The sequence below is a fragment of the Kogia breviceps genome, chromosome 5 (genome assembly GCF_026419965.1).
Source record: "Kogia breviceps isolate mKogBre1 chromosome 5, mKogBre1 haplotype 1, whole genome shotgun sequence".
NCBI classification, from domain to species: Eukaryota; Metazoa; Chordata; class Mammalia; order Artiodactyla; family Physeteridae; genus Kogia; species Kogia breviceps.
In genome coordinates, this window is record NC_081314.1 from 126,871,756 (window position 1) to 126,943,844 (window position 72,089).

At 35.3% G+C, this 72,089-nt stretch overlaps 1 pseudogene; it reads left to right on the forward strand.

Moving 5' to 3' along the window:
* Positions 1-38,516: 38,516 nt before the first annotated feature.
* LOC131756901 (ribosomal protein S6 kinase beta-1-like) lies at positions 38,517-39,585 on the forward strand (annotated as a pseudogene).
* Positions 39,586-72,089: the final 32,504 nt, after the last annotated feature.

Here is a 72,089-nt window from a genome sequence, read left to right on the forward strand (position 1 = left end):
CTGTGTTTCTGCTTCACACTTTGCTTTCTATATTCAGGCTTATTCTGCTAAGGCTGGTGCTCTACAAACCATCTTACTCAATCAGCTAACTGGCTGGCACCTATGACTTATGAAGCCGTGTGGATGAATTTTAATTATGATATGTAGATTGAGAAAGAAGCCAGACAAAAAAACTACATGCATACTGTATCATCCCATTTATAGGAAATGCTAATGTCAGGAAAAATAAATTTAAAGTGACAGAACTCAGAACAGCTTTTGTCTGTGGTGTGTGTGGACTGGAAGAGGGCACAAAAAATTTCCTTACATGATTCTATCTCTATTGATTACACTTGTCAAAATTTATTAAATTGTACACTTAATATTTGCACATTTGTACATTCAACTGTGTGTAGATTTTAACTCAATTTAAAAGATATATTATCCAGGGCTAAGAAAAAAGCTAAATCACAGATAACAAAGAAAATCCAAAACCAAAATCAGCAAAACCAAAAATGCAGCAAAACAGTAGTGTGAAAATGAAACCTATGCTTTTAAAATTCAAAATAATGGTTACATTTCAAACAGGCAGATAGTGACCTAAATGGAACATGATAGAAACATCTGGAATGCTGGCAATATTTGTATTCTTGATATGGATTCTGGTTCTGTAGGTATGTTCAATTTATGAAAGTTAATTGAGCTGTGCATATTATATGTATAACATATCTATGTATAAATACATCAATAAAATATTAAAAATGGCCTACAAGAATTTTTTTTAAAGTCAGTGACTTAGCATTGAAATATTTCTTGAGAGAATTATCATAACTAAGACAGAACATAGTCATTCACAGATTTGATTATTATCAGCAAAGAAATAAAATAAATGAACAAAGACAAAGCACAGCAGAGAAGAAAGGAAAGGGGTGATGATGAACCAGATGAAACAAAGGTCACTTTGTAAGAGGCAAAGTTTTGAGTCTTATGGAGTAGTGGAGTTTGTTTCATGCATCATGTGATGTGAGCAATAAATTTCAGCTCTGCCCTCCTGGCTGACAGCTGTTCTCAGAATAAGAAAAGTGAGAAATTAGAATGATTTCTACTTGAATAAAACAGATGGTTACTTAAGTGTGTTAATTTCTGCCATTTAAGATTAAAAGCAGAAAGAAACACACTTTGTACATAGTCTTTATTTTTAGACTTTTATTGAAACTGTTTGCCTATTAGCTACATTGTTTATTGCCATTTTCAGTTGTCACTAATGTTGCCAATTTTAAAATGAGAAATAAATATTAGGATCACTAAAACTGTTGCTTGTTTGACGTGCATGTATGTACTGTCTGTTCAATATATGTATCTTTCGTTATATGTTTATTTTCCAATTTTACACATCTGTCTGTATGCATTTTCTTTCCATATGTATATTAATAGATGCACTATCACACCATTATGGCATAAATATTAATAATTTCAAATCTCCTATAAAACCACAGTCATCCAATTTTCTACATGAGAGAAATGCTTTTACACCAGAGTAGTAACTGAACTACACTGGTATAAAGCTATAAGCACTTAAGTTATTGCAAAGGTGTTTTAACGATTTAAAAATATTTTGTGTGATCTTTACTGAAGAGAAACCAAAAATAGTGTCTGTTATTCTATTATAAATCTGTCATCCTAACTTTCTAGATGCCTAGTCTAATCCCTTTCTCAGGAGCTTTCCTAAATTGTACACTGATACAGAAGACTTCACCTGGTGTAGGTCCTTGTTGGACCAGGTTCCTTTCATCCCTAAAAAAATAAAAATTAAAAAAGCCATGGAAAACTTTCTCTCTGAGTATTTCTAATAAGATGGGAAACATTTCAGAGAGGGGCCTATTTAAATGAACTACAGGAAAGGTCACACTGTACATTTCAATATCTGGGTCCCTACCACTCATATTACCTGGGTAGTGATGGCAATGCAAAGTCATTGAGAGAAGAGTTATATGTCAATCTTCTGGTTGAACGAGAAAGATGAGAGCTTCTTCTGGGGAGGTTGGTAAGTCTGAGAGAGATTTAAAAGTAATTTAATATCAAAGTAATGCCCTTCACTCGCACCCACAGATAAAGATGATTCCCCAATTTGTACAGAATTATGGCTCCAACTCTATATTATTAAGACTTACCTGTTGAGAGTTCTGTTTAGGCTGGCTTATATTCCAGGAGATATGTCCAGTCACACTGCAAAGAATCAAAGAAATAAAGTCAACATAGAAAAGAATGCAATAAACTACATTGATGTCACCTTATCTATAAAATTTGGAATGCAGAAAGAACAACACAGAAGGCATTGTCACCTCACTGTTAAAACAAAATAACAAATAAACAAACAGATACTCTCATTTCAATTTGGGAAGTTATAGATTATTTCTTGGTCTTAAAAATAAAAGATATTTTCAGCAATTTTCTGTTGCATTATCCCTGAATACTGAGGCATAGTTAGGATAGTGATCTATTGAATACATAAAGAGTATATATACATATATAAAGTATATAGAGATACATGCAATTAGGTTTACAAATATATGTACTTAGCTTTATATATATATTTAGTTTTATATGTATAGATGTGTATATATACATATATATGTATATATATATATATATAGAGAGAGAGAGACAGAGAGACAGAGAGAATGTACATGCACATGAGTACAGATATCTATGTGCCTAAATACTTATCCGGCTGGATATTTAATAGATATTTCTATTTTTTAAAACATAATTATTACTATAAATCTAGATAACCTTTAGCAAGAATGAAAACTAGAGGCAATATAAAGATCTCACATCCAGTGTAGACTTGAGGCTCTGTTAGCCAAGAAAATATGTCAACCCTTTATTTTGAATAGCAACATTAATCATTGCATGAAAGTTTGCATGAAAACAGTGTAGATTAATTTCTTTCTGAAATGGAATGTTTTCTGTATTAGAGCATTAATACCTGTGCATACCCTAGTCACTTTTATAAGCTCTATTATATTTATATGCCATGGAAAACAATAGAAGAAATATAGAAAATGGGTTTGTCTCAAAATTACTTTTTATGAGAAAAAGATATTAATAGGTAATTGTTGAAAATACCTAAATTTATTCATAACTTAATATGTACTGTATAGCTTTCTAAGTGATTTATATTTAATAACTCATTAAATCTACATTACATTAATGAGAAGTAGCTGATTATATAAATGAGTAACCCAGGGCAGAGAGAGGTAAAATAACTTACTTGAGTTTATAGTTACTCAAAGTCTGTGCTTGGAATGCCAGGCATTTGAACCCTGACATCCCAGCTAAATTAATCATATGCTTTACCTTTATATACTTTCTTTACTTTTCTTATAACTGATCATGTATCCCTAGATTTATAGATTTAAACTAATTCCCTGAATTTTCAGTTAATACGGTATTAAATTACAAAAAGAGAAGTTTTAAAAATTGTGTGTAATTTTATATTACTTCTAAATTAGAGTGTTAATAAATATGTAAAATGAATAGAAACAGGCTTATAATTCAAGTGACCTCACTATTGTAGATTTGGATAAAACTTAAAAAAAAAATCTTCAAGATACACACATTAAAGGAAAAAAGGAAGTGATAAATGCCCTATTATCTAAATCCTGAAAAATGCAAAAACAATGATAATACAGTGTGCAGGGAGTACCCAACTTTTCTTCTGCTTTCAATGACTGGTGATGTATATAGACTGAGAGAAAAGTTTACCCATACTGGTCTCTGACACTATCCTGTGAGTTTTGAGATATTCCCAGTATAGATCATGCTTTTAAGCAACTTTGTAAAATGAAAATATAATTTACGTTTATAATGTATATAATAAGTACAATGTAAATACTTGTATGATTTGCATGCTCCCGGAATAATAACTACAGAGAAAAGTCAAGATGAATCGGGATCTTAGTTATCCTCCCTGGAAACTTCCTAGAAAGGATACGTTGTTAGACCCTTAAACTCACCCTATCCCACTTTGTGCTTGAAGTCACAATAAATTTCAAGTGATATATGAGACTAGAGATGAGGCACCGATAAAATGATGTTCAACTCTCAATTCCTAATGTGGATTTTGTTCTTCTTTGGATCTTATAAATGGCATTTCCTTCTCTTCCCTCAGTAATGGCTCTAAATCCTTTGAAAGACCCCCTACCAATAATTCTTGTCATACTTAGCACTGAAGAGCTGTGTGCTGCCAAGGAAGGAAGAAACCAAATGTTTTAGTGGCATCGACCTAGAGACATATGTCAAAATAATTATGTACAAAATCACAAGATTTATTTAAGTTATTGTCAAGTTTCTGCCCCTGAAAACGTACAATTAGCCACATGCGAATATAGCTAAAGTCATTCTTCAAACCCCTTTGACTCATTACCCCATAGTGCTCTCTCTCTCCTCTCTCTTCTCTCTCTCTCTCCCCTCTTTCTATCCCTCACTCTCTCTCCTGTAGGGAAAAACATGTCAGAATTTAGACGCAATGCAACATTTATCTTTGCGTGGGATTCAACACTGACATTGCCCCAAGTGAAGTCTATAATTTCTTCAAAACAATACAAATTTCATGTAAGCACAGTATATCACCAGCCTTAATTCTTACTTCAAAGATCAAGAGTTCACAGAAAAATCAAGCATGCAATTCCTCCAGAAAATGGTGATATAAACCACATTTTTCCTATTGGGGGGTATTAATTTTATGGTTATATATTTATTTTTAACTTGTCTAAAAATGAAAATAATTAACAATGATATGAAAATAATCAACATTTTCAACAGTGAAGTGAGTTTCCTGCACACATATATACCCAATTTCTTTATTCCTGAATTTTTTACCCCTTGAATATCTAATAATTAGGTCCAGTTAAAATGCAGAGACCTTGCAGTGTTGTTTCAGTCTTCCCTGCTGATTATGAATTACCCATTCAGCAAAATTTGTCTCCAAAGCATTAATTTTTGCTTGTCCTCACCTTCATCACCATCAGTATCCTATAAAATTTCTCATCATCTTTCTCTTGGGCCAGCTCATAATTTTTCTTTCTCCACGTGACCCCCCTTAAATAAATTTCCATAAGGTCTCAAGAATGATACACCTGAAAGAAAGTGTGGCTATGCCATAACCCTGAATTAAACTACTCACTCTCAGCCTGGCACACACTGTGGTGGTTCTCAAATGGAAAAGCTGAGCAAGAGAAAAATCTTAACAATTGCCCTCTCAGTCTACCCCATTACTTTTCCCATTATTATATTGCATAGTATTAAAAATTATTTATCTCAAAATTCTCCTAGGTGATTCTGCTTCAAACATTATCACTTACTTTTTACCTATCCTCCCTCACTCTGACTGATTGGCAAAAGTCCAAACTGCTTGAAGTAACACAACAATTTAAACTTATCCTGTTCTTCCTTCTCTGTGAAACTCAAGTCTCATTACTTCTTAAACTTCCACAATAATTACCATTAATAGCCAACTATTTTTAGATCCCTCTGCAAACCATATTTATCTACTCACATATACTAGTATCTTTGCCTAAAACAGGACCCAGAGTTTTATGTTTTTGCAGTTTTATTGGAACATAGCCAAACACACTCTTTATGTATCATCTATGTCTTCTTTTGCACTACTATGGCAGAGTTGAGTGACTGCAATAGAGGCTGTGTGACCTTCAGATTCTAAGATATTTACTACCCGTTCCTTCCTTTATAGAAAATTTCAGCCAATCCTTGACCTAAAATATCCTTTTACTTTTTCAACTGTCTAATCCCTACTTATTTCAAGATTCAGATGTGTATTAGTTTTATAAGAAATATGAGAAATGTGCATGCTGTGTGTTGAAATTGGGTTATTGCCACTAGTCTGAGCAAGGCTTTCTTCTGAACAACCATATTCCTTAAGCATATGTCTATCTATTAAAGTTTTCTATAGATTTGCTTGTCTTCTTCACTCCGCTTTGTAAGAGACACTTTCCCTTTTGACTTCTGTATCACCAAAAGCCAAGAACGCAGCAAGCAGACAGTATTATTTGGGGATTTGAATTGAATTAATATATGCCAGCAACTGTGCTGGGAAGGGGGAGACCAAGATAACAAAGGTGCTGTAACTTCAGTCAAATAGATAACATTGTGAGAGCAAAAAAATTATAATTAGTAATTATTAGACTATAATATGATAATGATGCAAGTTGTGATAATATGCAGAGAAATGGAGGTTCATAAAGACAAAAAATTAATTGCCAGAAAGGAAGCATGTCAAGAAAATCTGTACCAAAAAAGAGATTAAAAAAATAAAGAATATGAGCACCAACCATGCGTCAAATGTGTCTAGCTAGTATAGAATTCATAATACAATTTTCTTACATAACTAAAACTCTAAGAAAGAAAATAATATGACTAAGTCACAAAATTAGGGAAGAGATAAGTATTGAGTTTTTTCACTTTCTGAAGCTCAGGCCCTTCACTAGATGAGACCAAGTTTCCCCCTTGTCCCTCTTCCCAAGGTGGTGATTAAAGGCTGGATGAAAATACCAATCTCAACCTTGACTCAAATTCCATCTCCTGCCCTCCCCACAGGGCTGCACATGCTTGTACTTGGAGTGTGGAGTGGATAAGAAAATGAGGTCAGATTTTCACCAGGTGTGTAACTCCAAACTCTTTGAATGGGAGATAAGGGGCAGGATTTGATTCTAGGAAAACCTCTCCTCTCTTAATTTCTAATATCCAGTTTTTTCTCTTTTTTAATAATAGCATTTTAAGTGTTGTTAATTAGTCTCTATCCTAGATATCTGCTTCTTCATCCAGAGACAAAGAATATATACAAAAAAAAAAAAAAGAATATATACAAATAATATATCCATCATAGGTATAAAACTAAAAAAAAATTATTCAATAAAAATTCAACAAGTATATTTAATAAATGCATTATTGGAATATAGGAATATATTTTGACTGTATTTGTTGACAATATACTTAGAATATATTAACCGAATAATTTGTAATAAGGTCAGGAAAAGATGTATGTGAAGAATACATTCACAAAAATACTTTGAAATATTCTTGCATATTTTCTATAAGAAAATGTTTATGAACAATAATACATCCACAAGGAAAGTATTCTTGAGTATTTTCTAAAATAAGAAAATTCGCAGAGACTTCCCAAGATCCTCTACTTCTTCCTCTTATAGACTGTTAACAACTCAAAGTTTGATGATGATCCCTTCTCATACTGATGGTTTGGGCTGCTTAAACCAACATTTCATGCACGAATATCTCCAGCAAAAAGCAGGCTCTGTGGTCATAGTCATGCCCCAAACAGGTGATACATATCAAGCTCTCCTATGGACACTCTCTCCACACTCTCCCCAGCTTGGTTAAACTGCTAATTCCCCAGTTTATCAAACTTCTTGCCAGGGTTCAAGGTTTTACTTCCCCTGTTTGTATACACCTCAGTATCAAGGGATGATTATCTCAAGATTTGGCTGGGGTGTGGGAAAGGAACTATCTCAGAAATCCTTACATAGCATGATTCTCCATTTCTTCTTTCCTGCAGTCTATGTAGACAAAGAAAGATGAGTGGGAAGCAGGGGTGATTTTTGCAGTAACAGACCTAGTATGATCATCTTTCAATAATTTCTCAGAAATATTTATGACTAATTGTTATAATGATTTGATGACCCTTTCCTTGGAAGATGGAGTATTTAATGTCTCTTTTTCTATCCTTGAATCCTAGTTGCCAAATCTAAGGCAACTGTAAAAGGTACCTTCAACATTTCATTTCATAGTTATTAAAAGTTGAATTATCAGAGGGGAGAGGCCAACTGGAAATAGAGCATTCGAGTCACAGGAATCAGTATAGTAAAATATGCAGAGACATTAATGGACATTGCATGTTGAATAACACTAAATGCTCAGAATTTTGGAATGTAAGGAGTAAAGAAAGATGGAAGAAGGTAAAGAGAGAAAGGAGACTGGGAAACAGATAAGGAAGTGTCTTACATGAATATTGAAAATTTTAAAGAATATCTATGTTTTAAATTTGCTTGATTAAAACATACTCTGATGACGTATAGAAATTTTCACAATAAATATCTTAAAATATTTTTATTTAAATAAATTCTACCAAAATCAAGTCCTTTGTCTTTATCCAGAGGATCCAATGAGCTTCATATGCATAAAGGGTATAAAATATGTAAAAATATATTTTCTTATTTTTTAGAAAATGTTACTTTATACAGAAAACATTCTTAACATGATTTATATATAAATATTTAAATGTTGGCACCAGAATCTGAATAAAGGTGTTAAGTGCAGTTTATTTTACAGCTCTGTGGGAAACTCTTGAAAACTAGACCAGTGAAACAAATACCTATTCAGGAATATATTAACAATGGCTTAACAACAGCAGTTGATGTTACACTGCTGGAAATCAGTTACACACACACACACACACACACACACACACACACACACACACACACACACACACACATATATGTAAGTGTACTGGGTGTTCCTGAAGCTTTAAGTTACCTTGAGTTACTCACCTATCAAAAGAATATGATCTATGTGGGTTTTTAAATGGATATTAAAGGAAGTCTCATTATGTAAAAAGCAGATTTTTATAGCTCTGGAAAGAATATGCCAAATAGTATAAAAATCTGGATGCATGGTTGAATAAAATTATCAGTTTCAAAGGTAAAATAGGAAATTCTAAGAATAAAAGTGTTGTCCATTTTTATGCTGCAAACTCTAGCAAAAATAGCCAGTGTTTCAAGTGATGACAATAAGTAGAGGCTGGGAAGTCCAACTTTATTCCATAAATAAACTATATTACATTTTCAAAACCAAGAATACATATTCAAAGAAAATGGAGAAATATGTATAAGCATGAAATGGAATCTCCTTAATGACTAAAATTTTGAAATCTGAATAGACTAAGCATAAATGTGATCCATTTTAATGATACATGTTCTTGGATGAGAAAAGACTATTACCATTTGTGGACTTTTTAGAAGGCTGCTTTCATTCCTAATTAAATAAACATTATATAAGTATAAATATTTAAAACATTGAGCTAAAAAATATTTTGTGGGCTTCAATGTTACTTCCAGAAAGGAAGCTAAAAAGAGTCTATTGGCAGGAAAATGATCAGGGCTCATTAGGAGTTAGGTAAAAGATAAGAAATTTTAATTTGCAGATAAGTATTTCAAGAAAGGTGAATTAATCTAAATATGTATATTGATAAAAATCTCCTACTATGATTAAATACATTTGAGTTTCATATTTTAATCTAAAAACCTTTTTTACTTAGGAGGAAGACATGTTGAGGCAAGGACTACAAAACATAAAAACGAATTCTCAAAAAGTTGACAGGAGCTTCCCTGGTGGCGCAGTGGTTGAGAATCCCCCTGCCGATGCAGGAGACACGGGTTCGTGCCCTGGTCCGGGAAGATCCCACATGCCGTGGAGCAACTAAGCCCGTGAGCCATGGCCACTAGGCCTGCGCGTCCGGAGCCTGTGCTCCGCAATGGGAGAGGCCACAACAGTGAGAGGCCCGCATACCGCAAAAAAAAAAAAAAAAAAAAAAAAAAAGTTGACAGAAAGCTAGCCCTTACAGAAACGCTACCACTGAAGTACGATTTCCTTGTGTCTTATACTTCAGTAGAGATTAAGAACATTGTTTCTTGGTAGAAGTTAACAAAAGTGGACAGAGAAAGGTCAGTATTTTAAGTGAAAAAGAAAAGGCAAAGTCAAGTCTCATGGCCACTGAGTCACTCAGAAATCATACTCTACGTATCACATAATCCCTAGTAATGACACATATCACTTTTTAAAAAGTTTTTAAAAATTTTTTATTGGAGGATTATCACATATCACTTTTTATATCACAAACTTTTGTGTCTCTGCTTTGTGTCTGTGTTGTGTCGATATAAAACACTCCTATTGGGTTTTACACATAGAATGTCAACAATCTCTAATCATCAAAACTCACAACTACTTGTGAGCCTCTGCTAATATTTAGGTCTTCACTAGCTCTAAACATTTATGGTAAGTCATATAAAACTACTTCATTAATAAGTTGCATAGGTAATAATAGGAAAAGTTTCCAATTATGGCAAAAATATCTGTAATTGCTCTAATTCTCCATTTTTATTTCCTAGTGGACTTCTGAATTCATAAATTGCCAGTTCACTGTGTGCTCTAAACCTAACATAGAGTGGTGACATTTTCAATGATTTATTCTCCACGGATACTCACTTACTTAATTTTAGTTATGGTTCAATGTAACTATCTTTATTGAATCATCTAGAAGGTTGATGTAGAATTTGTTTATATAATTTATCATCTTTTGAGAGTCATATAAGAGAGACATGTACGAGACATGAAGATTCCAAAATTAACATAAAAACTAGAGTTACTATTCACAGTCTTCTGGGGAAAACAAACACATCAGATCCTTCTAATAACATGTGAAAAGTACAATAATAGAGATATTCACATAGCATTGTGGGTTCACAATGAAAATACTTTACTCAGACTTTGGAAATAAGAAGTGGTTTTCTAGGTAAGGTGCCCAACAAGCAGGGGTTTAAATGCGGGAACAGTGAGGATAATCTAGTGTTGAGCTGGGAAAATGGGGAAAACCACATGAACAAAAGGAAAGCTAGCACAGTGTAAGGTGTTCAATGAATCAAAAGTAAAAATAGAAGAATAAATTCTAGAGGCAGAAGATTAAGATAATAAAAGAGAAAAAGTCCAAGTCATGGAGATTCCTCTCAACTAAAGTTGTTTGGGAAACTGAAGGAAGGGCATGAACTGGGATCTAAGAATATAGGAATATGGCAGAGTGAAGTGGCAAACATTAACCCAAGATTTGCCCATTGGATCCCTTGGTGGCTCATAGAGGCACCAGAAGGTATAGCAATACAGGAGAAGGGTAATACTGATGTAGTTTTCCAGTTAGAGACACAGTGCTATAAGCAATAGAAGGCAATCCTGGTTATCTTAAGCAGAAAGGATATGTATTGAAAGGTGTGGTAGATAGAATCTAAGATGCCCATGAGATGATCTCTTTCCCTTGTGGTTGACAACTTTACATAATCTCCTCCCCTTGAGTGTGGGCTGGATTTGTTGATTCACTTGTAATAAATGGAATAAGGCAGAAATGGTGAAAGGTCATCTCAGCGATTAGGCTGTAAAGACTGTGGCTTCCACCCTAGATACTCTATCTTGCTCCCTCTTGGATGATGATCAGTTTCTCCCTGGTGAAAACTAATTGCCATGTTATGAGAAAATCCTGTGGAGACTCCTATGGAGCAAGCATGGAAACAGACATTCTGAGGTCCATCAACTGCCACGTACGTGATCTGGATTTACCTGTCCTAGTTGAGCCTGGTGATGACTATGACTGCCCCATCCCCAAGAGTATTATTTGGAACAGGAGACGTGCAAATTGGATAGGAACCAGGGAAAGAACTGGGGCTGACAGAACTACTCAATCATGCAAGAAAGATGACACCATTTACAGAAACAGACTCTGGGTTTTCAGTCCCAGCATCACAACTTTCAAAATCAAAGAAAGAGAATCCAGTTGTCTATTATTTCGGCCATGTGCTCATCCTTAGACCACACAGGCTAGTAAAAGAAAGGATCTAGCAGAGAGCCTTTTATATTCTCCAAAAATTCCTTTGACTTTTGTAGTGAGAGAGCAGAATCCCTGGACTGACAAGAACTCACTCAAATGAGAATAAGGTATTTCTCCAAAATAAAACTGATATGTTGTCAAGAAGGGAAAATTGATGTTGGGTAGTCAAGATACAATGAATGTCCACTGTCTGAGAAAAGAGAAATTCAGTATTGAGCATAGTAAAAATTTTATGATATCCAAGTGAAGATGTGCATGCAGTTTAATAAGTGAATCTGAAGCTTAAGTGAGAGAAGTCAGAGACTTAGTTGAGAGGCATCAAAACTTAGTCTTTGAGTTCAGGTAATTTTCTTTGGTCACCCATGGAGAACAGGATGAACAGGAGCCTTTAACTGAAGGAAGAATGCTATGAAATATTAACATGGGAAAGAAATATTGCAATGAAATATCCACATTGCAACGAAAAAGAAGAGTTCATAAAGGTGAAGAAGAAATATTGGTGAAAAAATTTGCGGAGAAAGTAGAATCCTGAGTATCAAAATTAAGAGATAAGAGCATTTCAAAGAGAAAATGACTGACAATATCAATTGTATTATAATATTTCAGTAAAGTATGAAGGCAAAATTGTCCTCACATTTGGAATTCAATGTTTATAGATTCCTTTTTTGGAAAACAAATCATTTCAGTAGCCAAATCCTGTTCATAAGAGTTGGTGGCTCTCCTTTGCACTAAGAATCAAGTTCAGAATTCTAGGCCTGGGCTTCCCTGGTGGCGCAGTGGTTGAGAGTCCGCCTGTCGATGCAGGGGACACGAGTTTGTGCACCGGTCCGGGAAGATCCCACATGCGGCAGAGCGGCTGGGCCCGTGAGCCATGGCCGCTGAGCCTGTTCTTCCGGAGCCTGTGCTCCGCAAAGGGAGAGGAGAGGCCACAACAGTGAGAGGCCCGCGTACCAAAAAAAAAAAAAAAAAATTCTAGGCCTAACTTTCGACATTCTCCCATAATCTGTCTACCCAATTTACTATTTATAAATATGGCTTATGTCCCCAACAAGACTATATTTTCCTTGAAGGCAGAGACTGTATCTTACTTTTATATTATATTATCTAGTATATATTATAGTAATATATATAGTAATATATAATATTATAGTAGGTTATCAATAAATTTATTTTAGATAAAAGGGGTTTTTATTGCTCACTCATTCTATCTATCTATCTACACCTGTTTATCTGTGTATGTATGTATTGACTTATCTATCATCTATGTACCTATTTTTACAAAACCTAGACTGTTAATAAGCTAGCTTAAATATAGTTTAAATTATAAGGCTGACACTTACAGTCTCTCTCTTTCTCTCTCTCTCCTGCATATCAGGTTTAATCAATAGAACAGAATTTCCTATATCTTCACTCTTTTCCCCCTTTTCCTACTAATTAACAAAGGGAACAGACGAGGTCTAAATACTGAGTTACAGTTTTATCCATATTTTCTTGACAACTTATCTTTTATATTATAGAAAATAAACAAACAAAAATAAAAACAACGAATTTACACTGTATGTTTTCTTCCCTAATCTAATATTTCTTAAACTATAGCCAGCACCTTCTTTAAAAAGACAGCTACACTTTCGTAAATACAAGAGTTTTTGTGTAGGTCCCATTAATTAATATGTTTGAAAATAAGCTTTAATACTCAGAAAAAGAGAAAGGAAGAAGGAAGCCTGAAATAAAAGTTTATGTGTTATCTACACCATTCCATTTTTAAATTTAGGAGCATTTTCATGTCAACATTTGCCTGTCTCTGGTTACAGGGAAGTAAAGTGTAGGAGAAGTTCCTGAAAAACACACAAGCTTCCTGCTTTTCTCTACTGTTTGAGTCACCTTCTTAATTATCATACAAACTTCAGGAAAATATTTCATAAACCTGGTTTTAAAACTACAACTTTTATCAGTTTTTGTTTTATTTAGTTTGGATATATATTTGGAAGATCTTTTCCCAGGTTCATAGTAATCCTGATTTTTTTCAATGTCTCCCGGCGTTAATATTTTACAAGGCTTACATGCGATTTGTGACATGACTTATTTAAAGTTAGCAGGAGAGCAGCCATCCTCCTTTGGCAATTCCAGTTCGCATACTAAATGCAGGTTTTCTCATGCAGTGTAACACCTGCATACATTTGAAAAACTGAGAATAATGAAAATGGTATCTCAATAGCAATTCAGTTCAGCAAAGGGACAAAATTTACCATGTAATATGACACCGTGAGCAAGGTTAATGCCCTGTGGAAACTACATTTCCCTGAAGATTTGTTGTTTTTGATGATGATTTTAAAAAAATACATACATAATCCTCCTATTACACAAACTTTTCTGTCAGATGGGTATCAAAATACTGCTAAGATATGTCTATATCATGTGAAGAAAAACCTTTAGCTACAGCAAAAATAATGCAAAAGAAATCCATAAACAAACAAACAAAAACACATAAACACAGCTGAGTGGGAGTGGATCAGCAACTCTTTTCAAATAATGTGCATCTGATGTAATTTTATTGTATTGAAGGAATAAATGCTTGTTAATTTTTAAATTTCCCTTATCCATTCCTAAATTCAAAGGTAATGACAATCCTGAAAAAACAGAAAATTGTAATATACTTACTTGAATTACACAGCAAATTATTGTTTTTTTTCTTTCATTCTAACCAAGGAAAATGGTCTCATTTTAGCCAACCCACCATCCCCACACACAGAAAGTGAGAGAGAATATCAAATTCTTCATAATCATAACAATTCATAACTTGATAGCAGGGGACAGATTTTTGTATTCTCTGTATTTTGTACAGATTTTGTATTTTTATATTGTATTCTGTAGTCAGAAGTTTCTGAAATGTAGAAGCCTAATTGAACTGAAAATGTTTAATAAATAAAAAAATTATGTCCACTATAAATGAATCCTTGAAGGGAGGCCAGGGTATCATACTTTCTCTCAGTCTCTGTCTTTTGTCTCTCTCTCTCTCTCTCTCACACACACACACACACACACACACACAGAATTTTTCTCCACAAGTAATCAAAGCTAATTACTGAAATTTCCAAGACCTCATTATTTTGTAGCACAGAAAGTAACAACTATTGACAGAAAATCTTATAGAGAAACCCTAGGACAACAGAATAACTTATTCAATAAATATCTGTAAAGTTTCTATTTTTGTTTGTTTCATGAAGGTGTTTATATGGTGTAGCTAGCCCGCAAGTTTAAATTCACATAAATACAAAATTACAATCTAAAAAGTAATTAATGTGATATTCTTCAATTCTTATTTTTTAATAGATCTTTATTGGAATATAATTGCTTCACAATACTGTGTTAATTTCTGTTGTACAACAAAATGACATCATCCATACACATACATATATCCCCATATCCCCTCCCTCTGAGCCTCCCTCCCACCCTCTGTGTCCCACGTCTCTAGGTCATTGTCAAGCACCCAGCTAATCTCCCTGTGCTATGCTGCTGCTCCCCACTAGCTAACTATTTTACATTTGGTAGTGTATAATTAGTTTTCAAGACACAGATTAAAAAATCAGCTCAAAGTGACAATTTTCAAAAGAAAAGTCAATATTCTTTAGGAGGATATAACACTACAGTTTCCCAGTAATTGATGGTAACATCTCTCTCTTCAGCTCCAGAGCTACCAGAAAGATGACTGAAGAAAAGTCCGGGCAGGCTTTCTGCCTCTCTTAGACTCAATTCGATTAGATAATTATTTGAATCTCCATAAGTACCTTTGGAAATATTTTAAGAAATTATAGTTGACCTTCATATCTCTTCACTGTTCAAATATTTATCCTTGATTATATGTATATACATATGTATATATGTTTATAAGTTTCCTGTGGAATCTCACTTAAGGAATTTGTGTCATAATTTTCAGATAATAAAACAGCGTTAGATTTTCTTTTAAAAAATTCTGTTTGAATACTGTGGTCTGGATAGTAAGAGAAAATGGTAACACATTTCCCACATTCAACCAACTAATAATGTCATGCCATCTCTGACGTGCAAGTAGCTAAATGCATTATTGCTATAAAAATGTCTTGTACTTCTCTATAAAACTTCTAATTCTAGTGATGTATAAGTAATATAAAATAAAATCTTAAAATTATAAGTTGATAGGTGGTGGAGGGATAATATTTTGGCTTAACATTACTAAGAGACATGAAAGTCAACTGTAACCTTCTGAGAGAATCATTTCCTGTGTCAGATTCTGGGAATAGAAAAATCATCAACACTTTTATTTTTACCTCAAGAAATTCCATCTTATTTTCATGTTCCCTGTTTTCCTGTCCTTCCATTACAAACATATTTCCCCTACTTGCCAACACTTTTACTCCCTTTCCTGGTAATGTGTGCACACTCATCCAAGTGACATTGTATGTTGCCTCTAGAGCAATGTTGATTGTACACCAAGCATGTCAAAGTCAATACTTCCTTTAAATTCTAAGTTATCTAGGTAATTCATTTATAAGAATGAGGAAGTGATAACACACAATGAAAAAGTGTTAGAAAATCAGTTTAAGAAATTAAAAGACAAAGAAGAGAGTATGCCAATTCTTTCTGTAGTGTTGCAAGAAAGCTTCTATGAGATCAAAATTTGAGTTGATTATTTTAGGTTAAGGCTTATTTTACCAGATGGTACCTGGAATTGGGGATGGAGGAGGAGGAGCCACTTCTGCTAGAGAATATATCATATGACAAAGTGCGGAAGACAGAGAGGAGTAAAATTTTGTAGTTTTGAAGTATAAATGTAAAATGAGGTCAGATAAGGAAAAGATGTGTGTTAACAGTAAGATATTTAAATCTTTGATAATCAGGAAGTATTGAAAAAATGAAGTAAAGAATTGTCATCCTTAATTTTAATTTCATATTTTAAATTTTAAGTACTTGAATGAACATTTTTAATTTCATGTCTGTAGTTTCATTCCTTATACCTTGAGGAACAACATTTAGCCTCTAACAAGATCAGTGTTCCTACTGTGTGTTCGCATAATATACTGATTTAGATCTGCCTTATAATTTGTCACACTTAATTGTGGTTTAGTGTTTATAGTCCTATAACATTCATGCTTTAAGGGTAAAAACCATAGTGATGATTCACCTAGGTGGCCCCTATTTAACATGTCAAATAAAATAAAATTGTAACAATTATTCAGTGAATAAGTGAATGGATGATTCACTCTTCCTCTATCCCTGCTCCTGGGAAATATTTGCTCCTTACTCATTATGTTCTATCTCAGTAAATGTCACCACAGTCCATATAATTAGTCAGGACATTTGCCTGGAAATTTTCTTTATTCCACTCTCATACAACCAACATTAATCCATGAAAAATTCCTTAGTTCTTTAAATTATAACATGAATTTGACAACTTTTCACATACTCATCCATTCTCTGAACTATTGCAGTATCCTGCTGACTTATTTCTTCAGTTTCTGCTTGACAGTCTCCATAAAGCAACAAGAATTATATTTTAACAAAGATAAATCAGAACCTATCACTACTATGCTAAAAGAAATTTTCTGGTTCAACATATGGAATTTTGGAAAGAACACCACCCTCACTTACACAACAATAAAATCCATATACGGTGTTAAGGAGTGTTCTAATTTCATTCTTTTACATGTAGCTGTCTAGTTTTCCCAGCACCACTTATTGAAGAGGCTGTCTTTTCTCCATTGTATATTCTTGCCTCCTTTATGAAAGATAAAGTGACCATATGTGCGTTGGTTTATCTCTGGGCTTTCTATCCTGTTCCATTGATCTATATTTCTGTTTTTGCACCTTGTACCATACTGTCTTGATTAATGTAGCTTTGTAGTAGTGTCTGAAGTCAGGGAGCCTGCTTCCTCCAGCTTCATTTTTCTTTTTCCAGATTGCTTTGGGTATTCAGGGTCTTTTGTGTTTCCATAAAGATTGTGCAATTTTTTGTTCTAATTCTGTGAAAAATGCCATTGGTAGTTTGATAGGGATTGCATTGAATCTGTAGATTGCTTTGGGTGGTACAGTCATTTTCACAATGTTGATTCTTCCAATCCAGTAACATGGTATATCTCTCCATCTGTTTGTATCATCATTAATTTCTTTCATTATTGCCTTATAGTTTCCTGCATACAGGTCTTTTGTCTCCTTAGGTAGGTTTATTCCTAGGTATTTTATTCTTTTTATTGTAATGGTAAGTGGGATTGTTTCCTTAATGTCTCTTTCAGACTTTTCATCATTCGTGTATAGGAAAGTATGAGATTTCTATGTTTTAATTTTGCATCCTGCTACTTTACCAAATTCATTGATTAGCTCTAGTAGTTTTCTGTTAGCATCTTTAGGATTCTCTATGTATAGTATCATGTCATCTGCAAACAGTGACAGCTTTACTTCTTTTCAGATTTGTATTCCTTTTATTTCTTTTTTTTCTCTGTTTGCTGTGGTTAAAACTTCCAAAACTATGTTGAATAATAGTGGTGAAAGTGGACACATTGTCTTGTTCCTGATTTTAGTGGAAATGTTTTCAGTTTTTCACCATTGAGAACAACGTTGGCTGTGTGTTTGTCATATATGGCCTTTATTATGTTGAGGTAAATTCCCTCTATGCCTAATTTCTGGAGAATTTTTATCATAAATGGGTGTTGAATTTTGTCAAAAGCTTTTTCTTCATCTATTGACATCATATGGTTTTTATTCTTCAATTTGTTAATATAGTGTATCATGTTGATTGATTTACATGTGGATTAAAGACCTAAATGTCAAACCAGACACTATAAAACTCTTAGAGGAAAACATAGGCAGAACACTCTATGACATAAATCACAGCAAGATCCTTTTTGACCCACCTCCTAGAGAAATGGAAATAAAACCAAAAATAAAGAAATGGGACCTAATGAAACTTAAAAGCTTTTGTACAGCAAAAGAAACCATAAACAAGACAAAAAGACAACCCTCAGAATGGGAGAAAATATTTTCAAACAGAGCAACTGACAAAGGATTAATCTCCAAAATATATAAGCAGCTCAGGCAGCTCAATATCAAAAAACAAACAACCCAATTCAGAATTGGGCAGAAGACCTAAATAGACATTTCTCCAAAGAAGATATACAGATTGCCAACAAACACATGAAATGATGGTCAGCATCAGGAATCATTAGAGATATGCAAATCAAAACTACAATGAGGTATCACTTCACAACTGGTCAGAATGGCCATCATCAAAAAATCTACAAACAGTAAATGTTGGAGAGGGTGTGGAGAAAAGGTAACTCTCTTGCACTGTTGGTGGGAATGTAAATTGATACAGCCACTATGGAGAACAGTATGGAGGTTCCTTAAAAAACTAAAAATTGAACTACCATATGAGCCAGCACTCCCACTCCTGGGCATATACCCTGAGAAAACCGTAATTCAAAAAAGTCATGTACCACAATGTTCATTGAAGCACTATTTACAGTAGCCAGGACATGGAAGCAACCTAAGTGTCCACTGACAGATGAATGGATAAAGAAGATGTGGCACATATATACAATGGAATATTACTTAGCCATAAAAAGAAAAGAAATTGAGTTATTTGTAGTGAGGTAGATGGACCTAGAATCTGTCATACAGAGTGAAGTAAGTCAGAAAGCAAAAAATAAATACACTATGCTAACACATATATATGGAATCTAAAAAAAAAATTGTTCTGGAGAACCTAGGGGCAAGACAGGAATAAAGGCACAGACATAGAGAATTGACTTAAGGACACAGGGAAGGGGAAGGGGAAGCTGAGATGAAGTGAGAGAGTGGCATTGACATATTTACACTACCAAATGTAAAATAGATAGCTAGTGGGAAGCAGCCACATAGCACAGGGAGGTCAGCTTGGAGCTTTGTGACCACCTCGGGGGGTGGCATAGGGAGGGGGGGAGGGAGATTTAAGAGTGAGGGGATATGGGTATATAAGTATACCTATAGCTGATTCACTTTGTTATAAAGCAGAAGCTAAGACAACAATGTAAAGCAATTATACTCCATTTAAGATGTTAAAAAAAAATCCAGATAAACTACAAAATTAAAGCTGTCCTTGAACCTGACACTCAGCTTCCACTGTTCAACATGAAAAGTTCAAAGATTCAATCACAAAATATAAAACTCTTGAAAGAAATAAGGGGAAAAATTGTATTACCCAAAGACAAAGCAATCAACAGGACCAGACTCAGAGATGACCCCTATGTAGGAATGCACAGAAAGGTAATTTGTAACAACTGTGATTAATATGGTAAACTGCCTAGTGGAGGGTGGAAAATAGATGGGGAATTTCAACAAAGGCAGAAAAGGTGAAATGGAAATGCTGCTGGGGCAGGGCGGCGGGGACGCAGGAAGAAGCACAACAACGCTACTGAAGATAGCACTGAGGGACAAGAAAACACAGTCTAACACATTTTATTATAGTAATTTAAAAATTCACCTATTTTTGTCTCATACTAAAATATAAAATTCATGATTGCAAAGTTAAATGTAGTCTATCTGTGCCTATTTTCTTCAACACATTTTTTTCTAGCCACTGGAACAATAGCAGGCAAATAGCAGACAAATAAAAAGTCTTTACTAACTGGAATCACCATATGAAGAATTTTTATTATCTTTTTAACTTTTCTTAAGAATATCAAGAATCTAAGATTTCTTAGACATCTGAAATTTTTCACTGGATGTTTACATTTATTTATTTATTTATTTATTTATTTATTTATGGACTCTTCTGGCGGTTGGCTGTATGACACCTTTAGCTTCTTTCACAGGGCCTTTTAAAATCCTTTAAAGTAAAATATTAGAAAAAAAGAAACACAAATATGTTGAAATAAAGTTATAAAATAATTTAAAAGTTGTATAGTATAGTAATATGAGTGCATCATTATTAAATACATTAGTATGTTTTAGCAGGAAGGAATCTAATAATTATGATTACAAAGTGGTGATGAATGTAAAACCTATATACAGTACAGTATCTCTAATGGGATAGGACAAGAAAAACATGTATGATTTCTATGGATAACAAAGTACTGCAAATACTTCAGTGATTTATTATTCACATTTCTAATTGAAAAATAAATAAATAAAGGCTAAATATCAGTAGGGGACAAATATGTAATGTTTTTTTCTATCTCAGTTCATCGATTTCTTATACTCATGAAGCTCTGGAATGATTGAAGACACCAATTTAAAAACCTCTGTTTCACAGAAATATATGTATTTTAAATGCTACTCATTTTTAACAGTAGAGAATGTTGTATTTAAAAGTTTAGTCATCAACAATGAATAGATAACCTGACTCTGTGTCTCTGTCTCTGTCTCTGTCTGTCTGTCTGTCTGCCCGTCTCCCTCTCTCTCTCTCTCTCTCTCTCTCTCTCTCTATATATATATATATATATATATATATATATATATATATATATACACACACACACACACACACACACACACATACACATATATCTCACCCCATAGAAATTTTGCAAAAGAATACAAATTAATAAAATTAAAACGTTATAGAAAGATTTCTTATTGTGAGTGAATCAAAGAGAGTTTCCTGCCTTTACAAAATGGTGCTTGCTTTTCAAATAGGTATCTTGGGATCCTTAGCTATTTCACAGAAAAAAAGATCTGAAACAGTCTAGTGTTGAGGTTTGGAGAGTCGGCTGCAGAATAGTTCTCTTGAAAGCATCTGATAGAATCCAGAGATAAAGAGCCAAAGGTAACAGGGAGGTCTGCCAGAAGGCTCTATAGAATTGAAAGTATTTGCACAGAAGTGCCCCCTCAGGTAATTGACAAAAAGTAGAGGTATAGTCCACTGAGATAAGAAACTACCAAACATAAGAGAATAAAAATTTCTTCTGGGAAATACTGAGGTAATCCATCAACTTTATTATTTTAGTCCTTTTCTATTTCACTTTCTTTCAACAAAGTCTTTATTTTGACAATGTGGAAAGGTTTACACAAACAGCTTGTAATGGAAAAAGTATAATAATCCCTAAATTCACTTGCTAGGGCAAGTTTACTTGCAACAAAAGAAGGTAGAAGGCTGGCTATTTTTCGCACATTTGGACTAACCGTGAGCAAACAGGGCTTTACAAAAACATTGTGGAAGTTTAGTTTGGTTAGTTGAATGCAACTCTAGCTTTTAGTGGAAGAAAACATAGAGGTTACATTAAGCAGCCAAAATTCATCTCTGCTTCTCACCTAAAAATATGGCCCTCTAAAATATAAAAACTCCTGTTTTAATAAAAATTGGTACTTGAAAACCATTTTCCTACTTTTCCTGAATGAGTTATAGAATTGTCAGGGAAGAGACCAATACTTGATGATAATGATATTTACCAGAGATTTTACTTGGTGTAAACAAATGTGCCCTAAAACGTATTAGCTGAAGGATCATAGGAAAGACATTTTAGCAGTTTGTCTCCAATTTTTTGGCTCACAAGACATCACCCACCAAAAATAAAAGCCTTGGGCTCTTATTCTCCTTGTGACTCTAGGAATCCCCAAAGTAAAAGTGTCTCACAAAAATCTAAATTACTGCCTGGTGGCCTATAGGTCTCTGACCTAGTTTTCCCTTACCGTGTCTTTGTCTTTTTGTCTGCATCCCTTGTATTCTGCATCAATCCACCTGCCATGGTCTGCTATGTGAACAGTGCTTTCCTTGAGCAGTGTTATTTGACCTTTGACAACCTTGGGGAAATTATTCCCTTTGTAGTCACTACTCTTGAGTTCATCACCATCTCCGACTGCTTCTGTAGTTTTTACTTCTCTCTTAGGAAGATAGGAAAATATATTCCCTTTTGCATGCCCGACTCTCGTAAAAAAAAAAATCATTACAAAGCAGAATTGTTTGCGCCCCCATTGATTCAGTACTGTTATTGTAGTCTTCTCCTTTCCAATATCCCCAAGATGAGAATGCTGAGAGGTCAATGAACAGCCATACAAAATGGCTGGTCCACTGTACCACGTAGGCCCTGCTCGGTCTGAGCCCCCAGACCAGGGTCTTTTCTCATTAATACGCATAGTTTTCTCTAAAGTATCTTATTATCTTTTTCTGTAATCTATGTTTTATGGCATTCTATTCCCACCATCATTCTGTCAGATGGGTTTGAGTCTCTCTCTTCTATATCCCATGGGGACCTGAGACTGTCAATCTGGGGAAATAGTTAGATATAAGCTTAGAAAAATAGTAAGCATTTGATAATGATTAATATTATCAGAGTTATGTTTGTCCAGAAATCCATTTGGTAACCTTCAGGAGGCAGTCTAATCACATAGGCCAGCCCAGCCAGCATGTTCCAAACTCAACTAAGGCTCAGAAAGGGCAACATATGACACAGCCCCTCACAAATGTATCATCTCCCCAATTCTCACTATAACTCAGTGATGCTGTTCAGAATTACTATTTTATAAATTGTCATAAAAGGAATCAGAATAAAGTGAAGTCAAATAAGAAGTGGCAAAGCTGGAGAAAAACAAAGTGTATCTAAACCCCCAAATGGGTATATCATTATTCAAAATGTCATTAGAGTTATCATAACCATTGATTAACTGCTAGGAAGAATCCAGTGCAACAATCCTTTTTCCTTTGTAGCCCCAGTACCTGGACAAACGCTATCAAATGAACGCAAGTCTGAGAGTGTTCTTTCCTAGATGAAAATCAACATAACAGCTCTTAATTTTGGAATCTCAGGAAACAGTATAACCTTCCTTATCCCTCTTGCTTCTTAACCAAACTGTTCAGACTCTCTCCAGTATTTTGTGGGAGGTAAGCTATGTAGTGGTTAGACCCATGTTCTCTGGAATCCACAATCAACCCCTCTACAAATCCCACATCTACTACCGACTGACTTGTAATTTGAGGTAAAATATTTCATATCTTTGCTTTCCTTTTCTTTTCTGAAAAAGGGAATCAGTGTAGTACATTATAGCATTATTTTGAAAGTTAAATGAGATATCACTTGTAAAGAATGTAATGCATTGCTTAGCCCTCAGCAGGCACGTAACGAATAATAGTGATTTTAAATTTGAAAAAATACAATGCATAAATCAAATCAGAAAATAAAGGAAGAAACTGAGGGGTATGTGTTTTAACTTTCACATTTAGGTATCCCAAACATATCTATTAAGTCGTTGTGGAAACAGTGATTGTGGACTATGGTTAATATCTACTTTCAAGGCACTAACACTATTTTTTCTAGTACTGTGATAACTTATAAACTATAATAGATGTTTGAGGACAGAGGAAAAGGTCTATAATAGTTGCTTTCGAGTGGGAGGTTAAATAGACTAAGAAAATATGGCAGGATTGCAGGGTAGCATTAAGGGGTCACATGTGCTTAGCAGTCCTGATTTTAAAGTCAGGCCAGTTCACAAAGCAGATTATTCTTTTTCAGCCATATTCAGCTTCATGCTTTTAGTTATAATAGATAATAAAATTTAACCAAGATGGGCCTTTTGCTATAAGAGTGCAAAGAATGGAGAGACCAGGTGTATCAGTTAAAAGAACCTAGGTTGTGCTGCAGAAAATAAGATAAATAATACTCAGCAGCTTAACACAATGCAAGTTTATGTCTTGCTCATGTTACAGCTCCATCACATCAGCAGCAGTGCAAGGTTGTTGGCTGTATCAGGCTCTGGAGAATCTCCATTTGACTAAACGCTTCAGCTTCAAGGGCCAATTAAATCACTTCTCCTCAGAACTCATTGAGCTGGGCAAATGGCCAGACCCAACAATAAGGGGACTAGAAAGTGCAGTCCTACCTGAACAGAAGACAATCAGGGTATTTGGTAACAGCACTGATGCCACACACAAGTGAAAGAATCATCTATATATATACTGATATCAAGAAAACATGTGATAGGGTCAATGTAGGAGTGAGATTCAGTGAGTGAAGAGGTAAAATCTTAAAGAAATGAAGGGTGGATGATCACGAAATCTTTAAGTAAGTGAAAAAAAGAATGGAGAACAGGTAGTAAAATCAGATAAGAAGTGTTTCAAAGCAGAAATGAGGGGGTGGGTTCAGCCTGAGGAAATGAGGAGCAAGACAGGTAATTTTCCTCCATCAGGTTTGGTTTTATGAGAGCTGCACGTAAAACAGTGATTTCAGGTGAAAGCCAAGTATCATTTGAAGCAAAAAGGTATAAAAAAAAAAATGATGAGAGGTGAGTTTGGGGTTAGTTTTTTTTTTTTTTTCTTTTTATACTTATAATGAATCATGTGATTTTAGAGGACACAATGGAAGGATTTCAGAAGTTGGGGACAATGGCAGATGGGGTCAGATTAAACAATATACAGGTCCATATAAAGATGTATTTTCGGGCTTCCCTGGTGGCGCAGTGGTTGAGAATCCGCCTGCCGATGCAGGGGTCACGGGTTCGTGCCCTGGTTCGGGAAGATGCCGCAGAGCGGCTGGGCCCCTGAGCCATGGCCTCTGAGCCTGCGTGTCCGGAGCCTGTGCTCCTCAACGGGAGAGGCCACGACAGTGAGAGGCCCGCGTATCACAAAAAAAAAAAAAAAAAAAAATGTATTTTCAAAGAATGAGGCATGACTTAGGCTTTCTGGGTATCTTATGATTACTGATGCACAAAGACAAAGGGAAAAATGAAATTTGTGCCCATGCTCTCCAAGGCTTATTGCAGTGGTGACATTGTGGAGAGAGAGAAGAAAGACTTGCCCAGAGCACAGAGAACTCATTGGCTCCATCTAATCTGTACCATTTTCATCATCGTGAGTGCTTAAGTCAAAAGAGTGCATGGAGTATAGTATTGATAATTGTTTAAATGATTTGCACTACAGTAGCAACGCATTCAGATAATAAAATCTTGGAATGCATTTAGTGTCCCATGTGGGGTAGTCTTTCAGTTTATTCCAAAATCTGACCAGAGTTCATTTGCTGTATGGATGAAGAACTTAATAAAAGTCCTAATTAACTTGACACTCACTTCTGGGAAATAAGTAATGGGTATGTACATGATTAGATGTTGGACTACAGACATTGCTAGAATTTTGCATATGATTCCATTGCTAAAGTTTTGTTATAGTGATGAGGTTTTTGCCTTTGTGTTTTATCTACCTGAATTGTTGAGTAGATAATTACTTTCAAAAGTATATCTCTTCAACTAAGTTATTCAGATGAAAAGTTATTAAAGAAGATAGTGATACAACTGGTTTCTGATCCAATAAATGGTAACCTGAGGAAATAAAATTTTTATATCACTTAAGTTATCACATATATGTTTTTTAGTTTCCTGTAATTTAAAAGCATCATTGTCCCCATCTTTATTTGTAATGAACCCCCTACTGATTAGATCACCTGAATGCTTTCTCTAAATTTGACTTTGCAGAGGTTTATACAATAAACATATCTATTGTACATTTTATATGACCACTTAAAAATGTCTAATTTAGAAATAAAAGGTTTTGAATTAAGCAACTTATTTTAAAAACCCCACATTTTGTGGTAGACTTGCAAAAGAAGTAGTGCGTTATCTTAAAATTAAAGGTTTAAAACTTCCTCTATAAATAATATAAAAGGGATATATTTTATTAATATGCAGAAATAAACCTCAAAGAAGTATTTCTAAAACTAATAGTAAAAGAACAAAACACTGAATAACAATCATCCTGGCTTTAGAGATAACTTATTTTCAAGTTACTTTCTATTTACCTCTAAAAATCAACCCACAGTGAGGTTTCGGTTGGCAATAAGAGGTCACTGGGCAACCTCTTTTGTACTCCAAGACCAAGATGAGGTTATTTAACAGACATTCCTTAAAGAAATCTAATCTGTGTTATCCCTATGTTTTACTTGTTTCCTGTTTTTAAGAGGTGTGTTTTGCCTGATGAACTAGTTTTTCTTGTGAGGTAGGTCTTAACCACCTTCAAGTAAATAATATACAATTTGGGGCCTCCATTCATAAACAATTCATACAGTCAAAAGGGTCTGTGTACCAGCTTCCACTATATTCTATATTATGGAAGTCTGTGTTCTGTGTTTGTAAATCAGATTCACTACTAGAGGTGTGGAAGGAATTTAAAAAGCGAGAGATATTTTGATATCCATGCTCTTAAAAATCATTTTAGGGAAAATTTAAAGATGATTATGGAAATTTTATTTATTTTAATATGGGTGTGGAAAATATTACTGAGGAGGTATTTCAGATGAATTTGTTAGTTAATAAATTACACTCTTCAGGTGTGGTTGACATGGTTGCAATTTCTTCTGGGACAAGAGCTATCAACCCATTGAATTTGTAACTGCAGAGGAAAAACTACTTTCCTGAGCTTGTTTAAGAGATTAGCTGTCTTTAATCCTAGACTTGATTATGCTGTAGATAGGTTCAGACTGTACTAATTCTCCATGGCTAAAATGCCTTCAACTCAGTAAAATCATGGTTTTAAGCATTGTTGAGCAATTTGTTGATAATAATGTCACAATTTCAAAGTGAGTGGCTGATTTTGGTGAGAAAAGCTCCTTGGGATATGTGTGAATTGTGAAGTTTCTCTCCTATATGTGTGCATCAGATTCAAGTACAGCTGACTAAAATTTTTTCTCATAACTGATGGCATATCCTTAAGGTTTGGGGGACAAGTTTATGAATTCAAGAATTTATCTGGAAAATTTCGTAAACAACTGTAGTCAAATTTTGGGTCCTTTGGCTCTGATTGACCATTCATCATATAAATATGTCAGACATACTTCACTGACTTAAAATTCCTCAAATTTTTACATACTCAGATTCTTGAATAAAGATTACACAAACATCTTTATTCTCATTGGCTTAACGACAACAACAAAAATCTATCAATAATTAGGACCAGGCCTAAAACTATATCATCACATATCATCGCTAAAAAGATCTGCATTTTGAAGAATAAAGACTATATGTATTTAACACTGCTTCCCATATGGTTGATTTTTAGTTCCAAAACATGGCATTCCAAGCCCATCACAGTCTACCTGTTTCCTTGCTTTCCAAACTTACTTATTTTATATCACACTTTATTCTTTATTTTCTAGTAATTAAAATTTCTTATAGTTCCCAGAGTCTATTATGATATTTTACACTCCTTTTTCTTTATGTTATAAAATTTCCTCTTCCTTGAAATACCTATTCTGTTTCTGCTACAGAAATTTTACTCATCTTTCAAAATACACCTTAGAAATAAATTCCTCAAGTAAATTTTCTCTTGTTGCCTCAGGCAGGTAACTTTAGGATAGATCTCCTGGGTCCTACATATTATTTGTAATACTTCAGTTCCATATTTAACAAACTATCTTAACATTTATATTTTGTGTTATAAAGCTCCTTTTCTAGATAATTAAACCATGAAAGGTAAGTACTCCTATTATCCATATATCATCAAAATATTTCCTGCATAAATTATGTAAATAATAATTTATTGAATCAATAAGGAAATGTTTACTAACAATAACAACTCATGTGTGACAAATTCACATACATAGGAATTGGAATATGATATGTCATTGAAAAAATCTGCAAAACTCCCCAAACTCTGAAACTTCAGGAGTTCTAGAAGATTCCCAAGGACAGTAGAACTGCTCAGAGAATCTTCTAGGACTCATAATCTCTCTAATAGACTTTTCTCCAGCTCAAGGCTTTTCTGTAATTCCAAACTAATGTTTTCTTGTAATAGAAATGCATACAGTTGACATCAAGCGTAAAATTTGGGGGCAGATACAGGAAATATTTTATGTTTTCTTTCCCTGAATTGTCACAGGTATTTTCCTTGCTATTTACATTTTTCAAGCAATTTACTGAATATAGTTTACATCCCTTAAAACAAAAATAGACTACTTTTAGTTGTAATTTTTCTTTTTAAAATATACATATAGGGCTTATGAAAAGGATGGATTAGCTTTTATTTCACCTCTATCCCTATGGAACTGATAAGTATACAAGTGACTCTAGTACAGTAAGAATCAAAACATTTGAGAAAGAGTTGTCTACCCCACATATAAGTAGAAATCCTGCAGGGGGATTAAACTCATCCATAAACATGGATGGGCTGATATGGCCTCATAATCAATCAATCAATATCATATCCTCAGAAATATACTCAAAGTTGTGGAAGATAAAAAAAATTAGCATCAAATTGGTTATAATCTATTAGGAAAGTCAGTATTTACTAACCTGAAACAAAAGTTTATATTAAAAAAAACATAAAATTTCAGAGTATAAAGAAATAAAGGGATCAGTAACAAAATATATAGTTGTCCAACTATTTATTCTCCCTCATAACTGCTTTAGAGATCCCCATTCATTATCAGGAGTTACTCAGGAGCTCCGCTGATAGAAATTATGTCCTTACTTCATTTTGAACTTGACCGTGAAGTATGCTTTGACCAATGGAATGTGAGTAAATGTGATATTTATTATGTCAAAACCAAAACTTTAATTTGATTGCATGGTCTGACTCAGTTTCTCTTTTATTTCGGTGCTATTTGTTCCAGGAAAGAATACCATGCCCTAGAGAGAGGTTGCTTTATTTAGTCCCAGATTGAGAAAACATGGGGAGGAGAGCAGAGCAGGGCAACTGCCAACTTGTCCTTATTGTAACATAAGCAAAACATAAATGTTGTAAAGAACTGATATTTTGACACTGCTGTTATTCCAGGACTTATAAAGAAATTAATACTAGAGTCAGAGTGCTGCTGTAGCATATATAAAACTAAAATAGGGTGCTATGGACTTTGAGCCAAGTGGCAGGGAGTGTGGACGTCATTAATAAAGTTTAGATAAATGACAATCCAATGTTATTTCTGCCAGATTGTTTGGTAAAACTATTGCCTATTTTAAAATTAGGTAGTATACTTAATGAATTTGTGCCCACTACACTGGCTATTAGCTGTGTTTTGCATGGTACCACAGAAAAGAGATGAGTTTAAGAAGAAATTAGGCTGTTGGCAATCAGAGATGAAACAAAGAATTCCCCAAATTCAGGACTTGCAGGTTTGAAAGATGCACTCAACTACAGTCGTCAAATATAAACTTGAGAGAAGGCCTGACCCACAAAAGCCAATGAAGACAAAGTCTTAAGGAAAACACCAAATCAAGGCACAGAGGGAGAGGCAAACTCTTTGTTAAGACTTCTCACTGACTTATGAACAGAGAAAAGAGACCAAATGTGTGGTCCCCAAAAAGCCTGGTAAGATCAAAATAGCTATCAAGACATCTAGACAAGAGATACATCTCAAAAAGAATTGTGGGTGTGACTGCTGACACAAGGGACTGATTGAAGTCAAAGAGCTAAATGCCAACAAGTTTTTGAAAGTTGTATCTCCAGAAGTGCCACCAGCTTGGTTTGAGACTAAAATACAAAACAAGCCTTAGGATCTCAATTTTCTAACAGCAGAAACAGGAAGTTACTCAGCTTCTGCGGTGCTCAGATTCTCCCATGTGCCTTTCTGATGTGACTGAGGAGGGTAACGAAGAAAGAAGAGCCTCCAGGAGAGCAAAGTCTAAGTTACAAGAAACAAAGATTGGTGATCAGTAACCAACACAGGAGTGGGTTAAATTGGGGAGTAATCGGGGAATATTCCCTAAATTCTGTGATGGCAGACCTTTACTACTGTGACACAGGGATTAATTGCCATGCAGCAGTGACTCTGAGGGTCTCTTCTTTTTCTCTATCTGAATGAGTATGTTTATTTGGTTAGAGTATCCCTGTTTCACCATAAAATATTGGGTGTGGATGAGGAATATACTTGTATTATTTGTTCATTTGTTTCCAGATCAAAAGGAACTGCATTTGGACCTGATTGAGATCATGGGATATAGGACTTTGCATTTTATGCCTTAATTAAATGCATTTGCTTTATTCCTAAGGGAAGTATTAAGTGCATTTTTTTCATGCAGGAGGAAAGCCAATTATATGCCATCAAGAGTGCAGATTGGAATCATTGGTGTTATTGTTTGAATATCTGCTCTCTCCCATCTGAGAGTATTATATAGTCCTATCTCCCAGAAAGTGGAGTATAATTTCCTCCTCCAATGTAAGGCATGTGTAAGTGATTTGTTTTAGACAATAAAATGAGAGTAGACATGATACACAAGACAACAGTTCATACCGAATCTTTAGGTACATCTCTGTAATTTATTTCAAAATCTTCCTTAAGAACAACATATCCCAGATGTTAGTTAATCCTTCACAGTGTGTTCTGGAACTAAATGATGCATGGAGCTAATCTGAGTCCAGTCAAGTCCAGCCAAACTCAGCAGAGCTCAATTAACCCAAAGCTGGCCTATAACCCACATTTTGCTAACCCATAGAGTTGACTTTACTGTAGTAAAAATGAATGTTTCCTACTGCAATAAAGAAAAGTAATCAGGAAAAACTTTATATGTACAGGTGGGATTTTGCCATATTGTGGAGACTTGGCATCTGGATAAAAAAAGAAGGAAGCAAAATATTTTTGAAGCAAAGGTAAGTGCAATTGCAAAGGTGGGGAAGCAAGAATAAAGTTGGCTTGTTTGAGAAAGAATAAAGAGGTAATTCTGATTACATAAAAACTGCATGATGAGGAATAGTAAGAAATGGACTGAAACTCTGAGCAAATTGTTAAGATTCACTATCTCTGGGGCTTTATGAATGGCATAGTGGATTAACACAGATAGCCTATGTTATGGTCACATGTTTTTAGCTTCTGTTGTCTTATGGCTTGTGTATATGTTTAGAATGTTTTCCTCTTAGAATGCTCCTAATTGCACAAGATAGGATCTAGAAAAGCAAGTATATTTTCCAGGTTCTCAATTTCATATTATGATTTGTTGGAACATAATTAAATCTTAATTTGTTAATATAAAATCTTTTAAGTTTTCATTGACTCTGAATTCAAATCCTTAGGAATTGGTCACAATACTAATCTGAATGTAGACAAAAGTAATAAAATGGCACAAAGCATCATTTCAGTTATCTCTATTGTTTAATTGGATTTTTACTGCCAAACACATGTTATATATGTATAACAATAGTAGTAATAGTATCTTACTCAGTAAGAGAATAGCACTGTCAGCTACTGAGATATGTTATCTTTGAACTATGTGATCTAATGCCTTGTGGTTCAGAGGGTAGAGCCTTCAGCGACATTTCTTTCAATCTTAATGTCATCAGAGGCAACGTTTAGGAGATATGAGTTTATTTCAAAATGACAGGTAAGTCTTGTAGCAATTTTTCTTGTTCCCTTTCTGAAAAATGATGATTTTCAGTTTAATTCATTTAAAAAAAATCTTTGATGGATGGTTGGTGGTCTGCAATAGTGAAATATATGTCTGTTTTTATTTAACCTATGAACTCCCTGTGTTACTAGGTGATTGAACTCATCTTCCAAAAGAGTGGAATTTTACTTATTGCCATAAAGAAGAGTTTTAACATTAGCAGATACTAAAGGATTTGACAATGTGGTTCAATTCAGTAATCCAGTGATTTATTGATTCGATTTAGTTATTTTATATTTTAGTCCTGAGTGGCATCAGTTCCTTTAAGATGTTACTTTACAAAAAAATAAGCCATTCATATTTTATTTCTCTGTACACTGTAAATGAGATCGGCTTATTAGCAAGCCACATTTGAAAACCAATCTTACTACTTGAACATTAAATATCATATTTACATAATTATTCATTAAAAGTAATTTTTAGAATGTTTATCTAGACATTGAAAGTTGAAAATATAGCCTAATTGGTTTAATTGACTTAGTACTATAATTTAAGATTTGCATTCCATAATAGCCCAACAGACAAAATGACATTAAAGTTTTCAGAAGACCTCCTACAGATGCCTGCCCCTGGCTCAAAACAGATATGTTTCTGGAAAATTAGCCATGTGACTAAGAGAATTCCTCTCTGCATCTCCCTAACACCTGTTCACTCCTCTTCCCTTTGGCCTGGAAGGAAGTATATGGAACTCCAAATATTATTATTTCTATTTAGTGTCCGGATGCTTGTAAATTTTTAAGTTATAACCTCATTAAAACATATGTCAGATACTTCAGTACTTTTCAAGTGCTACTTTTAGACCTTTTAAAGTTATTCCTTGGTTGTAGGATATATTATAGGCTCCACATAACCTCAAAGTTCTTTTAAATGTTTTATTGGATCACTCTCCAGATGAAATCCACACCACAAATCTACATACAGTCCCTCTGATCTTATTTTGGTTCCTTGGACTTTTCACACATCACAGAGCTCCCAAGTGCTGGAACACTATTCCTCCACCCCTCTTTGCCCAGAAATGTCACCTGAATCTTCATTTCTCAAGACTTAAATCGTTTTTTCTATGAAACTTTTTCTGAAGTCTCAGACAAGTTTAGATGCCCCTGTTACATACTAGCTCAAAAAGAGTATATGTTCCTTTCAAATATTTATATTCAAATCTTAATTTATGCATTTATCTTTAAAACTATAATATGGGATAGCATATTATGTTTACCAATTCCTTATTTATTTAAATCTGGGAAGAATAACATCCATAATTAATTCCTCTGAGAGTACTTACCTAAGTTGGAGAAAAGGTGTCTATGGTTGAAAGAAAAAGAAAGCTAAATTCTAGAATTACAAAAACTGACATGACTCAGAAAAGAAAAGAAACACGTAGAAAAGAAGCATGATTAACTCTCCCAAGTGTTTTTAAAATTATGTAAATGTCTTACTCCACTTGAGGATGATATTTTCATTGAATGCAAGCTCTTTATTTGCTCACTTTAATTGCCTATCTAGGCAGATATTTGGTAATTGAAATGTATAGGTCAAATAAACTCCCCAGTATGTTTTTCAGCATTTTCAGCAGGCTTCCTGTAAGTTAAATGAAAGTATCAAGTAAGAAATTGCAGTATCAGTTTTTTTCTCCCTAATTAGAACTGAACTTTTTTATTACCATTTTGAAGTGTTGCTGTTTCATCTGTGATCCTGAAGTAGCTACTGCCTAATGACTCTGGTAGAGAAAAAAAGGTCATGGCTAACATTGTATTGGCATTTTGCCTTTGTCTAGTCACAGCAGGATCCATTGCTCTATAGAATGTTTAAAGGAGATAAATCTGTGGCTTTTATGATGATTGAGAAACTGTACAATCCCTGGGTAGGGGGTTAATTAGAAATGAAAGGGCTTAAAATTTCTCTCAAAGCAGATCTCTTTGGGGAGGTCATTTTCAGAAAGCATCTCATTTATGCATCTCTGAAGTGCCTTTTTAATTTTTTCTTTTTTTTTTTTGCAGTACGTGAGCCTCTCACTGTTGTGGCCTCTCCCGTTGCGGAGCACAGGCTCCGGACGCGCAGGCTCAGCGGCCATGGCTCACGGGCCCAGCCGCTCCACGGCATGTGGGATCTTCCCGGACCCGGGAACGAACCCGTGTCGCCTGCATTAGCAGGCGGACTCTCAACCACTGCGCCACCAGGGAAGCCCTGAAGTGCCTTTTAAAAAGCATATTATTTTAAAAGAACAGAGAACCAGAGAAAAATCATGAGGATCAGAACTAGAAGGGTACATTAATAAATAAGAATTGTAAAAATTAGGAAACCTAGTAATTTCTGTCTGTTTAAATAGTGCTATTTGCATATATTTTACCTTCGATATGATAAAATAATGCTAATTTTTTATAGCAGGCATTTTGTAATTAATTGTTTCAGTCATTTTTCTGTTTACATTAGAGGACAGATGTTATTCTTACATTTGTATTTGTGATAAAATTGGGTTCAAAGTAAGAGGGAATTATATAAACTGTCTGCAGGGAAGAACCAGTTAATTTTGTCCTACTTACATCACAAAACATGGACAAGATATTGTAGAGACCATGAAAGAAAATCTGCTCTTTCATTGAATATTCAAATGACTATAGGGCCTTATACTAGCCACAGAGAAAAGAAAAAGAAAATATTACCTTACATAGGAAATATTTTTTTACTTTCTGGTAGCTTATAGTCTAGTAGAAGATATGTAAAAGATTCAAAAATTAGTATAAGATAGTGGGTGTCACTTGCCAGGTCCCCCAAAATGCCATCACCATGCTAATTTGTGGATAAAGTAAAGCCAAGTTTATTACTTCAGTAGGGGGAGCCCCTGTATGGAGTCTTAGTAGGGTCTCAGAAGGGAGACGTCAACGGCAATATATTCAGAAAGATTTGGAGATCTCAGTTTTCTCCTTTTTCTTTGAGCATTTACTTTAGAAAATTTGTAATTTTAAGTACTTTCTACTCTCTTTGAAATGTATATAAATCCTTTGAAAACTAGATTGGTATTTTATTAGTTTATGACCTAGGAATGTCTTTCTCAAGGACTTAGAGACTATTTCTTTGAAATTTAATCATCAAGAGAGATAGCACCCCTTACTTCCAGTCTCTGTGGGAGGGTAGGAGCCTATTTCTGTGAGCACTTTGCTCCAAGGTGCAAAACTACTTCCTATTATAAAGATACGTGAAGTTTGTTGTTCCTCTGGATACTGCCAATTAACTCACACACTGGACACCCCCATAATAAGGCAAAGTGAAGATGAACTATGTGTGATAAATGGTGCTGTTAAGGGCTCTGACTTGAGGACTAGTTATCATCACTTACCTTGAAAACGTGTAACGGATCATATCTGCATGACTGTGTAAAAGAGTGAGATTTCTTTTTGTTTTTGAAATATCTTAGCAGATTGCTTGTAATGCATATCACACTCTGGTTTAATGAATGTTTATTCAATAATGAAAGTGTTCTCTTTCTCTACTACCTTTGTGGAAAGAATTTCTGGGTTGGGAGACTTTGTTTTCGATTCTATTTCCCCAAATTTGCATCGCAGGGGACCTGTTTGGGATTGGGCAAAGTTTGTGCTGTAATAGTTTAGGACTGGTGGGCACAGTGAGAGAAGGGATGGAAGTGAGTCTTGAAGAGTAAAGATTTCTTTGTTCAGCTAAATTGAGCATTATTATTCTGAGAAGGAGCTATGGGTAAGTAGACTATTCTATTGTTCATAGAAACAGGTATTCGGTAAGTTCCTAAAACAATGAATGAAGTTATTATAACTTCATCTCCCTGGGTAAAAATTTTCTGGAGTATTACATTCATGTTAATTGCAGGCAATAGAATATTAAATTTGTCTTAGAGTACACAACAAGCCGTGGGTCTGTAAGTGGTTTCAATTCTCATGTGGAAAATTGCCATTCAAATGATATAAGCCAACAGTTGTTGGTGTTCAGAGCAAAGAGCCTTCATATTTCAGTTGTGATAAGAGAAATCATGTTCATAACTCCGTTGGAATTCACGTCTGTTCTTGAAGACAAGAAAGAATTTCAGTAAAAAGGCATGAGTAGGAAAGATGTTCTAGCCAGGATTGATTCAACAGCATATGAGGCTGTAATCTTGAGGAAAGGAAGGGAATCTTGAATATGCAGCTCCACTGATAAATAGCCAGAGATGAGGCTGAAAGAAAAATAGGGAGAGATTCTAAGGAATTTTGAGTGTTGACCCTTAGGACTTTGGTTTTTACTTGGTAGGAACTGGGGAAAGAAAATCAAATCGACAAGTGATTTAATAAAGACTTGTTGATTCAATGATGTGGCTAGAGAAAATATATCAGCGAGAATGTTTTAGGAGCAGGATATATTACTAACTCAGCTTCTCAACCATGCCTGGATTCTAGGTCATCTTCATACTGTTCTCTTATTCACAAGAAGGTGGTCCTATAGATCCAGCATCACATACTTATGTGACCAGGTCCAATCCAGGATATAAAAATGTGGCTTTCTGTCTGCTCATAACTTTTTTTTCTTCCTTTTTAATCAGGAAGGCATACCTTTCCAGTAATCTTCCAGAAGACTTACTTCAGATCAGAGAGTGGACAAGATTAGGACACATCCTTACACTCTTGTTGCAAGGGAGGGAATATGAAATTAAGTGGAAAGGAAAAATTATTCCCCTATACTTATCAATTTATATTATATAAAGCTTCAGAAATGAAAAAAGTTCTATTTTGCCTCGACAACTGACAGATTGAATTGATAGACAACTTAATGGTACAGTCAAGTTAAGATAGAAACAAATGATAATGATTACATAAAATGTCAGAGGGCTTGTGATCATAGGTTAACAACTTAGAAAACCATCAAGGTATACTCGAGTCTCATGTTATGTTACAGCATAAATACCAGAAGATTAAAGTAATTAATTGCAAAAAATGAAACTATAAACTAGACATGAGTATATATTTTTGATTTTGAGATCAGATTATATCAAAGCATAGAAGTGATATCACAGAGGAAAAGAGAGATCACAAAGAAAAAATACATAGTATAAACTACATGACCAAAATAAAGCATCAGAAAAAATTGTAGAAGAAAATGCTTTTAAAATATTTGTCATTTACTTTATGAATGCTTATATATAACTACTAATTTTAAAAGTTTTTGCAGAATGATTTTTAAAACACATATAAATGACCCCTAAATGGATAAAAAGCAGAAAGAGAAAAAATATAAAGAAAAAATTATGAAAAGAAAGTTACTACTAATCAAGAATTGCATATTTGAGCACAATAACATTTCATGCTATATGTCAAAGAAGAAAAAAAATTAGTATATAAGAGATGTTAAGAACGTTGGAAAATTGGTCTTTCACATCTCAGTCGACGAAGCAAAAAATGAAAACGTGCCTCACTTCTAGAAGATGATTTGGTAATATATATCAAATTATTAAAATGTGTTTTTTACTTAATATTATAGCCCATAGATATTGAGTAATACTATGGTGAAAATACTATATATATTTTACATTTAGTAACCAGCGTCAAGCCTATGGAGTAGGAATCATTTTTAATCTCTTTTACAGATGAGAAAACTGCAGCACTGTGGAGTGAAATAAACTCAGGGACACAGCTGATAAGTCTTGGGGCCAGATTTCAAAGCTATGGTGTCTGTCTCAACAGGTCACACACGTAAATATCGTGTTACCTTGCTTCTCTACTTTAAATAATCTTACTTAAAGAAATAGAGGAATTATACAGATGTATGTTAAAGATATTTGCATAAACAATTTTTCAAGTAGTTAAAACTTTCATATGAAGTAAGTTTCCGAACAGGAGAATTTTCCTTAAAAAGTTTACATGTCTCAAAATTGGCAGTGATTATTTTTTGCTTCTGGCTGGTGATTAAACACACTCATATTCCTTACTTTAGAAAATTTAGGTAAATGACAAAATTCATGCTCTGAAAATGTCTGATCCGTAGTCTTTTTTTTTTTTTTTTTTTTAATTTGAACAACAGTTTGACAAATTCTTGACAGTATCTAGAGAAGCATGGGTTTCTGGGACAGAGGAAGTAAGCTTCAGGTAGCATTGAGTGTTCAAACTGTAGGATTGCTTGCTGAATGTCGTAATTGCCACCTTCCTCCTATCTCCCCTAGAGAGCCAAAATATTCAACTGCAAACTTCTATTTCTGTGTTGTTTTCTATTCAGAAAGTATGTTTCCATTTAGTCATTTCAGATAGGGATCATGGACTGAGCCTGTTTTGCTGCCTAGTCTCTGCATTGACTTAACCTCCTCTTAGACAACAGATAGATGATAGACAGACAGATAGATAGATAGATAGATAGCCCAAGCAGCTGGAGATGGCTGCAGCAATGGAGGGTCCAGGCCCTTGAGGCGATAAAGGAGGCAAGATGGCTTTTATCCAGCATCAGACTTCTAAGACAGGGAAGCTGAGGACATAGCAGGAGTGTTTGAAATAGTCTGGACCAGCCAGAGGATACAGGCTCTGAGGATGAGCTGGAGGAGAGTGGTCAGTTAAATGAAAGCATGGACGCTGGGGGAGTTGGACCTTATGCCCTTGGCATGGAGCATTGTGAGAAACTTGAAATCTCAGAAACTACTGCGAACAGAGGGCCAGAAAAAGTCAGGGTAGAATGTTTCAAGCTACTTTGAGTACTTGGTAAAGGGGTCTGTTGAGAGATTTTACAAGTAAGAAAAGTAACAGGAGCAAAAACTCAGAAAATACTTGCCATGAAGGTGCTTAAAAAGACAATGATAGTAAAAAGTGCTAGGGCTTCCCTGGTGGTGCAGTGGTTGAGAATCCGCCTGCCGATGCAGGGGACACGGGTTCGTGCCCCGGTCTGGGAGGATCCCGCATGCCGCGGAGCGGCTGGGCCCGTGAGCCATGGCCGCTGAGCCTGCGCGTCCGGAGCCTGTGCTCCGCAACGGGAGAGGCCACAACAGTGAGAGGCCCGCGTACTGCAAAAAAAAAAAAAAAAAAAGCTGCTGAAAAGAAATGCTGCTTCTCATCTTGGAGCTTGTCCTGGGGACGTTGGAGAAGCTCCAGCTCATCCATTCTTCAGATATATTAACTTGGAAGAACGGCTAACTGGGAAGGGAGAGCCCCCCCTTTAAACCTCTTTTGCAACCTAAAGAGGATGTGAGTCTGTTTGATTTGAAGTTTACACATCAGACACATATCTACCTGTTGACAGCTCAGATGACTCAGCTGTCAGCAAAATTGCCAACCAGGTCTTTTTGGATTCTGCGTATGTGGCTCCATCTGTACTTGGAAACGTGAAAGAAAAGTTTTCCTTTGAACCAAAACTCTGGGCAACTTGAAGATGTGTTGGCAGCCCATGAACACCTGTCAGCCAGGTCAAATTTTCTCCTGGACATTTCCGGGGAAGAGTTACTTCAGCCAGCATGGCAAATCCTCAGACACCTGTGCAATATATGGTGGAAACAAGTGGCAGGAATAGACCAGCTGGAATGTGACCATGACTGGGGAAACTTCAGCGCCACTTCCATTCTGCCCTCCAAACTTCTGGCCATACAAAATCAAGCCCTTCCCATGATCTCCAAACAACAAGAGCACCTGCATATGAATCTGTGACAAAACAATGCTTTTTAAGAATTTAAGGCAGAAAGGTGGGGAGGGAATGGGTGAGCATTCTTCAAGGTGAAAAAAGAAGACTCTACATAACAGTCTTGAAGAGCCAGTGTCATTCCATAAAACACTTTGGACAGAGGAAAAATAAATACGGATTTTCAAAAATCAATCAGTGGTGCAAAAGAACCTAAGTGAAGTCGAATTTTGAAACTTAGGCACTAGGCACATCAATTAATTGATTCCTAGCGACATCTTCTCAAACTTATCAAGGATTTTCATGTTGATGGCTTGAAGCTGATGGTATTAAGGCTAAGGTATTGCTTCTGAATCACTGTTGAGTTCTGATTTTATTGAAAAAGAGTTATCCTTTCATTAGGCAAAGTATGAAGTTGTCTGTAATACTTGCAGCTAAGGATAAATGAGCATGAAACTTGGTCAAACTTTCTCCAGCAATATGGAATCAAAGACGAAAGAAACTTATCAATTGATGTTTTATGTGAAAACAACCTAAAAGTTGCAAGTTATGTTTTATTCAGGGAACTTACTGAGCCCAGAAGACAGCCTCTCAGTTTCTAGGTGGTGATGAAGACCCCTAATTTCTTCCTGCATGAATATTTTAAATAAAAAATAAAAATCATATTTAATAATATAAAAAGAGAAAGTAAAAGAAAATTTATGGACTTTTTCTTTTAAATGATGTTTTTAAGAGTATTCAATGCTATGAGAAACATTCATGGTATTTAAGCTTTAAAAACAATGTAAAATCTGTGTATTTAATATTTCCCATTTAATACAATTTAATGTATATATGCATATATAAACATTGTGTATTTGGAAATTTTCTTACACTAAAATCTAATTTGTAGAAACAAATTTGTTAACTCTTTTGGTTTTGTTAAGGAGCTGACCTGCCAGGTAACAGAAACACAGAAATACAGGAATGAATGAATGAATGAATGAATGAATGAATAAATAAATGAATAAGGGAATGAATAATTAAATAAATCAAGAGATTTTAAGCATACCTGTTTTAAAACTAGGCTAGGGTAATAATTAAAAGCATAGATAATTCTTATTATTTTTAAGTAAAAACAATTAGCCACTTGGATTTCTGTCATTCTTTTCAGCACATCTATGTGATGGGTTTGGGGGTATGTGGGAGAGCCTGTATCACCTTAAATACTGGTAGTGAATTCTGACCCTTCATTTTCTAAGCAGTGGTATGCTGGTAAATGTTTAAAAATAAACTCCGTGAAAAGCATGCCTGCCCTGATTTGTGGCACTTGTCAATTTCCATGGTATAAATACTCCAATGACTGCTTTTCAAACTACCAGTGTATTGGAAAGAGCTGTGAATAATTGGTCCCAGGAAGTGGTAGGATCCTGTTTCATACTCCATTTTTTCTGAGGCATGGTTCTGTGGACATGGTTCCTAGAGCTTCTATTCCTTGCATGCGGGTGTAACATATTCTGTTCTCTCTGTGCTTGCTCAGGACCCATATATTAGGTCTCACCTGTGTCTGGTTGAAGCTCTAGAACAGGGGTTGGCAAACTTTTTCTTAAAGGGACAGACAATAAATATTTTTAGACTTGTGGGCATTTGGTCTCTATTGCAACAAACTCAACTCATCTATTGAAGCTCAAAAACAGCCTTAGGCTATATGTAAATGACAGACATGTATGTCTGTGTTGCAATAAACCTTTCCCTTATAAAAACAGGCAGCAGGGCTCTAGACCTTACTTTGTTGTTCTTGCCTGAACTCCTGACTCTCTGTTGCACCCTGCATACAGCTCTGTGCCTTAGGCTATGATACTGATCCTCCCTGCAGGACTCCTGTGAATAGTATCACATCCATGTAATCCATGTACACAGTTGTACCATATAGCCACAGTCCCTGCGCTTTCATCCCCAGCTCAACTTACTAACACCAAACCAAGAGATGGAAGGACAGAAATAACAATTTTGGTCACTTACTTTCCCTCCATTTTCTTCAATTGTTCCTTCTCTTAATTCACACTAAAAGGGAAAGACATTATTTTTGCCAAGTCGCGTAATCCGTTACTGCAGAACAAACATCATTTAGCCAAATGGGCTGGTGTAGGCTTCACTCCACGTTGGAATTCTCTGCTCTGAATCCTTCAGACTGGCTCTTTAGGAATGTGAATATCTCTTTTCTCATCTAAACCTGGATTTCAAACCTACTGCCTTGCTAAAGCAGTCAACTACCCTACATGTTCTGGATAATATCCTCGTGATTCAGTATATGACGTAAAAGGCAAATTAAGGTGCATTTCAATCATTTCTATTATATGAATGTGTTAATAGTGGACAAAAATCGAGATAACAACAATAATTTGCGAGTATTAAGTAACTTTAAAAAATTACACAAAATTATTTGAAATCAGAGTAATAAAAATCTTAAAATATCTGAAAATGAGTACACTGTGGAGAGCTTATAGAAATAGTCTACAAGTTGCAAAATATCGTTTTCATAAGGATGAAGTGGAAATTTAGACAGTACAGTAATTGGCAAATGAAGAAGGGAAGAGTCTGGTACAGCAAATGTAATAGACTCCTATGCCAAGGTTTGCCTAAGAAGTTCAGCTGCAGACAAGAGGAATAGCTGTGTAATTGGAATGCCATGCCAGATATTCCAATTTCCCTGAACCTAAACTAATCACTGCTCTTGCTTTGGTCTATGAGAAAAAAAAAAAAAATTCATTTGAAAGCATTAGGATTTGTGTTACATAAAATACCAGTTCTTTCTCATTCTTATTCTTAGTCCTATCACCAAAAGTCAGAAGAGATTAGAAATATGCCATTTGAATTTTTACAGTTAAATGTTATTTTATACAATTAGACCAATGCATTTGTCCATTTTATGGGACTTGGTATCCACATTTGAAATGGACACCAAGGGGTATTGAAGAGGATAAAGATGTAGAAGAAAGTCTCCCAAATAGACTTCTGCAGCTTAATTTTATATTGAAGGACTTCCAGAATCTAGTTTTGTCTGTGTTTTAGTTGCAAAGTGCCATTATATTTTGTCCATGTGGAACACATTTTAAAACAATATTCTTCTTTAATACTGTAAGAGATACATAGTATTGCATGCCTCATTGATATATGAATGTGATTAAGGAAATGAAATTGCTCATGCCTAAATAATTCTTTAAAAGTGTGCCGTTAGAAAAATCAGAGCATGACAAGTTGTAAATATTAACTTTTATAAAATATCACTATATTTAGAAAAATAAATATACTGTGGTGCAATAGCCATTAGTTTCACAGACAAGAAGTAAAGCTAATGCTAATAAAATATATGCTGACAGATTTTTTAACTAGATGTTTTCTTAATTACCTTTATTAATGACAAATTTGGATTAGTCCAACTAATCTTTTTACTTCAAATGATTTTTTTTGATTCATGTTATTTTTTAAGGCTAGAGATAAAGTGGTTTCCTTTGAAATATCAAAATCAATAAATAATGTCACCACTTATTAACAACAAATTAAATGAAAGAAGAAATAGATAAATGCAACATTAAAAATTCAAAGATGTCACACAGCTCATCTACGCACATTTTCTCGACTTATAGCTAAGAAAACTCAGACATTTATCTGCTCTCAACTTACAAAAATAGATACAGTTCATGAGTTTAGAATACACAGATGAGGGAGCTGAGGTATAGAAGAAAGAAAACGATGAATATCAGGGGTAATATAAAGCCAGGAATACTTATCAACTCACATTGGTCAAACAGAAGTTAGAATGGTGGTTGCCAGGGCTGAGGGGTGGTGGAAACAGGCGGATGATGGTTAAAGAATACAAACTTTCAGTTATGAGGTGAATAAGATACAGCATGTTGACTACAGTTAATAATACTGTATTCTATACTCAAAAGTTGCTGTGACAGTAGACCTTTAATGTTCCCTTGTAACAGCAACAATAACGAAATGGTAATTATGTGTGGTGAAGAACCTGTTAATTAACCTCATTGTAATACAATTTTGCAATATATAAGGGTATCAAATCATCACCTCGTATGCCTTACTTACACAATGTTATATGCCAATTATATCTTAATAAAGCTGACAGGGTAGTGAGAGCAAGCTAACTGGATAGAGGTTTCAAGTTTATCTCATTAAGTTCTTGGTGGCAAAATCAAAAGAATAAATATGTTTTATATTGAGATTCTTAATTGTTTAAGCTAAAAAGAAACCACTTGTATAGGGGGAGTAAAATTCGTTTATTTGCATGCTTGTTTGTTTTTCTGATACTAATATCTGAATGTAATGCCTCTAAGGAGTGTCTTATGATGTAGAGACATAGGTCCTCAAAATACCCTAGTGACATCTAATTACCCCTTTTTATTACTTTTCTCAATGAAAGACAGATTTCCAAGGGACCAAATCACTTATCAGCACTCTAATTGTCTGATTTGATTTGAGTAAAATTAAGTCTACCTGGAGAAGTGATTATTTGATAAAAACCACACAGCTATTTCAGGACTAACCCAGATCTCTGGAGTTATAAATAATAATATCTCCAGTATTAAATTTTATATATAATTGTTAATTTCCTGGACAACTGAGTGTATTCAATCTGGTTTCTCTCTCATTTTTCTTTATACATTTATTTTTCAACATAGTCTCTGATAGATATTTCACTTTGGAATGTTTATTCTTTGTTATTCTCCAAAAACTGCTTATAGATTTCCCAAGCTACAGGTGAGGAAATAAGATGCTATCTGAAAAATAATTTGACTGACTATTCAATTCCATCAAATAACTGCATATAGACAAAGCTTGAAAAGAATCCATTTGCAGAGAATAAGTGTACAAGTTCTTTGCAAGTTCACACATGACTCAAACACATCTTGGTTGTAATTTTACAACCTCAATCATGCTTTTGGTAAGGATTATTCCTTTTGTAGCCTTTTGTGATTTACAGTATTTCAAATAATGTGTAACACATAATACACATTTAATGGATTTTTATTTTATTTTATTTTTTTGGCTGTGCCCCATGGAATGCGGAACTTCCCTGACCAGGGATTGAACCCATGCCCCCTACTTTGGGAGTGCGGAGTCTTTTTTTTTTTTTCTGTGGTATGCGGTCCTCTCACTGTTGTGGCCTCTCCCGTTGCGGAGCACAGGCTCCGGACGCACAGGCTCAGCGGCCATGGCTCACGGGCCCAGCCGCGCCGCAGCATGTGGGATCTTCCTGGACCGGGGTACAAACCCGTGTCCCCTGCATCGGCAGAAGGATTCTCAACCACTGAGCCACCAGGGAAGCCCAGCACAGAGTCTTAACAACTGGACCACCAGTGAAGTCCAGTTAATGGATTTTATATGAACATATAAGTGATAAATCATAATAAGTGATAAATAAATTGCTCTGTTTTACCCATCTATAATTTGATTCATCAATTAGTTAATTATTAATAAGCCATTCATATAAGATTTCAGCAATGAGAATAATAAGTTTTCTCAATAGGTATGTTTTTATTGGTGAAGATGATTTCAGGTATAAGTTACCAAAAAGAAGAACAATAAAAAATTGGATAAAAAAGTAAAAATATTTATTATTTCAAGTAGCTAGAATGGTCCAGGGAAGGGTGGCTTTTCTATTGGTTAATTTACTGGATCAATGATATCATTAAAGACCTGAGTCCATTTCTTCTTTCTGCTCTGTTATTCTTCATGTATTTCTGGAATACCTCATGAATTCAAGAGGGCTGCACACCTGCAGGCAGTGCATTCTAATACTTAGAATGCCATGGCATGTACAATACTGGCTGAATCAAAGAATAGTAAGATGACAACCTTTTTGTTGGGAAAATTATTAAGAGTCGGTTGCATACCTACATTGTATTGAGTTAGGAAGTTATCTTAATTTGCATAGAATGATAAGCTTGAGAACAATTGATTATGTTTATTGTAACAGAACAACATGCCTTTTGAAATGGATCCATGGTTCTAATGCTAATTCTCTATAAGCATTTGGTTTGGGGTTGCCTAAAATTTATATTTGAGTGATTCCAAAAAAATTAGAAAAAAATGCTCAATTTTTTACCAAGTTGCAGGTTTATAGGTTATGGAGATCAATCCCTAGCTTTCCTTAATTAAGTACATTAATGTTATTTTCCTATCAACTTTTCACAATAATGTATGGTCTTAAAGGAAAAGGTTAATAAATGAGAAAGAAAGAAAGAGAGAAAGAGAGAGAAAGAAAGAAAGAAAGAAAGAAAGAAAGAAAGAAAGAAAGAAAGAAAGAAAGAAAGAAAGAAAGAAAGAAAGAAAGAAAAGGAGACGGGAAAGGGAGAAAGAAAGAAAGAGAAAGAAAGAAAGAAAGAAAGAAAGAAAGAAAGAAAGAAAGAAAGAAAGAAAGAAAGAAAGAAAGAAAGAAAGAAAGAAAGAAAGAAAAGAAGGAAAGGAGAAAGGGAGAAAGAAACGAAGAAAGAGGGAGGGAGGAAGTGAGACAGAAAGGAAGGGGGCAGGGCACAACCATTAAAAGAATAGCACAATCATTAAGAAAAACAGGATACCACAAAAACTGGTTAGAACCTACTAGGCCCAAGATGGCAGAAGATTTGAATTCCAGGAGAACTTAAGCCTCATTATACGCTTATTGTAATACATTAGCATGCTAAATGACACACCCACAAGTGCCATGGAAGTTCAGAGGCCATCCATAAAAGGCCAAAGTGTAGACAGTGCCCCAACTCCTGGAAATTCCCACCCCTTCTCCAAGACAGAATATTCCTCCCCCTTGTTAGCCTATGAAATTAGCCAGCCCATAAAAACTAACCATCCCCACACCTCGGGTCCTACTCCTGCCTTTTGAGACTGTCTGCATTCTGTGTGTGGAATGTGTATCTCCCAGGGCTGCTCTCATTTTCCTGGAGGAACCCATGCCCTGTGGTCTCTCTCACCCTCTGAGATGACCCATAATGTGCCTATGGAGTGTGTATCTCTTTCAGTTAACCTGTTTTCACTTTACTATGGCTCTCTCTTGAATTCTTTCCTGCATGAAGCCAAGGACCCTCACTTGGGGACCCATCCCAGGGACTCACCTGAGACCTGGGACATGACTCTATTCTGGTGCCCTGATTTTCCCTGCAACAGAAGGCAGGCAGGCAGGCAGGAAGGAAGGAAGGAAGGGAAAAGAGAGGAAGAGAGAGAAAAAGGAAGAAAAGAAAAAAAATATAATTGCAGGAATTTTAATTTTTGCTAAGAAAAATGATATTTAAAACAAAAAGTTCAAAGATTTCAGAAACCATGTGAACATTTTATTTACTTAGTCATTCAGCACCCATGACCCAGTGCCATGTGCTTACCATGGTGCCAAGCTAGTGTATTAGCTAAAAGATGACTAAGATATACTTTCTTCCCAAATTCCTTAGACATTTTAATATTTATTTCAGTAGAAGATATATTTTATTTAATGAAGATGATTATTATTTATTAATGAGAGGGGTCTTTTTGAAGCATGTTTTGTCTATTGCTCTCAATATCCAGGGAAAAAATGATTGATAAAGAGAACATGCAAATTGTTTTGAGCAGAATCCACAAACTATGCATTATCTAAAAAAGAAAATAGATATTGATTTAGAATACCTATGTTCTATTTAAGTAGAATTCAAGGATATTGTCTCCTTGCCAGCAGAAGTAACTTGTAAGTGGAAGAGTTAAAAAAAAAAACCCTAATACTAGTCAAGTGTTTATCTTTGTTAACATCAAAAACACCCTCAAGGATCTTAGTTTCCTCCTCCATTTACTCCACCCACAATGGAATATAATGTTAGTGGGTATAAGGGCAAGAGCATTCATTAATGCAAACCTAAATTTATATGAAGAAGTGACATTTTATTGTGGTAAATAAAAATAAGAGATACTGACATAGCATAGAATAATTGCTTACAGAGGGACTGAAATAAGGGAATGTGGTAGACAGTTGAGACTAGATGGGTTTCCATGAGAATTACGAGAAAGACTGAATTACGTACTGCCTTTCGTCAGTGAGCATTAGAAGAATCATTGATGTGTGCAATGCAGATTACTTCAAAGAGACTTGGAGTAGAAATTAGAAAACTGTTTTGAATCCTGGTGCCTATATTCTTTCATTTATGTCCTACTCTTCTTTTATCAATTTATTTATTAATTGTAATTAGGCAATGATTTTAATACATTTTTATGATGGAATATGTTTAATCTAATTTTGAGGTATTATTTTTTGGAGCTCAGAGTTTTCTTTTTATTATTTATTTATCTTTAACAATAATATATTCAGATGATAGCAAAACTCTGAGGGTACAAAAGAATAATCTTTAAGTCTCCTTTGGGAACGTTGTTGGGAACTACATTTCGTAACCAAAATGCCTCTTCCTTGAATGGAGGATGTTGCTGATTTTGAGTGACTGTCACTCACAGAAAGAATGCAGGGCTCTGGATTACTGACTATCCACCACTGACCCTGGGGCTTGAGTTGCATGTGTAAGTTTAGGTGACATTTTTGCTCATTTGTGTTCCAACTAAAATGCTGCATTTGACTAGAGCACCCAAGGGTGGCTAAGGAGGCAGAAGACATCCTTTACCCTGTGCATTCCCAACACTGTCACCGAGGACAGTTCAGCCATTCCCACCACAGGCTCTCTGACCCCTGTCAAGCAGTCCCTGTCACTCTGCAACAACAATGGGCTCTTCCAAACAATGACATCTATCTTGCCTCTGATCAATATGATGTCATACTTTCCCAGGTAAGTCACAAGCTGAGCCAGAGAAGGAATGGACATTACTTGGGTGAATGGGACCACTTTTCTAGTCATCTAGGCCCCTCATCTGGTCTTCATCCCCTCCTCCATGATTTGTAGACAAGTGTGCAATGTCAGCATTGAAAGAGGTTATAGTTTACAAATGCGGCTTTTGCCTAAAGTGTCCAAGAGAATAGTTAATACATTTACACTATGAACTCTCAGTGGTAAATATAACATGACCAGAAAACTATTTATCATTCAAATTTTCCTACATACTCTGAATAAAATTACATCACAACTTTTGAGAAAGTCATTTGAAGTCAGTATCCATTATGGCACAATGGGTGATGCAGCATTAAATAAATGGTATTAAGGAACCATAAAGCCAAAAAGGTCCACACTGCTTCAATTCAGACAGGCTGAGGAAAGCCATGTCACTATGTGTAATAGCAGTATAGCTACCTTTTTTGCTCATGATGGGAATAATAAAATTAGCAAGAAATGGCACATTTGATGATTAAGAAAAAGAATAGAAGATCCCTGGGCCTGAATAAGAAAAGACAGTTTAGTACACTACAAAGATTCTTCCTACCCATTATTTTAAATCTTCATTAATAAATCACTTTATCCCACATGGGTCCATGCACTTTTAACATATTTTTTAAACAATCCAATTGCGTATATGTACATAGGGTCCCCACCAAAGATATTTGCTTATAGCTCCACATAATCTTGGGTAAGCCCTGCCCAGAAATATGCTAACTGTGAAGTGTGGTCAATACAATTACATAATCTGAAATCTGCTTTCTAATTTCCACTCCATGGTCCATTGCTATGAGATTTTGGAAAAAAGTAATGTCTTTGTACTTCTTTTTCCTCTCTTCCAAATGAAGATATGAGTAATTACATCACTAGTATGGTGTGAATACTAATTATCCATGTAGAATGCCTAGTAATTGTTTTTATTATTATTACTACTAGTCTAGTGCTCCATAAATATTCACTATTAGTAGTAGTAGTTGTAATAGTAGTACTCATGAGAGGTTGTAGCTTGAATTAAAAAGATGATCAGGGAAAATTTCTTGGAGGCAGAAATGTTTGAGGGAATTTAAGAACACATTATTAAATATTTAATATTAGATTGTTGCTTTGCTAAACTCTTGTGAAATTCTTCAACTGCTCTGCATATACAGTAAAGTCTGGCATATACACAACCTTGAGTCCATGGTCCCTGGAAGGAAATGACTTCTGGAAAATGATATAATATGGAGAGAAGTGACTTCTGCAGAGTGACATCATGTAGAAAACAGACTGTAGGTACAGGAGGAAAAAATCCAGAAGAGAGAGAGAAAAACAGAAGTAGGAATTTAGATCTTGAGACCCTTAGGAGAAAAGTGTAGGCAACCCTTCTTTCAAATCCTCAGGAATCTCTAGGGACATTGGAAAGGAAGTATTTTTCCCCACCCCCACCATATATCATTTGTTGATTTAAGCCAATTTTACCTAAATAATAAAGGAAAGGTGACACAAGCAATTTGAACTTGGGAACATACAGCAAGTTAGCATGTTGGTTACACATCGAGTTATTCCAGGCATTGTAAGGGTAAACAAGTCTGCTTAACCCAAGTCTCCACTTTGAAAACAAATGAAGCACACATGTAATACTCAATGGGAAGACATTTTGATAATGTTGAAAGCTGAGTCATGAGTTCAGTTAAGTTTTGAAATAATTAAATCTGATATTGACCACATCTTTGTTTCATTAGTGTTAATTTGGTTCTACAATAAAATCTCCCTGGACATTATTTTGTTGCTGCCATATCCCATGAGGCACCTCTGTGGCAGGAAATCTTCAGCACTTCAAAGTTTTGAAAGAATTCCTCTCTAAAGAAGACCCTCATTATAGATCCTACAAGTCAAAACTTTGGGCCCAGCTTCAACCTCTCTTCTGACACCAGCATTGTCACACTTTTCAGTGGTCTATTGACTGTCTCACAATCTCCCATCTGCATTTCCGTGCCTGGTCCCTCACCATGACAGTCTGTCCATTTGGAGTGTCTTGTCTCCTCCTCTGCACTTCCCCATACTCCTTCCATGTTTAAAGACCACTTCCAGTCATTGTCAGAGAACATTTCTGATGATTTCCGTGTGCTCATTCATTATAAACTCACAGCACTTATTTTCTAAAATATGACTGGAACTCATAATCAGATATTTCCTAAGGAGATCCTATACTGCTGACTTGCATCACTGTTCTTTTTCTCTATACCTAAATCTATTGTGCTCCTTCCTAGATTCTGACCTCAGAGAAGGATTAGGTCCTTGTGTTATAAACTCCTTCTCATAGCATTGTACTCAGCATATAATAGCAATAATGGAGGACCGATTTGAAGTTTTCCAAATAAATCAATCATATCATGCATATTTAGGATCGAGATAAGCTCTAGTTGGGTCACTGAAGAAATTTTAGTGTTATATAATTTAGATCTAATTTTCAGAAAATAAATATAAATTAGAAGATGTGACAGCACAAAGTATATTTTAGATTAACTGTAAGTTCCTTAATAATTAAAAACTGTATAAACATTCTCCAGATATCTCACAGGTGAGATGGTAAATGCCTGGTCAAGTCAATTTATAAATAAACAAGCTAATAAAATGCTGATAAGTATCAATCAATGGAATAAAGGTTGGAAAAATACTGGTAGTCACTTGACTGTGAAAGATGCAGTTTTGAGCCTGGAATCTGGGGCTGTTGGTGAGGAAGCATTTATGAGATATGTCAGATGTAAATATGAGTAACACTTTTGTTTGGAAAAAGTATTTTTTTTTTTCCATATATGCTGACTCTTACTATGATGACAAAGGGCTCTCACAAGTATAAGTAGCAATTTTATTTTAAAATGTTTTCTTCAATATATAAATAATGCTTTAAACATAAGTGAAGAATATCTCAGAGCATTATGCTATAGAGAGGGTTTTGTTTGTTTGTTTGTTTGCTTTTGCGGTACGCGGGCCTCTCACCACTGCGGCCTCTCCCGTCGCGGAGCACAGGCTCCGGACACGCAGGCTCAGCGGCCATGGCTCACGGGCTCAGCCGCTCCACGACACGTGGGATCCTCCCGGACCGGGGCACGAACCCGTGTCCCCTGAATTGGCAGGCGGGCTCCCAACCACTGCACCACCAGGGAAGCCCTAGAGAGGTTATTTTGAAAGTAGAATTTGAAAATTTTTCATTATATGTATTTCATTTTTGAAAATGATGTGTGTGATAAATGTATCACTTATTAAAATTCTCTTTTATGAAAAGTAAACATTTAAAAATCATATTTTATAGTCTGCTGAAAATTCTAGTGTCTTAATAGTTCCAATGTGTTTTGCATGTAGTTATAAAATATACAAAACTGCAGATGTGAAATATGCATATGAAATAGTAAAATAATTGATAATATCAGCTATTAAGAATAGCTGCACATTAAGAAAGATGAAAATTTCATAGTTAAATTACAACTAAAACCTTTCTTCAACTTTTCATGGTTAAAAAATAAATGTCTTGCTTTACCACGGGCAGCCAGCAGTTTAAACTATTACAACCCTTCAGACAAAGTACCCAAATAACATGTTTTTTTACTCTCTGCATTACAATTTCTTAAACCAGCTTTTTAAAAACTACTGGTTATAAAGCATACTTAAGTATATTGTTCTCAGAAAAACAGATTATCATCCATTCATTAATTGGCAAATTAATAATTAATAAGTTAGTAACATGTTTAGAATAACAAGCTGATTTTATCATATTAATATAGTCAAATATTTTGAAGCAAGTACATTCATCGGGAAACTGATCCTTTTACATTTTTATTTTATTCTCTTTTTTATGTACATGAGTATATAATAGTATATACATACATGTATAAACACACAATGAACTACAAAATTTTTTATTAATCATACATATTCTGAAAATATGTTTAATGTATTTTATCTTAGTCTATAATTTAATATCTACAGTATATTTTTTTATATAACTTGATAAACAAATCTGAAGAAAACAACTCCTTGCATGCCATTTTACTCCAATTTTGGCTCAGTCTGACGTGCTTGCTTACCCCAGAATCTTGAGGATTTTCACAGAAAGTTCAGGGACCCCATTCACACATTTTTTCCAATTGCAGTTTTTAAAAAGCCTGTTTATATTATTACTGGCATTTTTACTGGCAACAATAAAAGGAGCTAAACCATGATAAGTGTGATCTTGAAAGAAGCAGTTTCATGATTTCTGACCTATATATCTTAAGGAAAAATCTAACATTTAGAGATACAACTGAATGGGAAGAATTTTTAATAATTTGACCTTTTCGGGCTTCCCTGGTGGCGCAGTGGTTGAGAATCCGCCTGCCGATGCAGGGGACACGGGTTCGTGCCCCGGTCTGGGAAGATCCCACATGCCGCGGAGCGGCTGGGCCCGTGAGCCATGGCCGCTGAGCCTGCGCGTCCGGAGCCTGTGCTCCGCAACGGGAGAGGCCACAACAGTGAGGCCCGCATACCACAAAAAAAAAAAAAAAAAAAAAAAAAAATAATAATAATAATAATAATAATAATAATTTGACCTTTTCTTTCACTCACTTGTCTTTGACAAGGATGACCTAACTCTGTTGGGTCCCATTGTCCTTAGGATTTGACAGAAGTATACTATCTGAATTATGTGGTATTGATTCCAAGATACTAGGAGGTGATTTTAAGAAATAAAGATGTAATGCCTTGGCAAAATAAGAGGATTTTTTTTCAAATGTCTCAGATGATATATAAATAGACCCACAATCCCTGCAAGTGCCTAGTTGGCATCACAAATAATTCAGTCACCATGGTAAAATCATTATATCCTCAGCTATAGAGAAAAAAGAAATCAAAACAAAAATATAGTTGATCACTGATTGAATATTCATGTCAGCAAAACAGAGTTAAATCATTCATGATACCCTAATTTAAATAATATTGGTTTTATCTTAAATCATCTGATACCTTAATTTAAATAATATTGGTTTATCATTTAATATACTTTTAACTGCAAGTAACATAAAACTCAACTTAAATTGTGTTTTAATGAAAAGGTGTATCATCAGAACAAGAAACACATGTTCATGGTGCAGTGAAAGCCATAGGGTATGCATGGTCATGGGCAAATATTTTTGGCAGGGACCCTGTCAATATGAACAATTTGATTTTTTAAAAAATATGTTAAAATATCATGGCCAAGGTGATGTATAGTGATTTATTGATGAATGTTTATACTAAGAGTAGAGACGAGAGACATAGATATTTGTTCATTGTCTAAAGAGAGCACTTGAAGATTTGTTTTAGTGACCAGGCACTATCTCTTCCTGTGCAAGGCCAGGGACCATCCCTTCATGGACTTTATTGTCATTTGTGCTCTTCCTGGGTGTGTTAGTTTTCTATTGCTGCAAATTTGCCACAAACTTAGCAACCTGAAATCACTCAAATTTATTCTCTCTCAGTTTCCAAAGGTCAGAGGTCAAGACACTGTATGACTGGATTCTCTGCTGAAGGTCTGGATGGGCTGAAATAAAGGTGTGGGCAGGAACTGTGGTTCTCATCTGAACCCAGGTCCTCTTCCAAGCTCACTGGATGATGATGGCAGAACCATTTCTTTGTGGTTGTACGACTGAGATCCCTGTTTTCCTGCCAACTTTTGGCTACAACTGCTCTTAGCCCTTGGAGACCACCTGGATGGAGTTCATTGCCATTATGGTTCCCATATACAACTTACAAAATAGATGTTTGCTTTCTTCCTGGGCAGCCAAAGCACTACTTTCTGATGTTCTCTTCTTCAACCAGCTGGATAAAACATGCAGCTTTTAAAAGTCTCACCTGTTGTATCAATCCTTCCCAGGACAATTACCTTTTTTGGTATAATGTAACATCATCACAGAATTGATATCTCCTTATTTTCCAAGGTTCCAACCACACTCAAAAGGAAAAGGATGATACAAGGGCAAGAGAATCCTGCCTACCACACTGCTTAACTTTATATCCACCACAACTAGAAAAAGGTAGTGAGAAAATGTGACAGCACTACTACTACTCACATTCCTGTGACTCTTTAGAAGGGATTTGTATTGAAGCAATATAGATCTTCTTACACCTGCAGTTCCCTAAAACCATTTACTTAGTGTTGGCTTCATCATTACACATGACCCTGCATCACCTGTTGTGCCATGCATGAACATTGGCTCCGAATGACTCCTTCAAAAGTTGTTACAGGCTTTGAGGATGACCACAAAGAGAAGTCTTACTGACATTGCATAGGGAAATGCAAATGATAGTTTATTTCAGGGTCATGTTACATATTCCATTCTGGATTTTATAGCAGTGAAGCTAAACAGCACATTTTTCATCTGTATCTCCTCTTGAACCCTTTAGGTTGTAATCAATGTATTTCTTGAATTTGATCTCTCAATATTCACCACATATCTGTCTTCTACCTGCTACCACCAGTGGGGAAGACAGGACAGGAAAGGTTGTCTGACCCTTATCCACATCTATCACATTATAGGTCCCCTTTGCATTGGAGCAATGGCCTCAAAAACTCAGAGGACATAGATGCAGCCACCCTTGGAAGACTTGTGGATATGTGGCCCAGAGCTTGCAGCTGTTGCAAGGTGACTGCCTAGGTGCCCGCGGAGGGTGGCACGCAGGGCAAGGCATGCCTGCTACTATCCCTGCAACTCTCCAGTGCTGTAGACCAGGGGCAGTGTTGAGGTGAACATGGGCCCACACTCCCTCACTCTCAGCTCAAGCCAAATCTCAGGAGTTGAAAGTCAGTGGTCCAGAACCCTGCATTCTGAGAGTCACCTACATGATTAGAGTCATCCATTCTGGGTGACCTAATCTCTAGTGATCCTGTGGAAAAATACAGTTCTGATCAGTGAGTGATTGACAAACTGTGCTACCCTCCTGGAACCTAGCCATGCACAAGACTCCACGTGATCTCATAGAGCTCAGCCCTGGAGCTCCTCTGGACATCTGGTTGACCCCATTGAGAAAGTTAGGAAAGTGTCAGAAAGGATATTAAGGGAAGAAAAGGACTCTAGACCTATAGAGAGCCTTCTCAGGGCTCATGATGCTGCACAGAGACAACTGCACACCCTGGCATGTCTTGAGCACTGGCGGGAGGTGGTGGGGAGGTTACACCTTTTCAAGGAAGGGGCAAGGTTGAGGACAGGGCTGGGGCAGAGCACCCATGTGTCCTGGTCCTGGGGCTGTAAATCGTTCTGCGTTACTTTTCTCCTCCACCCCTCCCTTATTTTTTCCGCATTTGCAGTCTACTCCACAAATTTCTTCCTGGCATCTGTATACTTTCCTGGTTCCTGGCCCATCAGGGAACATTCTATGTGTTACATTTTGACAATTAACGTGGACCAACAAAACATTTTACTTAACAAATAATGTCTTTATCCATAAGAGGAACCTCTCTTCAGTTCCTATTTTTATCTCCCAGCTACATAAACTTGAACTTTCCTCACAATATTTCATAAGTATCATAAGAACATAAAACTCTTGTTCTGTGTATGGTAGAGACTGACTGTATTAAGGTGGAGTAGACAATAATTTCCTTTCATTTTCCTTGTTCGAAAATATCTCAAAATCAAATTTTTTCTCTAGGTGGATTTTATAATGAGGTGTGACTTTTAAATCTGATTTTATCATAACCTCCAAATAAATCTCAAACCTACAGGGCTAACAAATTCCATTTGTATTCATCAGGTCTATTATTTTTTTCTTTAGTCATAATCTCACCCAAACCATCACCTGTATTATAGATAGGAATGTATTTCCTGTTTCTAAAGTTCTCCATTTCTATAAACTCCTTTAGGAACTTGTTCAGATATTTAACAACCTCTCCTGTAAAGTGATTCCTTCTTCTTTCTTTCACTTTGTCAAACCTGTTATTTCCTCCTTAAAAAATTGCTATTAACCTTGGCCTTACTTTTAATCCTTTAGTTGAACTACGCATATATTGAACATAGTTGAATAGAAGAAAATATCAATGTTAAGTTCCTTGAGATTTGATTTAATGATACTACCTTGAATGAAAATGAACAAATAAGTTCAGAATATATGATATTAGGAAAGTTTCTGCCCTTCGTTAATTATCCTTCCTGTTGAAAACTAATATCAAATTAAATAGCTGCAATAATTTTAAATTAAAGTTGCATCACACTTTTATATCAGATAATTATTAGGCAATAACAAATATAAGACTGTATATATTTAAGGTAAGTTTAAATGTGTAATTAACTTACTATGCAGGCAAAAACCTTGTCTCCAACTTTATGTTGACGTTCTAAAATAATAACATTTTCTATTTTTTTCTTGATTAAAATTGACACAATCTGTTGCAAATAAATAAAAAGATTAAGTTAATGCATGTGGCTGCTTAGGTTTACCTCCTAGTAAAGCTAAGTCAGAAGGAAGTTTCTAAGCCCAGTAATCTCAGTTTCCAGGAAAATCAAATTAAAATCCTGATATGCGTTTTACCCACTTAAATTTAGGTGCAATTCAAATAAGGCAATAAACTAAATGTTTAATACTTCTGCGCTGACACAATAAATCTAATTATTTTACTGAATATGTGCATAGATGCATAAAGATATGTGTTGATTAAAATATGGATTAATTTATCATTTTCTGATATATTGATGAAAATGAACATTCTTGTTATTAATGGAAAAAGAATGACATTCCCAGTTCCCCAAGATTATTTACCTGTCTAACTATAGTGACCATGTCATTCTTGTCTCATTCCTAAAATAATAGGTACTAGCTAGGTATATTTGGGTGATGTATAGGAAGTGTTTATCTCTAGGGATAGAACACAGGGAGGGTTATGAGTGAGGCAAAGGAACCATGACAGTGGGAACCGTGGCTGCATTCCAGCCACATCTACTCCCCACAGCATTACCCAGCCTGCTGACTTCAATGTACCCTGAGGAAGATTGGAAGTAAATGCAGCTTCTAAACTTGGACGTGTAGGTTATCAAATCACTAAGAATAATTATTAAGAATGCCACAAATTGATTATGGCTTTTCCTGACACGAAGAAAAGAAGGTCTTTCTTTGTAATAACTAAGAGCTAAGGAGAAGCATTTTATGTTACTATTGTTACTTCTCATTTGGTCCCTACTCCTAATTTTAGCACCACCATCTATGCACATAAGGAGAAGACAGAGAAGTGAAAACAAAACAAATCCTTAAAGCTTATGGGAAACTAGAGCATCATATGGGTGCCCTCAATTTCCTGGAACAAGATAATTACACAAATAGGAATTGCCAATTTTGCTCTAGAAAGCACTTGAGGATTAGCTCTGGGAGGAAAGGTATGTAGTTTAAAACAAGATTTGACTGGAAGCTCTGAATCAAGCTGCCAGAGGCCTTGCATAGTGTTATGGAGGTGGGGACTAGTTAAGCCTGAGTTGGACCGAGTTCAGTGTGCTTCCTTAGTCACTGTGGTGGTGGACTGCCTTTTATTGTTCCTACTGTTACTTTTTTTTTTTTCTTTTTGGTCTATATAATGTTCTTATCTCTTCACTTGACTGTGAAGGTCTGGAGAACGAGAAAGCAGAGGGAGAATGTAAGTAGAAAGTAGAGTGTTTACAGAGGAGTGGGAATAGAGTTAGCTGGAGACGTGGTTAGACACATGTCTACAAGGATTTATAAGGGTCTGATTAAACAAATAAAAGTGTTTGAAGTTATTATATGAAGTGACCTGTGATGCCACAACTACAACAATGGCAAATAATAATAAAATGAATAAAGAAAGCAATAAACATTAAAACAAGAAGATAAAACCTGGACTCTTCCTCCAAAGAATTGTCTTACTGGGGAGAAAGAAAAAAATATGTGTGGGTGGGGAAGTGCAGGGACGTTGTCAAGTCGGCTACATCGGTGATGTGACCTGTTGGGAGTTTGAGCAAGAGAGAGAGGCATGTGCAAATCAAGCAGGAGTTCCTTTTTAGCAGAGAAAGTTAGGCAATTATTGAGGGAACTGTCACCCCATAGCGAGCATGATCATAAAATTCATCGTTCCAGCTAGGACACTTTTGAGAGTAAAGCTGTGCTATATGCTGAGATAAGAAGAATAAAACAACTGTCTGTGCAAACTGGTACCTATCAGATGAGCAAAACATCAGGGCCTCGGCAGTCATGCTAAAAATAACAGTTACACTAGCCGTAGTATCATCATTACCTCTTCATCTTCATCGTTATTATCATATCTTGAGTTTCTTTAATTCAGTGATGGAGTAATTTGTTTCATTTGTTATACAGTTTAATCTTTATTACTACCCTATGAATTAGGCATTATTATTATTACTATTACTATTATTCTCATTTAACTGGTAAGACAGTAGTGACTTAGAGAGATTAAATGAATGGACAAATGCCATACAGCCAAGAACTGGTATAGTACAGAATCCAGGTTTCTATTACCCCCAAAGCTCTAGTTAACACTGTCACACAACCCGACTCCATCAAGGGAGTCAGCTGAAATTTATTTACAAATTCCACGTCACAGAGAATAGAGGCAGGTGGAAAAACAGCTCTGGAGTGGGAGACATGAAATAGACAACAGACACATCCAGCACATGAACCTGGATTGGATTCTTAGGTGGACAGGGTAGGAAAAACAGAAAAGGCAGGAAAAACATTTCGAAGAAAATTGAGGAAAATTAGACATGGACTCTGTGTGATTCTACTTTTAAGTGTGATACTACTGTTCTAAAAAGAAACTATCCTGGTACTTGGGAAAATTATACTCAAGTATTTAGGGAGGAAGTATACTGATGACTACATCCCATATATTACATATATAAATCTGTATCTATATTCCTCTCTCTTTATCAAGGAGAGAGAATAATAAAATGTTAATAATTGATGAGTCAGGTGAGGGGTAAACAGGTACTTTTCAACCTGCTGTATTAACATTAATGCATACTTATTTTTCAAAAAAGTACTTGATTTAAATTTGATCTTACTGCTAAGTCACAGGCAACAGCTAAAAATAAATAAATAGAATCTATTTATAAGGCAGAGAGTCTGGTGTTCTAGGAGCAATTGGGAACTCAATTACATTAATTGTTTCCAAAGCAAAGACACTCTAAAAGGTAGACTTGTGCTATGGGGGTGGGGCAAGTGGGACAAGGAGAGTGGGATCCAACTGTTTGGAGACTCAGGGTAGGTGAGGATGTCACCCTCTCTCACTCTTTTTTGACCTCAGATACCATTTCACATCAACAAGGTGATGGAACAAGTCTGTTCCATGTAGTCATTGAGGAACTCAGGATTCTTCCATCGTGGGTGTTTTTTACCCTCTTCTTAGAGTCCTTGAATTTCTTTCCATCTAAACTGTTTAATTTGTAGTGAGACTAAGGATTGGGCGAGAGAGGTTTTGTGACCTAGACTGAAAGCATCACACTTCATATTCCATTCTCCACTCCTAATTCATGTGAGGCTAACACAAGTAAATTAGTTCCCTACCTGTTTCAACCCCTGTTTTCAGAGTCAGATATTTTTTCTCATCTGAACCACTTCAATAGGTTTCTCCCCATCCTCCTCCACTCTTGCCCTCTGCAATAGCTTCTCTGCAGAGTAATCATGTTAAGAATCCTTAATGCTGGCCTGTGATGCCCTCTATGTTCTCTCCCTTTTCATCTCTCCTTTTATAACACTTCACCTGCTCTCCATTCCCTAGGATACCGTCTCCTCTCTCCTATGCTCTCTCTTACCCAAGTCCTTCTTTTTATTACTTAACCCATAATAATCTACAAATCACAATGACTAATAATTATAGCACTGAGATTATTAGTAATAGTAGTGCTTATAGTGTCTACTGCATGCCAATCCTAAGTAATTTATAAATACTGACTCCTTTGATCCTCACTCTAACACATTGGCCAACACTATCATTCTCTGCATTGATGAATGAGAGACCCGAGGATCAATGAGATTAAGCAACTACCCAGGTCACTTTGCCCATATGTAGCAAAGTCGTGATTTGAACCCAGGCAACCTGGCCCCTGATTCCACACTTGCAGTGGTTATGCTATACTGCCCAAAGGACATTTCCTCATGGAAGTCTCTTGATGCCCTAGTCCTGGTCAGAGTCCCAGGTTATACGCCCTCATAGTGCTATGCACTTTTCATTTACTGCACTAGGGCAAGTCAAAATTTTACATTTATGTGTTTGCCTATTTTTTCATTGTCTGTCTCTCCTCCTGGATAGTAATCTCCATGAAAGCTAAACCATTAACACTTTGGCTCACTGGTATTTTCCTGACACCCTAGGCCAGTGGTTGACACTGCTCAATAAATCTCCCTGAGAAAACTGTAGCTCCGTTTCGCCAGGTCCCATATGGCTTTGGTTTCACTGATTCCCAAAGTCCAGAGGGGACGTTTACATAACGCCAGTAAATCAACAGGCCAACCTCCAAGGATCACTTGAAAGCCACGTCTGTTAAACTTTGGGAAACAGGCCTAAGCATATTTTGGTTAAGAACACAAGAGCTAATTTTATCAATAGCTCTAATGGTGTGACAGGCTCTTTGTTACATGGATTTGTCTTATTTAATTTTTTATGGGAAACTATGATATAGACTCGTTCGCTTATTAACTCCTTTTTACTCATGAGGAAATACAGCTAGTTTGGGCAATTAAATTACCCCAATTCACATGGACACTAAGGTATGACAGGCAACTCAAGCCATACAATCAATTAGCTAAATCAATCAGTTCTTTTTATCACATCAGCCCTTACTATGCAAAGGTTCTGGGAGAGAAGACAGGGACTTTGGAGACAATAATACATAAAGAGGGATTGTGAGTGAGAGGCTGGGAGAAGGGTTTAGAGAGATTGAACCCATGCCATCTAGAGCCTAAGCTGAACCTTCTCTTCATCCATGAAGGCTGTTTCTCAACAGCATCCCCACTCCCTGCCTGTGGAGTATCCTTACTGGGGAGAAGGTAGATATTTGTCTTTGGCAGTTCTGGGATAAGAGCAGATTCTCCCTCTATGGGACTTGAGAGGCTCTCTTAAATTTCCTATCAGTTACTCTTTTTACACTTTCAACTCATGGTCAAATTCAAGGCAAAACAAGGACTTTGTTTCTAGTCCTAGTAGAAAGTGCAGGGAAAACATACAGATTTCTCACCCTCTGAACAACGTCTATTTTTTGACTACTCTATTCTCACTCAAAGTCTGGGTAGAAGGACCTCTCTGGAGAGACTAACAGCTCAGAGATACTATCCATGCTGGATATACTGATCACCCAGACATGCTTACAACATAGATCGACCACCTGGGAGAGACAGACTGGTCTCAGGAGGAAGGGTCTCTCCCGAAGCCTGGCTGTTTCCTGGTACTCTGAATGTCCTGATTCTCTTACATACACAAGGACAACTTCATACTTCACACCATCCCAGATGTACCAACATCTCTGCCACATTGAGTTCTTCCTCAGTCTCAGTAGTGTACATGGTGGGGGAGATGGAGGAAATGTCACATGGGTAACTTACAAATGTTGAATTAGTTACTGTCCTCATTATGAGATGAATTACATATAAAGTTTGGTCCATTTACAATGTCTAATCCTGCTTCAGCATCAGCAGTTTTCGATTATTTATATTTCTTGCTGCCTAAAGAGCTGTGGAGACTGGCTATTAAAAATTAGACTGAGCAAATCTGTAGCACATATCTGCACATTTTATGTGGATTCAGTTTACACATCAAAAAAACCAAAACAACAATGGCAAAAACCACCCAAACCTATGATCTCTAACTTGGATTTTTTTTCACTTAACTTTGTATTTAATATCTCTTAATATATACCTTATCCTTTTATAAGGATATTTAAGGTTTTTTGGTTTATTTTCGTTTTCCTTCCAATCCAGAGAGTTAGAAATTTTGGCTACTGAGATGTATAGTCAATGTACCCCATCAGAAATATCTTTAAACACCATACTGCACGAATGTTAGTTCAGTGAAAACTCACAAAGTCTCATATTTTTCAGATTTTTAAATGACACATTGAACATAGAAAAATATTTTATTTCAGTTAAATACAGCTTTAACAATTCATATTCCTTTTACAATAAGATCATTTATTAAAATGTCTAGATATTTTAGACACTGGATGTACAGCTAATAGCTAACATGAATTATAGGAAAAACTGAATTTGCATGGATTTACCTAATCTTTAAAAAATACTCCCTGGACAGCTATGAGAAATGTATAATATTTCAGTTCAAACTTACACCAGTTCTAGGCCTTTCCTTTAATAAGAATTCTAAATCTAACTACTTAAATATATAAATTTATTGAAAATTAATATCAAATATAAGACCAGCAGTTAACTTAATGTTAAGATATTTAAAATGCTAAAATTATGCCTTACTCGAGAACTAATTTTAAATGTTTAAAGAAAAAGACAGCAAACATGTTCTCTCTCCTGTATCTCTCCCTGGGTGGTAGAAATCCAAGAGGCTTTGATTGGATAATGTTCAGGGTGTTTGAACACACTGATCCTGGAAAAAGTATCCTTTTTTTTTTTCTGATGTTCCAAATTAAGAACTTAAGAAGCACAAATAAAGGTATAGTTTTCAGTTCATCAGAAATAATAATTTTTACTAAACTATACAATGAGTTTTTTGCCAAAATAAGGAAGGCTCATGAAATTTTTTCTTAAAAAAAAAAAAAAAAGAAAGAGATAGTTCAGGTAATCACAGGACATTATTTTGGGCAAAGGCCCAGCATATCTGCAGAGGGTATTGCCTTGAAATTTGATCCTCTCTCTCAATCAGAGATCTCACATATCACAGTTACATTACTGCGCAACTATTGATTTTCCCAAATACTTCTTAAATGCTTCTTTCTAGTCAAGGTAGTATATCAAAGGCTTCCCAAGCATTTCTATTCATTTTATTCTTCCATATTCTTGTTTACAATGTTTCATCTGCCTGAAATACTATCTCTCTCAAAACCCCTGCCTTCCTTCCACCCCTTCATTTTCTATTTAGTGTCTGTGTACTCCCTCACAGGTCTTTTCTGAATACTTTTATGCTTATATGGCCTAACAATTCTCTTAACTATGATTATAATTGTAACCTCACACATCCTTGTTGCATTCCTTATACTCTTTTCCAATTTAAATCTCCTGTTTGAATTTGTAATATTTGCTTAAATGTGTTGTTTAAATTTTTGCAACACTGGAAATACTTTCCCCCCACCAAACCCAAGCATATAATGTGCATAGTAGTCACTCAGTAAATAATTGTTTTTTTCTCATTTATCAATTAAAATGACAGTTCCTCTATATTATTTATTTTCTGAAGTTTTCTTTTACTTCCTCTTATTACTTTACTATATTTATTTTTCTTTCTGATAAAGGCCATATTTAAGCAACACAAAGGAACTAGGGACTCTTTACAGCAAGAGTACTAACCATTAAAGTGAAAGTGTCAGAAACAGTGGAATGAAAGGAGTACATTACCCTCACGGAACAGGGCTGGATTTATAAGAAGCAATTCCCACTCGCCTTGGTCAGATTCACATTTGCATTACATGACCCTGGAAATCTGGTAGGAATAAGTTCCTATTCATTGCCTTCCCTTCATTTATGGGTCCATTCAATAAAATGCATAAATCTCGATTAAGCTTTGCTTTGGGAACCAACAATGTCCCATGCAAAAGCTCGAGTGGACAGATATTCTGAACAAACACTTTTTCATGAAAAGATCAATGGCATATTGTGCTGTACAGAGACGAAGGATCTGAGTACATTCTGGTTTTTTCACAAGCAACAGGAAAATTACAAACTGAATCAGTATGTCCAACAGAATGCCTGTTCATTGCTACTGACTCAGGCTATTCCTGGAGATTCTCGTGCAGCTGTCTTTTTTCTACATTTTGTGTTCGGAACTGACACATGGAAACTTGAGGACTGAAATACTAAGACTTTAAAGCTCCCACTCTGTGTGGGAAGCCTCTTTCCCTGGTATCAGGGATGACACAATCACTTTCATCATTGGGTTGAATAATCAGCCTTCCTCCAGGGACCAACTCATGGGAGGAAACTCCCTGCACCCATTATGTCAGACTGCAATTTAGCAACTCGAGAGATTGTGGCCCACTTGCACATAAGGCATTCATATTTTTCTCAGGCTTTTGTCCAACTTATAATCTTAGGGTATATTTTGAGGTATTTCTTTAAATGTCATTTAAATTTCTGTTCTGGATACTTTACAAACACTCTGAGTCCTACAAAATGATATAATTGTTTTAGTGCTAAGTTATTACTTTTATTATAGATTTTCCTACAGAGAATATAACAGCCATAGAAGAAACAAAACTGTATCCCAAGAATGTAAAATTGAAAGAAAAGCTTAAAATTTTGTTTTTAGTTTAATAAAATAGAAAAAAAAATTAGAATACTGCTCTTAAACTCTTAATGTACCTCACAAATAACAATTAGGGTAATAAGAGGAATTTCTAGATGTTGCATTGTATTCATAATTTTGGATTACACAAATATAGGTATTGCTTTTAAACAGCTACTTCCAAATATGTTATTAGCAAAACATCTCAATAATGTAACCTTTTATGGATGTTATGGTAAATGCTTTCATTTAAACCTTTTTCAGTCTGTCTGTAGCATTAAAATCTTTTGCACAAGCCTAAATCACTAAGAGAATGGTTTCTGTGACTTTGTTGTCACATAAGCCTACTACCTACAAACTCATTATATCTTTGATACAGGATTGAATATATAACCTAGAATTACAACATAGAGTCAGTCTCCTCATGATGGCATGATAGAGGCACAGTCCTCTTTACACAAGTCTTTTTAAAGTCCCTTCTTATGGATTCATTGGTTGGATTTTCCAGCGTGATAGAAAGTCCCCAGTGGCTATGGAAGGTACTGGGGCTTTTTCTCTGCAACAAATGCAAGAATTCTTTATGAAGGGATGAGTGGACTGTCTATTATTCACATGACATAGAAACATTTGCTATATTAAGGAATTTCCATTTGAAAAACCAGAGCACCATTTCAAAACCCTGTTAAAACAGAGAACCTTAAAGAAACAGTAATTATAGTAAAATTATATGTGGAAGTGAAGAAACCACTTATGCTCTAGGATGAATGGATGGGTATTTTTTTTTTTTTTTAAGAAGATGTTGGGGGTAGGAGTTTATTAATTTATTAATTTATTTTTGCTGTGTTGGGTCTCCGTTTCTGTGAGAGGGCTTTCTCTAGTTGTGGCAAGCTGGGGCCACTCTTCATCGTGGTGCACGGGCCTCTCACTATTGTGGCCTCTCTTGTTGCGGAGCACAGGCTCCAGATGCGCAGGCTCAGTAGTTGTGGCTCGCGGGCCTAGTTGCTCCGCGGCAAGTGGGATCCTCCCAGACCAGGGCGGGAACCCGTATCCCCTAAATTAACAGGCAGATTCTCAACCACTGCGCCACCAGGGAAGCCCTGGATGGGTATATTTGATGATAATACAAAGTATAAAAAGGTTAAAATAATAATAATTTACATATTTTGGGGTATTGAAGCTGATTTAAATGTGACATAATTGGGGTTTAGTTGATGCTTAGATAGCATTTGTGGCTGCCATGTGCTGTGGTAATAATAATAATAATAACAATAATAATATCATAGCAATAATAAAAATAACAATTTAAAAATTCCCTTTTCCATCTGTATTACCATTACCAAAATCATCATTATCATCACCATAACCAAACTGAAGAAATTTTCCACAAGAAGATGAAGCCATTTATTCAATAAATATAAGAAAATCTTAATATTCAAATATTCTTAATGTCTCATATTAAGTTCCCTCAGAGTGAACATCAGACTCTAAATTGTTAAGTACTCAGTGGCTGGTAGTGATTAGAGTGAGCTAGCTAAGAGCATGATATGATGATAAAGGGAGGAGCCATGAAGACTAAAATTTTGTCTGGAATTTTAGCTTAAAATTTAGATCTGATATCTGGGTCTTCTCCTTTGTGATTACCTTGTCTTACCTTGCAGGCTTCCAATGCACCTGATCTGAATGCTTTTCGATTAGGCAAACTTTTGTGCGACTGTTGTAATTAAAGGTTTTATACATATACACATAAGTATATGCATATACTGTACACATTAATCACGAAATCATAAAAATACTGAAATAAAATTACTTTGAAGGTTCTTTTCCATATATATAAATCTCTTTGATATCAAACTGTATGAAGATACAAATTGCCAAATGTGATGCAATTAAAGGTCTGTTGAGATAATTTCTTCATGGTACATCTAGTTATATCGTCCATATTATCAACAAATATGAAGCTAGTTTTACAGTCTATAGTCTTTTATCAACTGCTATATGCCCAGCACATTGGAACACCACCTGATGTGTAATAGGCTCTTAGTGTATAGCTGTTTAATGAATTACAAATTCATTCATTTTCTTTTTATTTTAACAAACACTTGTGTAGTATTTCCGGGCATACCTCTAAACACTTTATTACTATATTCCTATTTGATTCTTATAACAACATTATGGAGTAAATGCTGATATGAACCAACCTTGCCAATACCTTGCTTTCAGACCTCTGGTCTCATGAATTGTGAGAGAATGAATTCCTTTTGTTTTAGGTCACCCCGTTTGTGGTAGTTTGTTATGGGCAGCCCTAGGACACTAATACAGTATGTAAGCAAGGTTTACTTTAAAAATAACAAATCTAAGATCTTATTTAAATATAAACAAATAAATTTAAATATTAAAAATAGTTAATTAATTTATTAATTTTAAAAATACAACTGCTCACAATGCTCAACAAAATCCATGACTCAGTAATGTCGTGAAGTTTCCTTTGTTGTTTGTTTTCTCTTTTAACACTGACCATTTGGAATATATTCCTTAATTAAGATTTATAAGTGAAAGAATAACAGGTTATTCTAAACATAAATCACAGTATTTGGTGCTAGTTACATTTTCATAGGCATTGAATTTTGTAGTTAGTAAGGAACTTCGTAGCTTATCTACACCAGACCCCTAATTTTGGAGAAATTCAATGGCCTGTTTATAGTAGGTGTTTGTAGTATCTGGTTAAGAATCCATTTCCCCCAATTTCCAGGTCCACAATCTCACCATCAACTAAAATAAACTTGGAGAATTAGTAAAGTTTAGTTAGTCACTGAAGACTCTGGTTCTATTTGTACACTAGAAAAAAAAATTTTTTTTCCTACTTCTGGAAAAATAGTTCCCTGGGAGTTTTGATTTTAGTGTTATGTTGCTTTTCCTTCTTTCTCTCTCTTGCCCTCTTTCTCTTTCTCATTTTAGCTTTTTCTCCCTACTTTGTGGGCACAATATTTCTCATATTTTCAAGACTATTAAGACTATGATATTAATTTGCCTGATCAGTAGCCCTTCAATCTCAGGGATCTGGGCAGAAGAAGGAAATAGCAGGAAGCCTTCAAGGGCAAGGGTATCAGCTGCCTATTGGATGGTGACCAGTGAGCTGAAAGCCTTAACTAACATTCATGTTTTTGGAGCCCTATAGATAGTACTCTGAAGAGATACAACATCTGAATTCTGTAGACATTACCACAGATTTCCATTGTCATTCAAATTGAAAATATGTATATACTTACTTTCTAGCTAATAGGTTATTAAAATGGCTATTTAAATATACAACTCTGCTAATTAAGTTTAAATGGCACCAACTAAGGATGACCCTTTCCTCCTCCTCCAGCCCCATAAATAAAGAAAAAGATATTTACAAACTGGACTGATAAGGAATTTTTAAACCTATGAAAATATGTATTTTTCCTATTGTAATTCTTTTAATTTATATGCTAAATAAATATATAAAGCTACATTTGGCATAACTTCTATAAAGGTTCTATATTAAACATAGAGGCAAAGTTAGTGAAATCATTTAATTCTAAGGTTTTTCTAGTCATCATATTTATGGATATTTTTCTCTTCTTAGCTCCATCTAAAAGATACTTTATAGCATTTTTCTTCATCATATTGTACAGAAATTACATTGACTGCTCTTTTGAATCAATTACTACCATTTTAGAAAACAGATTGTTATGTGTGAACAGTATTCAAATTTAATATTTTAGATAAGCCTAGTTTCATCTAAAAGCTGATAACTAGGAAAGTTATAATTAGAATATTAGGGGAAAAAACTGTCCTATAATTAAGGTTGAGCTGTCCTTTAAATTCATCTCCACAATATTCACATATATTCATTAACTTCAGATGTAATTGGAAGGCATGTAATTAATGCAATGGTTCTGAATGTTTATCAAATTACCACCAGTCATCATAGTTTCCTGATGATACTCAGCAACCTGGTGCATGGATATCAATAAAATACTAATTATGATTTACTAATTGTGATGACTCCACAAGGCCTAAAAAACAGCATTGCTGTTTAAATTAAATTGTTAGTTTTATTGACTTAGTTATTGAAGGATGAGCTGTTTCAAGATGTAAAATTTTGAACTGACATTTTAAATTCCTTCTACTGTTACAATTAATGACAATTCTTCTGAAAGTAGGAACCAAAAGCAAAAGATGCTAAGGATAATAGGTTACACAAATTAACACATGCTTACTTACTAGATGCCATAAAGAGAGAGAACTGTTAAAGCATATGCATACATTTTTATTTTAGCTGTTAATTTTTAAAAAGTTAAAAAGCACATTGAAATGTAGAAGCCACGATCTTTCAAGATTTCTAAGCAAAATTTTCTTACATTCCATAAATATAAATGTATCTAAAATGTATAAACACAACAGCAAAGACCACCACTGATTTTCTATTGGTATTGTGTACAACACTGCTACAATCAATCTGCTTCTCTCCAAGCTTGAAGTCCCCTGCTGTGCATTAGCAAGGTGATCATTTTCTAATGCCTTTTCATATTATAAGCTCTAGAAGAGTAATCTTTTAATCAATTAAATTGTGTATTTAAGAAAATATCCAAACTTAATTTCAGAGCTCATAAGATTGAAACCTGGATCAGAAACACAGGTGAAACCAACTTCAAAACATTATTCTAATTTAGAAACACACGTTAATGATCTACATACACAAAATTAATATCTTTTTTCACAATCACACTACAAGTGGAGTGCATTTGTAAATGAAAACTTTCACTGTGTTAAAGGGCGCTTCTGTCAATATTCATATTTTCAGCTTTCTTTGGGGTTGATTAATGCAGGGGAACCCCAGCTGTGAAACCTTGCAAGACTGGCAGAAAACCAAAAGCAAAACAAAACAAAACAACTTTGGTGCTCATAACCCCTCCTGATTTTACTGTTGGTAGTTTTACCGCTATCAAATGTAAGTAAATGTCTTCTAGAACTTGTGAAGCTAAAAGAGGTCTGCTAGTGTAGCAGTGCCCTTCTTCATCATCTACATGACTCTTAAATTATAACAAAAGCTGCATTATCTACTGCCTGTTTGTGTTCTTAGTGATGAAATTAGTCTAAGAATAATAGTGTCTTACAATTCAGACTGTTGTCCGAAAACTGAATCCATTTGAATCCAATGTCGTAATCTTGGTGATTTCTTAAAGCTTCATTGCAAATGTTTAAGGCAACTATTTTATCCATAATTGATGCCAGCTGCTATCACCTTTCAAGGAATGAAATGCTCCAGCTTCTCAAATAGTATAGATGCTTTCAATCCTTTTTGCCCTATTTTGTAGTTTGTTACCTCTCTTTTTTATTGGATCAGTAGCTTAGGGAAGGAAGTTTTAACCCAATAAATATCCCATGGACAGTTGGTATCATCATTCCCCTTCTTATTTTCCTCCCTGATTCAAGGAAGACAAATGGGTATATCTACACCTTAAACATCACAGCTCCAAAGCCCCCACCCAAACATTGGCTGTTGTGGTTCTCTCAACATGTACCATTCTGCACCAGCTCTTGAGTTGATAAGCTTCTGACTATTGGTTCTTCCTTTTTTTTTTTTTTTTTTTTTTTTTTTTTTCCGGTTGTTGCTGTTGTTTTCCAACTAAAGTGGTTTTTGTTTAACTGGATATAATGGCATTCACTTGAATGCTAGTTTTATGAAAACGTTACCTTGGTGTGAGTGATAACATCTTTCAAATCCATCACTTCACCAGTTAGTCCATTATGCCTAGGGAACCCAATAATATCTCTGTTGACTAATCCAAGAAAGCCATGGAATTGGCATTTATTTCCAAGGGCACTAACTGCTATAAGCTTTCAGGATATCTCACTGTATATGGAAAAAAGTGGTGTTTCTGAAGTCACTGCTGTAGAGATTCTGGAAGAGTATTTTCTGGGGAATCCTAGATACACCTTTAATTTGTTCTAGAAAGGCTTTGCTGTTCTCTCTGAGAACAGCTTAGGATGAATGACACTGACAAAGATGCCCTTAATATTCCCCTCAGCTTGAATAGAATTTAAACAGGCTGTTTCCTGACTCCAGACCCCCTCCCTCTCACCCTGAACTTTACAAATTCCAGGTAGCCTAATCACAAAGAAAAATATTCCATGCCAGTTGGCCCTAATTACTAACTGCATAAACAACTCAATGCACTTGATACAACCCACTGTGCACCACCCCCCACCCAACACACTTCTTTTCCACTAGCTCATCCCAGCTCTTAAAAATTCTGGTGTTCTTTGTGTCAGCAGAGTTGAGTTCAGACATAGTAATGGACTCTCTCCCTTATTGCAATAGTCTTGAATAAAGTTAGCCTTTTCTGTTTAACATTGGTGCAATTACCTTTGACAAATCTGAATAAAGGCAATGATGTTATTGTACTTGTTGCATTCAGTGCCTGAGCCAGGACGTATGATTTGAGAGCTTTTTTTTAAAACTTTATTGGAGTATAATTGTTTTACAATGGTGTGTCAGTTTCTGCTTTATAACAAAATGAAGCAGCTATAAATGTACATATATCCCCATATTTCCTCCCTCTTGAGTGGAGAGTTTGAGTGACATCTTGTCTTTGGTCACTTCAATAACTTGAATAATGGTGACTTCATTGGGAGAGTGCTAATTCAATCTAACATTTGGTCAGAAGTTTTATTCATTGTTGATATTAAAAGACTGAGACTGACAAATACAATAAAGATATTGGAAAAGGGCCAGAAAGTAATACATATGTCAATGAATAGAAATTATCTGCAATAAATTCTCATAGGACATTTGAAAACTGATGAAATATGAGCTGTAACAATGGACATGTACATCAGATAGAATGGCCTGGCTCTAACTGACTAACTGATTTCTTCAGGTAATATAAATTACTGCACAACATCAACATTTCCCTGAACAATATTGTTGACAATAGGGCACCCATATTCTATTTGCTTTTGAAATTAGAGACTTATTCAGTGCTTCCTTATGACATAGTAGCCTGTCCTATGTGTATCTCCTCCCCCTGCCCTACCCTACAATGTTTATAAAACAGGGTCACGTCTAAGATCGTTTTCTCTTTCCAAATACAGGATAGAGTGTATTCTGATGTTAATACTAGTGAAGAATTTAGTTCCATTCACTCTGTAAATGTCATAGAGATAACTGGGGGAAGAATCTTCAATGCATATACGTAGTGTTGAGAGCATATATTTGTTTGTTTTATTTTCAATGGAATCCATGTTTGTTAAAATAATTACAACATTA